Here is a 65,781-nt window from a genome sequence, read left to right as displayed (position 1 = left end):
TGTTCCAAAGAAAAACCCGGCTCCCCCACTTGCCGGGTCTCCCCCAGACCCCCCCCCGTTGCTGCTGCTCCTTCAGTACGCAGGGATTTCTGATAACCGGTCAGCATCGCTACTGTTCACTTGGTCTCTGAAAATAATAATAATAATTATGGTATTTGTTAAGCGCTTACTGTGTGCCAAGCGCTGGGGAGAATACCAGCCAATCGAGCCGGACACATTCCCCGTTCCACTTGGGGCTCACGGTCTCAGTCCCCATTTTACAGAGGAGGTAACTGAGGCCGAGGTCACACAACAGACCAGCCGAGCTGGGATTAGAACCCGTGACCTTCCGACCCTCAGACCCCTGCTCTCTCCATTACGTCTGCAGCTTCTGAAAATTGCGGTATTTGTTGAGCACTTACTGTGTGCCAGGGACTGTACTAAGAGCTGAGGTGCAAACAGGCAAGTACGGTTGGACGCAGTCCCTGTCCCACAAGGGGCTCTCAGTCTTAGTCCCCATTTTATAGATGAGGAAACTGAGACCCAGAGAAGTGAAGTGACCTGCCCAAGGCCTTGCGACAGACAAGTGGGGGAACTGGGATTAAAACCCGTGACCCCCTCCTTCCAAGCCCGTGCTCTGTCCACTCTACGTGGCCGGGAGTCATTTGTACACCGAGCTATCTTGTTAATATGGTACCGCTTTTTATAATAATAATAGTATTTGTTAATAATAATGGTATTTGTTAAGCGCTTACTACGTGCAGAGCACTGTTCTAAGCGCTGGGGGAGATACAGGGTCATCAGGTCGTCCCACGTGAGGCTCACCGTTAATTCCCGTTTTACACATGAGGTAACTGAGGCACGGAGAAGTGAAGCGACTCGCCCACAGTCACACAGCTGACAAGTGGCAGAGCCGGGAGTCGAACCCACGATCTCTGACTCCCAAGCCCGGGCTCTTTCCACTGAGCCACGCTAAATGCTTACTTTGTGCCAAGCACCATTCTAAGCACTGGGGTAGTTACAATGTAATCCTAGTTTTGGCTGCTCAAGAGACCTTTTGAAATTCTGTTTCTCTACTTGCCACTGTGGAAAAGAGGAAAAAAATTCCGGAAGTTTAAGCCACCCCCTCCCCTCCCCCCCCCCCCCCGCCAGCTTGAATGGATCCATTCAATGGAGAAGCAGCGTGGCTCAGTGGAAAGAGCACGGGCTTGGGAGTCAGAGGTCATGGGTTTGAAACCCGGCTCTGCCACTTGTCAGCTGTGTGACTGTGGGCAAGTCACTTCCCTTCTCTGTGCCTCAGTTCCCTCATCTGGAAAATGGGGATTAAGACTGTGAGCCCCACGTGGGACCACCTGATTCCCCTGTGTCTACCCCAGCGCTTAGAACGGTGCTCGGCACATAGTAAGCGCTTAACAAATACCAACATTATTATTATTATTATCCATTGTACCATCCCAAGTGCTTAGTATAGGGATCTGCGCATAGTATGCGCTCAATAAATATGATCGGTTGATTGGTTTGGGCCTGTTCTTAGAACACGGAGAATAGCAATAATATTTATGATGTTATATATAATATATAATATATTGTATAATATAATTACAATATTATATTATATAATAGTTATATAATATATGATAATATATAATGTATAATGTATTGTGTATAATATTATATAGCAATAATATTTATTGCTACTGTTCTTGTCTGTCCGTCTCCCCCCGATCAGACCGTGCGCCCGTCAGAGGGCAGGGACTGTCTCTATCTGTTACCGGTTTGTCCATTCCGAGCGCTTAGTCCAGTGCTCTGCACATAGTAAGCGCTCAATAAATACTATCGGATGAATGAATGAATGAACACGGACACCAGGGGATTCTCAGACTGGTTTCCAACCTCATTTACTTGAATCCACCCCAGCGCTTAGAGCAGTGCTTGACAGGTAGTAAGCGCTAGAACAGATACCGTCGTCATCATCTGCTCAGAGTTGTGTTTTCTCCACAGTGTTCTCATTATTGCGCTTCGGTCCCCGTGCTCAGAAAGACGGGGAACGGTGGCAACACACGGAGAAGCTTGGTGGAATAAATTGGAGTAAAGGGAAAATGGAAATGCAACTCGGCGGTCTTTCGTTCATTCGGTCGTATTTCTTGCCGCCTTACTGTGTGCAGAACACTGTGCTGAGCACTTGGGAGAGAACGGTACAACAATAAACGGACCGGGAGTCAGAGGTCACGGGTTCGAATTCCGGCTCTGCCACTTGTCAGCTGTGTGACTGTGGGCAAGTCACTTCACTTCCCTGTACCTCCATTACCTCCTCTGTAAAATGGGGATTAAAACTGTGAGCCTCACGTGGGACGACCTGATGACCCTGTATCTCCCCCAGCGCTTAGAACAGTGCTGTGCACATAGTAAGCGCTTAACAAATGCCAACATTATTACATTATTAATTTGACCCGTAGCAGATTGCTTTCCACTCCCTAGCCGCTGCCCAAGCCAGGAATGGCATGGACGGGCCCCTGCTCGACTCTCCCTCCCGTAGCCGAGACTGGTAGAGGACCGGAAACTCTCCGGGTGCGACCCTGAGAGGGGTTGAAATCGGTCAGCAAGTATTAACTGAATACCCGGAGCGATCTTTAGAGCCCGGGCCTGGGGGTCAGAAGGACCTGGGTTCTAATCCCGGCTCTCCCACCCGTCTGCTGTGTGACCTTGGGCCAGTCACTTCACATCTCTGAGCCTCAGGCACCTCATCCGTCAAATGGGGATTGAGACCGGGAGCCCCACGCGGGCCGGGGACCGGATCCCACCCGGTTGGCCGGTATCCACCGCGACGCTTAGTACAGTGCCCGGCACGCGGTAGGCGCTTAACGAATACCTCAGTTATGATCATTATCTTTAAAATTGTGATCTTGGCCAACTATTCAGCGATCTTGTGTCTTGGGCAAGATTCCAATTCCTAGCAACCCCTAGCAGGGCTTCGTAGACAGAGCGTGGTCCCGGGAGGCTGAAGTCACTTGATTTCCCTGGGCCTCGGTTACCTCCTCTGTCAAATGGGGATTCGTTATAATAATTATTATTCTTATGGTACTTGTTAACGGTTGGCTTTTCCGACCGTCAGATTTACCGCGTGCTTTCTGTGCGTTCAAGGTACTGTTCTAAGCACCTGGAGAGGACACCCAGAGTTAGTAGGCACGTTCCCCGCCTCTTCGTTCGTTCATTCATTTAATCGTATTTATTGAGTGCTTCCCGTGTCCAGAGCCAAGTGGCTCAGCGGAAAGAGCCCGGGCTTGGGAGGCAGAGGTCACGGGTTCGAATGCCGGCTCCGCCACTCGTCAGCTGGGTGACTGTGGGCGAGTCGCTTCACTTCTCTGTGCTTCACTTCCCTCATCTGTAAAATGGGGATTAGCTGTGAGCCTCACGTGGGACAGCCTGATGACCCTGCATCTCCCCCAGCGCTTAGAACAGTGCGGTGCACATAGTAAGCGCTTAACAAATACCAACATTTTTTTTTTTATTATTTTTAAGCACTTGGAATGCACAGTTCCTTCAATGAACATGCAGTCCAGAGGCACTAACATCTTTTAGGGAAGCTAGCAGAGAGGCAGATTTGTTACATGTTACGACGGGCCTGACCCGAGCCACGATTATTAAATATGAGCAATAATTATGATCATTAACGATCAACGATTAGATAATAATACAATAAATATCTTGGGAGCAGTGTACCCTTCAGGCTCTTCCCAGCGTCTGCTTCCGGAAGCTTAACCTGAGCATGTACCCAGCTGGTGGGGAGAGACAGCAAATAGTGGGATTTTTCCACTCCCTTACTTGGCCGCCGCTCTGCCGGTCTTTGGCGGGTCCTGGAGACTTGGGCGAGCGGAGGGAGGGAGTGGTCAGAACCCCGACCGATTCCTAGCAACCCCTAGCATGGTTTCGTGATAGAGCGTGATCCTGGGAGGCTGAAATCGCTTGATTTCCCTGGGCCTCGGTCACCTCCTCCGTCAAATGGGGATTCATCATCATGATTATCATCATCATGGTACTTGTTAAACGCTTACAGTGTGCCAAGCACCGTTCTAAGCTCTGGGATATACAAACGGGTTTGGACATTGTCTCCCCCGATTAGACTGTGAGCCCGTCGATGGGTGGGGATGGTCTCTGTTGCCAAATTGTACATTCCAAGCGCTTAATAAATACCACGATCAGTAGAAAAAGGCCATCACCCGGCCATAAATCTCAGCCCTTCCCGCCTGATCCCGCAGCGGGCGTGTTATTAAGCGGGCAAATCGGGGTGTCTTCGGTTGGCGTGAAATGACATCCAGATAGGGTCGTGCTATCGCCTGGATTGGTTGGTTTAGAACTACAGACTCCTTGGCCGGTATTTAAATAAAAGGAGGGAAATAGTGTAATAATAATGACGACGGCATTTGTTAACAACAATGGCGGTATTTGTTAAGCGCTCACTCTGGGCCGAGCACCGTTCTAAGCGCCGGGGGAGATACGGGGTCATGGGGGTGTCCCACGCGAGGCTCACGGTTAATCCCCATTTTCCAGATGAGGGAACCGAGGCCCAGAGAAGCGAAGCGACTCGCCCACGGTCACCCAGCTGACGAGGGGCAGAGCCGGGAGTCGAACACGTGGTCTCCGAGTCCCGAGCCGGGGCTCTTTCCATTGAGCCGCGCCGCTTCTCCGATTTGTTAATTTGTTAGGCACTTACCAGGTGCCAAGCACTGTGTAAGCCAGCAGGGACTGCTTCGCAGACCTGGTTTTCCTACCGAAAGAACGAACGCAGGCGCCTCCGTGCTACCAAGGAGGCCGTGCCGCTCCCAGCGGACAGAGCTACGGCCACAGGGCGAGAAGCAGCGTGGCCGGTGGCTAGAGCACGGGTCTGGGAGTCAGAGGACCTGGGTTCCAATCCAGACCCTGCCATCCCGCCCGCCGCGTGACCTCGGCCGAGGCACTTCGCTTCTCTGCGCCTCCGTCCCCTCATCTGCAAAATGGAGAGTCAGTGCCCGTTCTTCCTCCCGCTTAGACCAGTGAGCCCCAGCCCCAGAAACCCCAGTGTTTCTGACAGTGCTCGGCACATAGCAAGTTCATCCATTCAGTAGTATTTATCGAGCGCTTACTATGTGCAGAGCACTGTACGAAGCGCTCGGAATGGACCGATCGGTAACAGATACGGTCCCGGCCCTTCGACGGGCGCGCAGTCTGGTCGGGGGAGACGGACGAGAAGGATAGCGGTAAATAGACTCGAGGGGACGACCATCTCATTAAGACGGTAGCGAGTGCTTAACGAATATCCTAATTATCAATATTTTTATCAGGGCTCCAGCTACAAGCCAGGCCTGGATAAGAGGTGGAGGGGGTAGGGGGAGAAAGCCAGCCAACGGCCATTTGCTCGTTTCATCTTCCAGTGGAAGTGGCTCTGATTAAATTAAGGGTCTTGAAGTCTTCTAAATTGCCTCTTTTTGCCGGCCCGTTCCATACGAAGAATTCTAACGCGAGGTTTCTGGTTGAAATTAGAAATGTGAGGGAATTGCGCACCAGGTAGGTAATAAATCCCGTAGGGAAAGGGTCGTCGAAGTCGCTTTTCAAGGGGCGAATACATTGGAGGATGGCTCTTGGGTGTGGTTTTTTTTTTCCCGGCCTCCTTAGAGGCCAGTGGCAACCTAGGCGGTGAAGTAATTCTCCCCCTCTCTCCGTCTCTCTCTCTCCCCTGAATTTTCTTCTTCAACTCTCCCTCTCGGGCAATTCTAGCCCTTCTCCCCCGTTGAGAAGCAGTGTGGCCTAGTGGAAAGAGCACGGCCCTGGGAGTCAGAGAACCTGGGTTCTCATCCCAGTTCCCCCACTTGGCTGCCGTGGGACCTTGAGCAAGTGACTTAATGGCTCTGAGCCTCGGTTTCCTCATCTGTAAAATGGAGATTGAATACCCGTTCTCCCCCCTCCCGTGCCGTGGCGGGCAGGGACTGTGTCTCACCTGATTATCTCGGATCTACCCCAGTGCTTGGCACAGAGTAAGCAAAGCAGCGGGGCTCAGTGGAAAGAGCCCGGGCTCGGGAGTCAGAAGTCATGGGTTCAAATCCCGGCTCCGCCACTTGTCGGGGCGAGTCACTTCACTTCTCTGGGCCTCAGTTACCTCATCTGGAAAACGGGGATTAAGGCTGTGAGCCCCACATGGGACAACCCGATTTCCCTGTATCTCCCCCAGCGCTAAGAACAGTGCTCCGCACACGGTAAGCGCTTAACAGATACCAACATTATTAAATACCGCCGTTAATATCATTATTATGGACTGGAGCGGAGAAATTGCCACAGTTTCTCAGAAGGGTAAATGATTCCTGCCTCACCACGGTGAGGAACTGCACTCCGGGGCCTCTCCTCCCCCCAGACTGCACCCCGAATCCCAGAGGAACCAGAGATAAATAATAATGTTGGTATTTGTTAAGCGCTTACTATGTGCCGAGCACCGTTCTAAGCGCTGGGGTAGACACAGGGGAATCAGGTTGTCCCACGTGGGGCTCACGGTCTTAATCCTCATTTTACAGATGAGGTAATCGAGGCACCGAGAAGTTAAGTGACTGAGGCACAGAGAAGTGAAGTGCCTTGCCCAAAGTCACACAGCTGACAAGTGGCCGAGCCGGGATTCGAACCCATGATCTCCGACTCCAAAGCCCGTGCTCTTTCCACTGAGCCACACTGCTTAGATACAGGAAATCCACTTCCTTCCCACCCCTCCGGGCGCACGTCTCCTGTTTCTTTTACACTTGCCCGAGCGCTTAGTACAGTACACCGCTCTCAGTGGACTGGCTCAATAGATGCCGTCTCGGTCCACAGCTTCAAAGCGGGGGCCGCGTCGGAGGCCCGGCTCCCGGTCAGAGGCTCCCGGCGCTGCGAGGGATGATTTCGGGATCCCGTCGGCGTTCCGAGCCGCCTAGCCGGCCGCCGAAACGACCCGGCGGGCCGCTCCCCGCGGTGGCACCCGAGAAACCCTTAGGGATCCAAGCCGGTCACCACGAGTATCGTTTTATTTTCCACCATCCTCGCCATCGGCGGAATGGACCGGGGGGGGGGGGGCGGGGGACGGGGACGGGACGTGGAGGAATGGAAAATAAATAACGCCGTCCCGTCTCACGGGCCGGCGGCAGAAATAAACGGTTCCCCTGAAAATAGGGGCCCAGTGTGGGACCGGACGGAGCCAGGTGGCCGCCCCTTCCGAAGGCCGGGCCCACGCGAGGAGGCCCGGCGGTAAGGGGGCCTCCCTCCCGACGGTCCCGGTGATACCCTCCCCTCGACGGAAGGTCCCCGGGTCCCGGAGCCGAGGCGGCGGGCCCGACCGGCCGACAACGCCTCCCTCGGGCCCGCCGCTTCCGGAGGCTCCGTCAAAGTGACTGTGGCAAATTAATGCAAGTTCCAGGCTGGGGGATTTGAGTCCCGTGGGGCCGGCCCCGTCGGAGGGACCGGGGGAGACCGAGGGGATGCCGGATACGTTAGTCCCGGCTCCGGGGAAGAGGCGGGAAGGAAGGGCAGGCGCCGAGAGACCACCGGGTGACCTCCGGCCCCTAATAGTCCCCGGCGAAGGGGGGGGCCCGGGCCTCGGCCTCCCGCCTGCGGCAGTGCTTGGGACAGTCGCCGTGCTTGGGGCCGGGCCCGTCGCAGTGCTCGCCGCGGCCGCCCTGCTTGGACCGCGGGGAGGAGGCCGGCGAGGGGCCCGGCGACTTCTCGTGGCCGTTGCAGCGATGCACCAGGACGGGGTCCGGGGCCCCGGACTTGCTCTTCAGGAGACGCTGCAGCACCTGTTTGTCGGACCGCTCCTTCCGGAAGTCGTCTTCGAAGATCTTGAGCTGCCGGGAGAAGGTGGGGGAAGGGAGAGGGTAATCACGGCGAGGAGGACGACGACGGTCACGATGGTATCCGTTAGGCGCTCGCCGCGCGGCAGGCACCGTTCTACGCGCTGGAGGAGACGCGAGGTCGTCGGGTCGCGCCCTGTGGGGCTCGCCGTCTTAATCCCCGTTTTACAGACGAGGCAACTGAGGCCCAGTGAAGTGACTCGCCCAAAGTCACACGGCTGACAAGCGGCGGAGTCGGGATTAGAGCCTACGACCCCCGACCCCTAAGCCCGGGGTCTTTCCCCTACGCCGTGCCGCCTCTCTATGTAAATCGCGATACCGGCGAAGCGCCGGCCACGTGGCCGGCACTGTTCTAAACGCGGGGCTCGACACGAAGTAGTAATAATAATAACGTTGGTATCTGTTAAGCGCTTACTACGTGCAGAGCACTGTTCTAAGCGCTGGGGGGGATACGAGGTGATCGGGTTGTCCCCCGTGGGGCTCACGGTCTTCGTTTTACAGATGAGGTGACGGAGGCCCAGAGGAGTGAAGTGACTCGCCCAGAGTCACACGGCTGACGAGCGGCGGAGCCGGGATTAGAACCCGTGACCTCTGACTCCCCAGCCCGGGCTCTCTCCGCTGAGCCCCGCTGTTGGACGCTGTCCGTGTCCCTCGTGTCCGACTCCTTGGGGAAGCAGCGCGGCTCAGTGGAAAGAGCCCGGGCTTCGGTGTCAGAGGTCACGGGTTCGACTCCCGGCCCCGCCGCTCGTCAGCTGGGTGACCGGGGGCGCGTCGCTTCGCTTCTCTGGGCCTCAGTTCCCTCCTCTGAGAAACGGGGATGAACCGCGAGCCTCACGTGGGACGACCCGATGACCCTGTATCTCCCCCAGCGCTTAGAACGGGGCTCTGCACATAGTAAGCGCTTAACCAATACCAACCTTAGGTGGGGCTCCCGGCCTTCGTCCCCATTCTGCAGATGAGGTAACCGAGGCACAGAGACGTGCCCGGGGCACCCGGCGGACGAGCAGCAGCGTGGAGAAGCAGCGTGGCTCGGTGGAAAGAGCCCGGGCTTCGGAGTCAGAGGCCATGGGTTCGAATCCCGGCTCTGCCGCTCGTCAGCCGTGTGACTGTGGGCGAGTCACTTCGCTTCTCTGGGCCTCGGTTCCCTCATCTGTCAAATGGGGATTAAGACCGTGAGCCCCACGTGGGACAATTCCCCTGTGTCTACCCCAGCGCTTAGAACGGTGCTTGGCACATAGTAAGCGCTTAACAAATACCAACGTTATTATTATTATCATTATTATTATTACGAGGGCGGAGCCGGGATCGGGACCCAGATCCATCCGACCCCTAGGCCCGCGCCCTAGCCATCAGGCCACGCTGCCCAACCCACGATTCCGGGAGGAGGGTTGCCGGGGAGAACCGGAGGGTGAATGAGGAGAGGAGCGCCGCCGCCTTCGATCCTCTTCCCACGTGCGGGTAGGTCCCGCTGGGTGACCGCGTCGATGACAGGAAGGGGCCGGATTCCCCTTTCGGGGGAAATGCGGGCAGGGGACAGACCTGTTCTTGCAGAAGCATCATCTGTTGCCTCATTTCTTCTTCCTTCTTGCGGAGCTTCACGTTCTCCGCCTTGATCCGTTCCCGGTCCTTGTGCTCGGTCAGGTAGTCGGCCTCGTAGATCTCCGTCTGTGCCGGAGGAGGACGGGGTCCCGTGAGGGAAGGGGGCGAGGCCGGGGAGGGTTTAGGGGAGAGGAAGGACGACACCCCCCCCCCCCCCCCCCCCCCGTCCCGGGGATCGGGGACCCAGTGGGTGCCCAGGAGCGATCAGAGCGGAGGCCGTGGGGAAAACGTGGCGGGGGGGAAACCCATTCCCGGCCCGCAGTGAGCTCACGATCTAATAATAACGTTGGTATTTGTTAAGCGCTTACTCTGGGCGCAGCACCGTTCTAAGCGCCGGGGGAGATCCGGCGTCACCGGGTCGTCCCACGTGAGGCTCCCAGTCTTCATGCCCATTTGACGGATGAGGGAACCGAGACCCAGAGAAGCGAAGCCACTTGCCCACGGTCACCCAGCTAAGTGGCCGAGGCGGGATTCGAACCCGCGACCTCTGACTCCCGAGCCCGGGCTCTGGTAAGCTTGTTGCGGGCGGGGAACGTGTCTCTTACGCTGTCCCAAGCGCTTGGTACAGCGCTCAGTGGATCCCCCTGATTGAGCAGGGCCCCCATCTTGATCGACCGGGCGTTTACCGTAACGCGGAGCGCTGTGCTAAGCGCTCACCCCCCCCCCCCCCCCCCCGGCAACACACCGACCTGACACTTCAAGACTTCCAACTGATCCTTCAGGTCCGTCACCTCCCTCCTGGGGTCCGAGTCGTCCGGCGGGGCCCGGCTGGGCGACGAGAGGAGCTTTTGCCGGTAGGTCTTGGGCAGCTCGCCGTTCCGCCCCTTCTGGCCCGCTGCTTCGTACTTCCGGCCAGGGTTGTCCTTCAAGCTCTTCCTGCCCAGCGGGAAGGGGGAGTCGCCGGAGTCCTCCCAAGTGACGGAGAAGGGCACCCCCAGAGCCTAAGAAATTGAGAACAAAAATAACAGCGACCGCGGTACCGGTTACTACGCGCCGGGCACCGTACTGAGCGCCGGGGAAGAAAGCCGGAGAGATTGGGGGCTCAACTCCTAAGAAGGGTCGAAGAAGCACGGCCCTAGAGGGGTAGAGCACGAGCCCGTCGTCGTTTTGGTATTGGTTAAGCGCTTACTATGTGCCAGGCACCGTACTAAGCGCTGGGGTAGGTACGGGGTCATCGGGTGGTCCCGCGTGAGGCTCCCAGTCGATCCCCATTCTACAGATGAGGTAACCGAGGCACCCGTCAAACGGCAGGGACCGTCTCTACCTGCTGCCGACTTGTTCATTCCAAGCGCTTAGTGCTCTGCACGTAGTGAGCGCTCAATAAATACTATTGAATGAATGAATGAATAATAATAATAATAATGACGATGGCTTTTGTTAAGCGCTTACTAGGTGTCAAGCACTGTTCTAAGCGCTGGGGGGGATACGAGGTCATCGGGGTGTCCCACATGGGGCTCACAGTCTTCATCCCCATTTTACAGCTGAGGGAACTGAGGCACAGAGAAGTGACTTGCCCCCAGTCACCCAGCGGACAAGCGGCAGAGCCGGGAGTCGAACCCATGACCTCTGACTCCCAAGCCCGGGCTCTTTCCGCTGAACCACGCTGCTTGTGAGTCAGAAGGGTCCGGGTTCTAATCCCGGCTCCTCCACTCGTCAGCCGGGTGACCTTCTCTGTGCCTCGGTTCCCTCATCTGTCAAAGGGGGACTGAGACCGCGAGCCCCACGTGGGACGACCCGATCACCTCGTATCTCTCCCGGCGCTTAGAGCGGCGCTCGGCACCCAGTCAGCGCTCAACGGATACCGCCGTTATCATCTTCAGGACCTCGGTTTCCTCGTCTGTCGAATGGGGACAGAATCCCACCCCCGCCTTGGCAGACCGTGAGCCCCACGGGGGCCGGGGACCGCGTGCGGCCCCATGACCCCGAATCGACCTCGGCGCTCGGAAGGGGGCTCGGCAGACAGCAAGCGCTCGACGAGCATCGCGGGGATCATTCCCAGAGAGCCGGGCGGAGCGGTGACGCCACGCGGGGCAGAGCTGGCTCTCGTCCGGGGGCCGAGGAGGCCGGGAGGCGGGGCGGGGGCGGGGGGGGTCCCGCCGGCTACATGAGAAGCAGCGCGGCTCAGTGGAAGGAGCCCGGGCCCGGAGGTCAGAGGTCGTGGGTTCTAATCCCAGCTCCGCCCCTTGTCAGCTGTGTGACCTTGGGCAAATCACTTCACTTCTCCGGGCCTCAGTTCCCTCATCTGTCAAATGGGCATGAAGACCGTGAGCCCCACGTGGGACGACCTGATTCCCCCGTGTCCACCCCGGCGCTTGGAACGGTGCTCGGCACGTAGCGAGCGCCTAACAAATCCCGACATCGTTAATCCCGGCTGCGCCCCTTGTCAGCTGTGTGACCTTGGGCAAGTCACTTCTCTGGGCCTCAGTTACGTCCTCTGTAAAAAGGGGGATTAAAAAATGCGAGCCCTAGGTGGGACAAACTGTATCTACCCCAGCGCTTAGAGCAGTGCTCTGCACATAGTAAGCGCTTAACAAACACCATAATTATCATTATCATCACTACTCACCAGAGGAGGCTTCGCGCTGCCGCTCGGATGCATCTTGCTCTCCAGGTGTCTGACGTACTCCTGCAAGTGCTGGTTCTTCTTGAGCTCCTGTACGAGCGTTTGCTCGTAGTACTCCCTCTTGTTCTGCAGAAAAGAAGGATCCCCTGCCTGAGCGCCCCCGGATCACCCGCACCCGGGGCTCCCTGAGTCTTAGGTGGGCAGAGGGATAATAATAATTACGATGCCATTTGTTAAACGCTCTGAACACAGTAAGCGCTCAAGTGGAAGCAGCGTGGCTCAGTGGAAAGAGCCCGGGCTTCGGAGTCAGAGGTCATGAGTTCGACTCCCGGCTCTGCCGCTCGTCCGCTGGGTGACCGGGGGCGAGTCGCTTCACTTCTCTGGGCCTCAGTTCCCTCATCTGGAAAGTGGGGATGAAGACTGGGAGCCTCACGTGGGACGACCTGATTACCCTGTTTCTCCCCCAGCGCTTAGAACAGTGCTCCGCACACAGTAAGCGCTTAACAAATACCAACATCATTATTATTATTATTATTATTAAATACCTACCACTGATTGATCGGCTGAATGGAAACTCGTGGGCCTGACCCCATAAAGAGCCGGACGCCCTTTCCGGCCCTTCGAGACTGCGATTCTCCCCTTCCCCAACGAGGCGGGAAAGGATAGAGGCCGGGCCTGGGAGTCAGAACGACACGGGTTCTAATCCCGGTTCTGCCACTTGTCTGCTGGGTGACTTTGGGCAAGTCGCTCTGCTTCTCTGGGCCTCAGTTCCCTCATCTGTCAAACGGGAATTATGTCTGTGAGTCCCACGCGGGACAGGGAGCTGCATAACAATAATAATAATGTTGGTATTTGTTAAGCAGAGCACTGTTCTAAGCGCTGGGGTAGACACAGGGGAAGCAGGTCGTCCCACGTGGGGCTCACAGTCTTCATCCCCATTTTCCAGATGAGGTCACCGAGGCACAGAGTAGCGAAGCGACTAGCCCAAAGTCACACAGCCGATAAGTAGTAGAGCCCGGGAGCAGAATGATGTTTCACTATGTGCGGAGCACCGTTCTAAGCGCTGGGGTAGACACAGGGGAAGCAGGTCGTCCCACGTGGGGCTCACGGTCTTCATCCCCATTTTCCAGGTGAGGTCACCGAGGCCCAGAGAAGTGAAGTGACTCGCCCCCCACAGTCACCCAGCCGACGAGTGGCCGAGCCGGGAGTCGAACTCATGACCCCTGACTCCGAAGCCCGGGCTCTCCATCCGACCTGATTCGCTCGTATCCACCCCAGCGCTTAGTCCAGTGCCTGGCACATAGTAAGCGCTTAACGAACGCCACGACGATGATGATGACGACGACAAACCGGGGGCCCGGCCTCGAGCCGATACCGAGAGCCCTGCAGCCCCGAGGGCGAAGGGGTTCGGTCGACGGTCCCGGCGACGGGAGCCACCCCGGGGCCCCGGGGAAGGTGGCCCGCAAGTAGCCCCCGGCCGCGCTCACCTGCTCGTGCTCCAGCTTCATGGTCAGCCTCTCCGTCTTCTGTTTGAGGCTGACCACCTCGGCCTGCAGGGAGCCCAGCTTCTGCTGCATCTCCAGCGTGGTGGTGCGGTAGATGTGGTCCCACTCCTGGTTCAGCTTCACCAGCTGCCGGAGAAGGAGGTTTCAGCGTCGCGTGGCCGGCGGGGAGGCGGGCAGACGGCGACGCCGGGGAGCAGGGAGGTCCCAAGGCGAGGGTCGGCCCCGGCAGCCGGGGACGCGGGGACTCTCCGCCTCACCCAAGGCAGGCTCCTTCCCAACCCCGCCAGCCGGGCCCATCTCGCACCCCCGGCCCGGCGGTCTCGGGGGAGGAAGCGGAGGGGACCCCCAGAGAAGACCAAGGGGCCGACTCGGCGTGGCCGGGGGAGAGGAGGAGGAGGAGGGGAGAGATGACTAAGATGGGGACTTCCAGTGTGGAGAGTCAGGGTCCACCGCCCCCCGGGCTTTAGGGGTGAGAGCCCTGGCTTTGAGGAGGGGGACCGGGCGGGAGACGCCTCGCGGAGGGGCTCTCTCGGAAGGCCACTGAGTTGCCCGCGGCGGCTGCCACGGAACGTCTCGTTCGATCGGATCTATCGAGCGCTGACTGTACCAAGTGCTTGGAAAGTAGAACCGGGCAACAGAGAGAGAGACCGTCCCTCCCCAACAACGGGCTCGCGGTCTAGGAGGGGGCCCTGGGCCTCAGGAGCGATCCAAAGCGTGTCTCCTCGAGCCTTTTATTCCGGAGCCTTTTCTCCACTCGTCCAGCCACCCACCAGCCAACCGAGAGGCAAGAAGCAGGGTAGGGGAAATCCAATCTGGCCGGCAGCCGACCCAGCGAGGAGAGGGGCAGCGAGGGCGGCCGGCTGGCGTTGCTAGGGGAAGGAGCCGGGGCGAAGGGAAGACGGGCTGGATGGTGATGATCATAATGACGGTATTTGTTAAGCCCTTACTACGTGCCTGGCACCGTACTGAGCGCTGGGGGGGGGTTTCAATCCAATCGGGTTGGACGCGGTCCCTGTCCCATCTGGGGCTCCCAGTCCCCATCTTACCGGTGAGGTAACTGAGGTACAGAGAAGAAGAAGAAGAAGAATGTCGGTATTTGTTAAGCGCTTACTCTGTGCAGAGCGCCGTTCTAAGCGCTGGGGGAGATGCAGGGTCATCGGGTGGTCCCACGTGGGGCTCACGGTCTTAACCCCCATCTTACAGATGAGGTAACTGAGGCACGGAGACGTGAAGTGACTTGCCCACCGTCGCCCAGCTGACGAGTGGCAGGGCCGGGAGTCGAAGAGAAGTGACTCGCCCAAGGTCGCCCAGCAGACAAGCGGTGGAGCCGGGATGGCGCGGCTCAGTGGAAAGAGCCTGGGCTTCGGAGCCGGAGGTCATGGGTTCGACTCCCGGCTCCGCCGCTTGTCAGCTGGGCGACTGCGGGCGAGTCGCTTCACTTCTCGGGGCCTCAGTGCCCTCATCTGGAAAATGGGGATGAAGACCGTGAGCCCCACGTGGGACAACCTGATTCCCCCGGGTCTACCCCGGCGCTTAGAACGGTGCTCGGCACGTAGCGAGCGCTTAACAAATACCGACGTTATCATTATCATGATCCTTCTGACTCCCAGGCCGTGGATGGACATAAGTCTTGCTTGGGGCAGGACTGATAGAGGAATGGAGGGCGCGGGACACTCCAGGTCACGTGAGCCAGGGGCTTTCCTGTGGCCTTCCCTGCCATTTGCCCTACCGCCCCAAGCAGCGTGGGCGGCGGTGCGGCCCAGTGAAAAGAGCGCAGGGAGGGGAGTCGGGAGACCTGGGTTTGAATCCGGGCTCTGCCGCTTCTTTGCCGGCTGGGGGGCTTTGGGCGAGTGACTTAATACTAATTATGGTATTCATTAAGGGCTCCCTACGTGCCAAGCACTGTATCGAGCGTCGGGGTAGATACGAAGTAATCAGGTTGGACCCAGTCCCTGTTCCACACGGGGGCTCGCAGTCCCCGTTTTACAGAAGAGGTAACTGAGGCCCAGAGGTAAGACTAATGTTGGTATTTGTTAAGGACTTACTATGTGCGGAGCACCGTTCTAAGCCCTGGGGTAGACACAGGGGAATCAGGTTGTCCCACGTGGGGCTCCCGGTCTTCATCTCCATTTTCCAGATGAGGTCACTGAGGCCCAGAGAAGTGAAGTGACTCGCCCACAGTCACCCAGCTGACAAGGGGCAGAGCTGGGATTCGAAGCCATGACCTCTGACTCTAAAGCCCGGGCTCTTTCCACTGAGCCACGCTGCTTCTGAGATGGGAAGTGACTTCCCCGAGGTCACACAGCGGACAAGTGGCGGAGGCGGGATTAGAACCCGAGACCTTCTAAATCCTAGGCCTATGCTGTCTCCACTACGTCATTTCTCTGGGCCTCAGTTTCCTCATCTGTAAAACAGGGATTAAACCCTGTTCCCCCGCCCCCGTGGACTGTGAGCCCAGGTCAGACAGGGGCTGTGTTAGACCTGACTGTATTGTACCTACCTCAGTGCTTAGCACATAATAAGCACTGAGCAGATCATCATCATCATCATCGTATTTATTGAGTGTTTACTGTGTTCAGAGCAGTAATAATAATGATGGTATTTATTAAGTGCTTACCATGTGTCAAGAACTGTCCTAAACATTGGGGTAGATACAGCAGAGTTGGAGTTGGAGAAAGTAGCGTGGCTCAGTGGAAAGAGCCTGGGCTTGGGAGTCAGAGGATGTGGGTTCTAATCCCATCATCTCTGCCACTTGTCTGCTGTGTGACCTTGGGCACGTCACTTCACTTCTCTGTGCCTCAGTTCCCTCTTCTGTAAAATGGGGATGAAGACCGTGAGCCCCACGTGGGACAATCTGATTGCCTCGTATCTACCCCAGTGCTCAGAACAGTGCTTGGCACATAGTAAGCGCTTAACAAATGCCATTTTTAGTATTATTATACAGTCTACTCAGTTTGGATGCAGTCCCTGTCCCCCATGGGGCTCACGCTCTTTATCTCTATTTTACAGATCCAGATCTGAGATCCAGAGAGGCGAAGCGATTTGCCCAAGGTGACACAGCAGAGCGGTGGAGCCGGGAATAGAACCCAGGTCCTTTGGACCTCCAGGTCTGTGCTCTATAATAATAACGTTGGTATTTGTTAAGCGCTTGCTACGGGCGGAGCGCTGTTCTAAACGCTGGGGTAGACACAGGGGAATCAGGTTGTCCCACGGGAGGCTCACGGTCTTAATCTCCATTTGACAGATGAGGGAACTGAGGCACAGAGAAGTGAAGTGACTCGCCCACAGTCACACAGCTGACAAGCGGCAGAGCCGGGATTCGAACCCATGAACTCTGACTCCCAAGCCCGCTAGGCCGTGCTGCTTCTCCAACTGAACGAAGCGCTGAACTAAGCGCTTGGGAGAGTACAATTCAACAGAGTCAACAGACGCGTTCCTGGTCCGCGTCAAGTGTACGGACTAGAGGGCCAGGTATTATGATGCTTATTATTATTGTTGTTGTTTCAGTACTGGCCAGTGATGGTCCCCCTCTCCTCTCACCTCCTTGTTTAGGCGTCGCAGCTCAGTGTTCTTGTTAAGCAGAAGCAGCTTCTCCTCATCAGCCGAAGTCACCACCATGCTCTCCGAAATATAGGTCACGACCTCCTCCGAGTCAGTCCTCTCCTCCGTCGTGGGCCCGGGAGGTGCGTGGGGACTGATCTCCCCGGAATGGGAAGGGGGAGAGAGGGAAGAAGGAAAAAAAGGGGGGAGAGAAGGCAGGGATCGAAGCAGGAGAGGGGAGAGAGAGAGACGGAGAACATCAAGGTGAATGACCTGGCGATGGGGATTGTCTCCGGCCCTGGGGGCGGCAGGAGAGGGCACCGTGGGCACGTTCTGACTTGGGCTCATCACCTCTAACCCTAGAGTTCATTTAATTGGATTTACTGAGCGCTTACTGGGTGCAAGGAGTGACGCCGGTGGGTTTAAACGATGCCCAGAGGTAAACTGGGAGGCCGGAGGAATAGGGTTGGGGGAAGAAGGAAGAGAGAGAGAGCGATGGGGAGAGAGGGAGAGACAGAGAAGGAAGGGAGAAAGGAGACGAGGGAGAGGGAGGAGAGGGAGAAAGGAGAGGAGAGGGAGAGAGAAGGAAGAGAGAAAGAAGAGAGGGAGAGAGAGAGAAAGAAGGGAAGAGGGAGAGGAAAGAGAGAGAAGGAAAGGAGAAAGAGGAGAGGGAGAGAGAGAGAAGGGAGAAAGTAGAAGAGAGGGACAGAGAGAAAGAAGGGAGAAAGGAGAAGAAAGGGAGAGAGAGAGAAGGAAGGGAGAAGAAAGGGAGAGAGAAGGAAAGGAGAAAGAGGAGAAGAGGGAGAGAAAGAATAAGAGAGGGAGAGAGAGGAAAACAAAAGGAGAGAGGGAGGAGAGGGAGAGAAAGAGGGGGACCAGAAAAGAATGAGGTCAGTGGTGGGGAGGGTAAAATGCCACCCAAACTTGGCCTTCTGAGTTTCTCAGTGCCTTGTTCAAGTTTGTATTATATTTCCCATGTCGTTGTAGCGATGGAGACAATGGATGATTTCTGTTCTTTCTCATTTAAAAAAAAAGGCATTTCATTCATTCATTCATTCAGTCAGTCATACTTACTGAGTGCTTACTATGTGCAGATCACTGTACTAAGTGCTTGGAAAGTACAGTTCAGCAACAGAGAGAGACAATCCCTGCCCAACAACAGGATCACAGTCTAGGAAGTGATGGGGTTTGTTAAGCGCTTACTATGTGCCAAGCACTGTTCTAAGCACTGGGGTAGATACAGGGTTATCAGGTTGCCCCACGTGGGGCTCACAGTCTCAGTCCCCATTTTACAGATGAGGTAGCTGAGGCAAAGAGAAGCTAAGTGACTTGCCCAAAGTCACGAGGCGGACAAATGGAAGGGCTGGGATTAGAACCGATGACTTCCGACTCCCAAGCCCATGCTCTTTCCACTAAGCCATGCTGCTGGTATTTGTCAATAATAATAATAATAATGTTGGTATTTGTTCAGCGCTTATTATGTGCAGAGCACTGTTCTAAGCACTGGGGGAGATACAGGGTAATCAGGTTGTCCCACGTGGGGCTCACAGTCCTAAAATCCCCATTTTACACATGAGGGAACTGAGGCCCAGAGAAGTGAAGTGACTCGCCCACAGTCACACAGCTGACAAGTGGCAGAGCTGGGATTCGAACCCATGACCTCTGACTCCCAAGCCTGGGCTCTTTCCACTGAGCCACACTGCTTGTGCCAGACACCATCCCAAGTACTGGGGTACATCAAGGGTGTCGGGTTGGGCACGATCCGTATCCCACATGGGGCTCACAGCCTTAATCACCATTTTCCAGATGAGGTAACTGAGGCCCAGAGACGTGAAGTGACTTGCCCAAGGTCACACAGCGGACACGCGGCGGAGCCGGGATGAGAACCCGGGTCCTTCCGACTCCCAGGCCCGAGCTCCACCCGCTGGGCCACGCTGCTTCTCAAGAGTATCCGATCACGGTCCACGCTGGGCCCCTCCAGTTGTCTCTCAACCCTAAACTCGGCCTGTCCGAAACGGAAATCACCTCCTCTCGGTGAACTTTCTCTGTTCAGAGCACTGTACTAAGCGCTTGGGAGAGTACAGTGCAATAATAGGCCCATTCCCTGGCCCGAAGGAGCTCTCCCAAACCTTTTATTCCTAACTCTCCCGTCCCCGTCAACCCTTGTCACCATCCTTCCCGTCTCCCTGACTCTGGGCCTTGGTAGTGTGCCTGAGTCTCTGCTCGGGGGTCAGTCGCCTCCTGGGGGATCCCGGCTCTTAGCCTGTTATTAGAGAAGCGGCGTGGCTCGGTGGAAGGAGCGCGGGCTTTGGAGTCAGGGGTCACGGGTTCGAATCCCGGCTCGGCCACTTGTCAGCCGTGTGACTTTGGGCGAGTCCCTTCACTTCTCGGTGCCTCAGTGACCTCATCTGGAAAACGGGGATTAAGACCGTGAGCCCCACGTGGGACAAGCTGATTCCCCTGGGTCCACCCCAGCGCTTAGAACGGTGCTCGGCACATAGTAAGCGCTTAACAAATACCAACATTATTATTACTCGGAATTATCATGATGATTTTTAAAAGCCATCTCTCAAATACTCCTCTGAAGAGGTCTGACCTCTGGCCTATCAGGGTGATGTAAGAAATTCTGCCACGATTGCACAAGCTCTGTCAACGTGCCGGACTCGTCGGTAAGATGTACGGAAAAGTGAATGTACGGACGCTTGCATGATGAATGTGAATGTTAAGCTGCCCTCTGACTAGTTCTGAATTCCTTATGGGCAGAGATCTCAAATAATAATAATGATGATGGTATTTCTTAAGCGTTTATTATGTGCCAAGCATTGTTCTAAGCGCTGGGGTAGATACCAGGTAATGAGGTTGTCCCATCTGGGGCTCACCGTCTCGATCCCCATTTTACGGTTGAGGTAACTGAGGCACAGAGAAGTGGCGTGACTCGTCCAAAGTCACACAGCTGACACGTGGCGGAGCCGGGATTAGAACCTACAACCTCTGACTCCCAAGCCCGGGCTCTTTGACTGAGCCATGCTGCTTTTCGATAATAATAATAATAAGGATAATGGTATTTGCTAAGTGCTTACTTTGGGCCAGGCACTGTACTAAGCGCCGGGGTGGATTCAAGCCAATTGGGTTGGACCCAGTCCCTGTGCCACACGGGGCTCACAGTCTCAATCCCCATTTTACAGATGAGGTAACTGAGGCACAGAGAAGTGAAGTGACTTGCCCAAGCTCACACGGGAACTCAGCATGGCTTAGTGGCCAAAGTACGGACCCGGGAGCCAGAGGACCCGGCTTCTAATCCCGGCTCGGCCACTTGCCTGCTGTGAGGCCTTGGGCAACTCACTTGGCTTCTCCGTATCTCAGTTTCCTCAACTGTAAAATGGGGGTTCAAAATGTGTTCTCCCTCCCACTTAGAGGAAGCAGCTCAGTGGAAAGAGCCCAGGCTTGGGAGTCAGAGGTCATGGGTTCTAATCCCAGCTCTGCCGCTTGTCAGCTGTGTGTGACTTGGGGCAAGTCACTTCACTTCTCTGGGCCTCAGTTACCTCATCTGTAAAATGGGGATTGAGGCGGTGAGCCCCACGTGGGACAACTTGATCACCTCGTATCCCCCCCAGCGCTTAGAACAGTGCTTCGCACATAGTGAGCGCTTAACAAATGCCATCATTATTATCCAGCCTGACGAACCTGGCTCTACCCCAGCGCTCAGAGCAACGCTTGACACATGGTAAGCGCTTAACAAATACCATAACAGAATTTATGTATTTTCCCAAACGCTTAGTACAGTAAGCCCTCCGTAAACACTCGGTAAATACCATCGATGGATTGGTCGATCCCCCTGCCGTGCCCCAACTCGCTTCTCTAGCCTGGGAACTCGAAAGCGTTCGGGGAGATCTCCAGTTCCGTCTTCGACCTCCCGCATTCGACCGTCCTCTAGATCCTGCCGACCTTCCCGTGGGGAAGTAGCTCGGCGTAGAGGACGGGGCCGGGGACTCGGAAGGCCACTGATCCATTCAATAGTATTTACTGAGCGCTTACTCCGCGCAGAGCACCGTACTGAGCGCTTGGAACGGACAGATCGGCAACAGACAGAGACGGTCCCTGCCCATGGACGGGCTCACCGTCTAATCGTGACTCAGAAGGTCGTCGGTTCTAATTCCGGCTCCGCCGCTTGTCTGCTCCGTGACCTCGGGCAGATCGCTTCTCTTCTCTGGGCCTCGGTTCCCTCATCCGTCAGATGAGGATCAAGTCTGCGAGCCCCACGTGGGACAGGGGCCGTGTCCAACCCCATTGGCTCGTATCCGTCCGGGGCGTAGTACGGTGCCCGGCGCGTAGTAAGCGCTTAACCAATACCACGGTTATCGTTATTAGTCTTATTATCTAATATTTTCCAGATCCTCTCCCGTGTTACCGCCACCCTGGCCCCAGGCCTCGCCACCTCCCCGCTGGATGACTGCACCGGTGTTTCCGACCGGGCCCCGTCCTCCTTCCCCCGGGCCTCTCCCCTCTTCAGCCCCTCCTATATGCAGCTGCTTAAAATGCCATTCACGGTGTGTCATTTCCCTCCTCGGAGATCACCACTGGCCGCCCAGAAGCAGCGTGGCTCAGTGGAAAGAGCCCGGGCTTGGGAGTCAGAGGTCATGAGTTCGACTCCCGGCTCGGCCGCTCGTCAGCTGGGTGACTGTGGGCGAGTCCCTTCACTTCTCTGGGCCTCAGTTCCCTCATCTGGAAAATGGGGATGAAGACCGTGAGCCCCACGTGGGACGACCCGATTCCCCTGTGTCTACCCCAGCGCTTAGAACGGTGCTCTGCACATAGTAAGCGCTTGACAAATACCAACATCAAAGTGCTGCTCCACTACTTTCCTTGCTCTGTCGCCTCGGACAAGCCCCCTACTTCTCTAGGCCTCGGTTTTCTCTTCTGAAGCAACGTGGCCTCGTGGAGAGAGCACGGGCCTGGGAGTCAAAAGGACCTGGGTTCTAATCCTGGCTCTGTTGTGTGACCTTGGGCAGGTCGCTTCACTATGCCTCAGTTCCCTTTTCTGTAAAATGAGGATTAAGAGTGTGAGCCCCACGTGGGACGGGGACTCTGTTCATCTTGATGATACTGAATCTACCCCAGTGATTACAACACATGGCACATAATAATAATAATAATAATAACAATAATAATGTTGGTATTTGTTAAGCGCTTACTATGTGCCGAGCACTGTTCTAAGCGCTGGGGTAGATTCAGGGTCATCAGGTTGTCCCACGTGAGGCTCACAGTTAATCCCCATTTTACAGATGAGGTCACTGAGGCACAGAGAAGTGAAGCGACCTGCCCACAGTCACCCAGCTGACAAGTGGCAGAGCCGGGAGTCGAACCCATGACCTCTGACTCCGAAGCCCAGGCTCTTTCCACTGAGCCACGCTGCTTCCCATTATCGTTATTAGCAATAACGATAATGGTATTTATTTATTGATAATAGTATTGATAATAGTATTTAATAATAATAATGATGGTACTCGTTAAGCGCTTATTATATGACAAGCACCGTTCTAAGAGCTGAATGAATTTATTCAATTCATTCAATCGTATTTATTGAGCGCTTACCGTGTGCAGAGCACTGTACTAAGCGTTTGGAAAGTACAATTCGGCAACAGATAGAGACGATCCCCACCCAACGGGCTCACGGTCTGGAAGGGGGGAATTATTTATCATTAATTTCTTATTCATAGTAATAAGAATAAAATGGGAACAACTCCCCTTTAGACCTTGAGCCTCATGTGCAAGTGGGACTTTGATCTGTTTATACTGTATCTACCCCAGCACTTAGCAGCAGCGTGGCTCAGTGGAAAGAGCCCGGTCTTGGGAGTCCGAGGTCACGGGTTCGAATCCCAGCTCCGCCACTTGTCAGCTGTGTGACTGTGGTTTAGTCATTTCACTTCTCTGTGCCTCAGTTCCCTCATCTGGAAAATGGGGATTAACCGTGAGCCTCACGTGGGACAACCTGATCACCTCGTATCCCCCAGCGCTTAGAACAGTGCTCTGCACATAGTAAGCGCTTAACAAATACCAACATGTTTTTTTTTTTAGTACAGTACTTTGGCGCGTAGTCAGCTCTTAACAAATACCGTCATTATTATTATCACTTGTCACATCATGAGACCCAAACAGATGTTACTATTATTATTAGTAATAGCAGCAGTAATGGCAGGATGGTAGTTGTAGTAGTCATAATAATAATCTCCTTTTTCTCCACATTCAACAAAAACCCCTGTCAGATCGAAGCTTTTAACCAGCGGTCTCCTTCGTATTCATCTCCCCTTTCCTCCCGTAACGCCAAATCCTCTCTCACGTCGCCGGCCCTGAGCTAAACGATCTATACTTTCCTCTTGACTCTCCCATTTCTGGCCTATGGCTCGGGCCTCTCCCTCTCTGGGGAACTCCCTCCCTCTTCAAACCCACCAAACCACATCCCGGCTACACTTTCAAAGTCCTCCTAAAAAGCATCTCCTTCGAAAGGCCTCCCGCAGAGAACCCCCGCCCTCCCCCGGTCATGTCAGCAGCTTTTGCCCTCACGTGCCTGAAAAACCCTACTTAAAGCTCACCTCCTCCAAGAGGCCTTCCCAGACTGAGCTCCCCTTTTCCCTCTGCTCCCTCTACCCACCCCCCTTCACCTCTCCGCAGCTAAACCCTCTTCTCCCCCCTTTCCCTCCGCTCCTCCCCCTCTCCCGTCCCATCCCCTCGGCACCGTGCTCGTCCGCTCAGCTGTATAGATCTTCATCGCCCTATTTATTTTGTTAATGACGTGTACATCACCCTGATTCTATTTATTTTCTATTGTTTTAAGAAGATGTTCTTCCCCTCGATTCTATTTATTACCATTGGTCTTGTCCGTCCGTCTCCCCCGATTAGACCGTGAGCCCGTCAGAGAGCAGGGACCGTCTCTATCTGTTACCGATTTGTCCACTCCAAGCGCTCAGTCCAGTGCTCTGCACATAGTAAGCGCTCAGTAAATACTATTGCATGAATGAATGAAACACTGCTCTAAGCTCTGAGGTAGGTACAAGTTAATTAGGTCAGACCCAGTCCCTGCCCCTCATGGGGCTCACAGTCTAAGAAGGAGGGTATTGAATCCCCATCTTGCAGTTGAGGGAACTGAAGCCCAGAGAAATTAAATGACTTGCTCAAGGTCATACAGCAGGTAAGTGGCAGAGCCGGGATTAGAACCCAGATCTTCTCACTCCCGGGCCTGGGCTCTTTCCGGACAATTACTCTCCTGACAGACAATTCAAAGACTTTTTGGAGGCCCATCTCCTCCAAGAGGCCTTCCCTGATTAAGCCCTCCTTTCCTCTTCTCCTATTCCCTTCCGCATCGCTCTGACTCGCTCCCTTTATTCGTCCCCCCCGCCCAGCCCCGATTTTATTTATTTGTATTAATGCCTGGTTAGGCTTTAAGCCCACTGTGGGCGGGGAATGTGTCCGTTACATTGTTATATTCTCCCTTCCCAAGTGCTTAGTCCAGTACTCAGCACACAGTAAGCGCTCAATAAATACCATTGACCGACTAGGCCCAGTCTTTTCTTTTCATTCATTCATTCATTCAATAGTATTTATTGAGCGCTTACTATGTGCAGAGCACTGTACTAAGCGCTTGGAATGAACAAGTCGGCAACAGATAGAGACGGTCCCTGCCGTTTGACGGGCTTACAGTTTTGTTCATTCCCCCCGTTTCCCTGGAACGCGCAGCCAGGCGACCACAAGCTTATTCTCCTGGCCTGTTTGTCTCCTGTCTTGGGTGGGCTACCTTAATAATGATAATAATAATGTTGGTATTTGTTAAGCGCTTACTATGTGCAGAGCACTGTTCTAAGCGCTGGGGGAGATACAGGGTAATGAGGTCGTCCCACGTGAGGCTCACAGTTAATCCCCATTTTCCAGATGAGGGAACTGAGGCCCAGAGAAGTGAAGTGACTTGCCCACGGTCACCCAGCTGACAAGTGGCAGAGCCGGGAGTCGAACCCATGACCTCTGACTCCCAAGACCGTGCTCTTTCCACTGAGCCACGGGACCCGCACCAACCCACTGAAGACTCCCATGGTAGCAATAATAATAATAATTGCGGTATGAAGCGCTTACTTTGGCCAGAGACTGTACTAAGCGCTGAGGCAGAGACAGGCAAGTTGGGTTGGACGCAGTCCCTGTCCCACCTGGAGCTCACATTCTCGACCCCCATTTTACAGATGAGATTACGGAGGCCCCAGAGAAGCAAAGAGACTTACCCAAGGTCACCCAGCAGACAAGCGGCAGAGCCGGGATAGAACCCAGGTCCTTCGTGGCGGACAGAGCCGGTCACCATTTTTAGAATAATAACTCTCCCCAGGAGTGAAGATTAGTATGCATTTTTCTCTCAGCTTCCTTATCATCCGTAGGGTTTGTAGAATGCCACCTTGCCCAAAGCACTGTGCTTGGCTTCAAGGGAAATTACTAGAGAAGCAACACGGCGTAACGGAAGGAGCCCGGGCCTGGGAGCCGGGGGAGCTGGGTTCGAATGCCACTTCCGTCGCTTACCAGCTGTGTGACCATGGGGAAGGAACTTAACCTCTCTGTCCCTCAGTTTCCTCATATGTAAAATGGGGCTTTAATGTCTGTTCTCCCTCCCATGAGGGACAAGAACTGTGCCCGACCGGATTGACTTGTATCGACCCCAGTGCTTAGTACAGTGCGCGGGACATAGTAAACGCTTAACAATTACCACAGAGAAGACTAAAACATGGCGTGTTCCCCTCCACCATCAGAGACTTTACTAGTCTATGTATGGGATAATAATAATAATTATGGTACTTGTTAAGCACTTCATATGTGTCCAACACTCTTCTACACACTGGGGGAGATTTAATGAATCAGGTAGAACACAGTCCCTGTCCCACGTGGGGTTCACAGTCTAAATAAGAGTAGGATTTAATGCCCATTGTACAGATGAGGTAACCGAGGCCCAGAGCAGTTAAGTGACTTGCCCAAGGTCACACGGCAGACAGGTGTCAGAGCTGGGATTAGAACCCAGGTCCTTCCGACTCCCAGGTCCGTGCTCTATTCACTAGGTCATGCAGCTTCTCGACCTCGGTGCTTAGCATATAGTAAGCACTCAATAAATTTACTACACAACTACACAATTTTTATTACAATACGGTTATCAGTTATTGGACAGAGGTGCAAGTTCCATGGATCCGAGGTCTACAGCGATTAATAATAATTGCGGTGTTTGTTAAGTACTTTCTATGTGCTAAGCACCGGTCTAAACACCGGGGCAGATACAAAATAAGTAACTTAGGCACAGCGTCCGTCCCACACTGGGCTCACGGTCGAAGTATAAACCCCCGTCTAGCGTGTGCTCACAAGTAAATAAGTTCCTTTAGCCTTTCTTCACAGCTCCCTTCTTCTCCCCCCTCTAGACTGTGAACTCACTGTGGGCAGGGAATGTGCCTGTCGATCGCTCTATTGTACCCTCCCAAGCGCTTAGTACAGTGCTCTGCACACAGTACGCGCTCAATAAATGTGATTGAACGAATGAAGGAGCGCTCCGTTTTCCCTACCCTCAAAATGATCCGTTCGAAGGGGCTCTGAATCTTCCCCAAGATCCCCATTTCCCTCTCAACTATTAACAATAATAATAACGGCATTTATTAAGCACTTACTATGTACCAAGCACCGTTCTAAGCGCTGGGGTAGATACAGGGGTGATCAGGTTGTCCCACGTGGGGCTCACACTTTTAGTCCCCATTTTCCAGATGAGGTAACTGAGGCCCAGAGAAGCGAAGTGACTTGCCCAAAGTGACCCGGCTGACAAGTGGCAGAGGGGGGATTAGAACCCACGACCTCTGACTCCCCAGCCACGCTGACTAAGCCACCCTGCTTCTCACCCAGTCGACCAGTCGAGACGTGATAGCTCCGAGGAGTGAGACCCACACGTTCGTCCATCGAGCGGAGGAGCAAGCAAAGGTATTTACTGAGCGCTTGCTGGGTGCAGAGCACTGCACTGAGCGCTTGGGAAACTACAATGGGAAGCAGCGCGGCTCAGTGGAAAGAGCCTGGGCTTCGGAGTCAGAGGTCGTGGGTTCGACTCCCGGCTCTGCCGCTCGTCCGCCGTGTGACTGTGGGCGAGTCGCTTCACTTCTCTGGGCCTCAGTTCCCTCATCTGTCCAAGGGGGATGAAGACTGTGAGCCTCACGAGGGACAACCTGATGGCCCTGTATCTACCCCGGCGCTTAGAACAGTGCTCGGCACCTAGTAAGCGCTTAACAAATACCAACATTATTATTATTATTACAATGGAACAGAGCTGGGGGGGCTCATTCCCCGCCCACCAGGAGTCCTCAGGAGCTCACGGCCACAAGGCCCAGGCTCAGAAAGTTAGACGAATGTAAGGAAGTTGTTGGCGAAGGACATTTACGTGTGAGATTTGCATCGTGGCCCAGATATCTCCAGAAGGGGGTTGAGGGGGAATTTCCCCGGCCGCGCTAAGTCCGCTCTCTGCTTTGCTAAGCCGTGTTCCCCTCTGCGAAACGGTCCAAGAAGCGGCCTCCTCCAGGAAGCCTCCCCTCCGGCCACCCGGCCTTCTGTCTGTCTGCTTCGGACACGGATTCCTGGAGGCAACTGGGGAACGCTCAGGGAACCCTCTGCTCCTTCCCCTCTCCCTTCCCCTCAGCGCTGTACTCGTTGCTCAACTGTATATATTTTCATTACCCTATTTAATTTGGTTAATGCCGGTATCCGTTAAGCGCTCACTCTGTGCCGAGCCCCGTTCTAAGCGCCGGGGGAGACACAGGGGAATCGGGTTGTCCCACGTGGGGCTCGCGGTCTTCATCCCCATTTCCCAGAGGAGGTAACTGAGGCCCAGAGAAGTGAAGTGACTCGCCCACAGTCACACGGCTGACAAGCGGCCGAGCCGGGATTCGAACCCATGACCTCTGACTCCAAAGCCCGTGCTCTTTCCACCGAACCACGCTGATTACATCACCTCGATTCTATTTATTTGCTATTGTTTTAACGAGATTTTCATCCCCTCGATTCCATTCATTGCTATCGTTCTTGTCCGTCCGTGTCCCCCGCTTAGACCGTGAGCCCGTCGAAGGGCAGGGACCGTCTCATCTGTTACCGATTTGTCCATTCCAAGCGCTTAGTACAGTGCTCTGCACATAGTAAGCGCTCAATAGGTACTATTGAATGAACGAACGAACCCTCTGCTCCGTAAGCTCACTGAGGGCAGGGAACGAGTCCGTTTATTGTCGTTCTACTGATCGTCCCTTGCACGTTTTGTGCTCCTGGGTCTCTCGGTGCAGATTCTATCCGCTCTGCACATAGTAAGCGCTCAATAAATACTATCGGACGAATGTCCCCCATTCACTCATCTGTATTTATTGAGCGCTGACTGCAGAGCGCCATACTAAGCGCTTGGGAGAGTACAATACGACAATAAACGGACACATTCCCTGCCCACAGTGAGCTTACAGTCCAGAGGGGGGTTCGATTGTAAACTCTTTGCTCTCCCTCTGCCTCTTGCGCTGGACCTGCCACTAATTCAGAGCGGAGATAATAATGGTGGTATTTGTTAAGCATTTATTATGTGCCAGGCACCGTTCTAAGCAATGGGGAAGGTACAATAATAATAATAATAATAATAATGTTGGTATCTGTTAAGCGCTTACTATGTGCAGAGCACTGTTCTGAGCCCTGGGGTAGACACAGGGGAATCAGGTTGTCCCACGCGGGGCTTACGGTCTTAATCCCCATTTTACAGATGAGGTAACTGAGGCCCCCAAGAAGTGAAGTGACTCGCCCACAGTCACACGGCCGACAAGTGGCCGAGCCGGGATTCGAACTCATGACCTCTGACTCCAAAGCCCGTGCTCTTTCCACTGAGCCACGCTGCTTCTCTAGGTAGGTAGGAGGAGAATAGGTATCGAATCCCCGTCGGACCGGGGAGTCAGAAGGACCTGGATTCTAATCCCGGCTCTGCCACCCGTAACCTCAGGCAAGTCACTTTGCTTCTCTGGGCCTCAGTTCCCTCATCTGTAAGAAAAGAATTAGTGCTGTGAGCCGCATTTGGGACGAAGAATGTGTCCAACTCGATGAGCATTCATTCCTTCATTCAATAGGATGTATTGAGCACTTACTGTGGGCAGAGCACTGTACTAAGCGCTTGGAACGGACAAATCGGTAACAGATAGAGACAGTCCCTGCCCTTTGACGGGCGCACGGTCTGATCGGGGGAGACAGACAGCCCGTGTCCACCCCAAGGCTTAGTACATTGTTTGGCACGTAGTAAACCCTAAACGAATACCATTAAGCAACAACAACAGAAAAGGATTTAGAGAAGAGGTGATGTACTTTATAGCTACCTACTCCAGTCCACAAGAATCTCTGATCTGTGGAAATCCATCGGACAGGGCCGACCTTCTCACACTGTCGCGTTCTCGACTCTCCTGTCTCTGATCTCTTGCTCCTGCCTACATCCCCCTCCCCAATTAAATCTGCAGCTCTCCCCATCTGAAAAACACCTCTGAAATCTCACTTCCCCCTGGAGTCAGTCAGCCAGGCGCTCCACTGAACGCTTACTGTGTGCAGAGCACCGTACTAAGTGTCTGGGAGAGTAAAATATAATAATAGTACTGGTATTCGTTAAGCACTTAGTAAGAGCGTCAGTGGGCAGGGATTGTCTCTGCTGCCGAATTGTACGTTCCAAGCGCTTAGTACAGTGCTTTGCTCATAGTAAGTGCTCAATAAATACTATTGAATGAATGTGTGCCGGGTACTGTATTAAACGCTGGGGTGGATACCAGCAAATCGGGTTGGACCCGGTCCCTGTCCCAGGTGGGGCTCAGAGCCTTAATCCCCATTTTACAGAGGAGGGAACTGAGGCCCAGAGAAGTGACTTGCCCAAGGTCACACAGCAAATAGCAGAGACAGGATTAGAACCCATGACCTTCCGACTCCCAGGCCCGTGCTCTATCCATTACACCATGCTGCTTCCCTCAGGGACGATAAACAGACACAATCGCTGCCCGTAAGTAGCTTGGCGTCTGTAAGGGCCTGCCTCCATTACGTTTCCTTAAAAATTAAATTGTGGCATTTGTTAAGCGCTTACTATGTGCAAAGCACTGTTCTAAGCGCTGGGAGATACAAGGTGATCAGGTTGTCCCACGTGGGGCTCACGGTTTTAATCCCCATTGGGCAGATGAGGTAACTGAGGCCCAGAGAAGTGAAGTGACTTGCCCGAGGTCACACAGCTGACTAGCGGCGGAGCGGGGATTAGAACCCGTGACCTCCGACTCCCAAGCCCGGGCTCTTTCCACTGAGCCACGCTGCTTCTCTAGCTCCTTCTCCCCCAGTCATTTCTCGAGTCCGACCGGATTATCTCCTATCCATCCCACGGCGCTTAGCCCAGAGTAAGCTCTTCACAAATGCCACAGAGATGAATTATGTCGGCGCCCGGGAAGCTAGGACCGGGTTCCGAGTGCGGGCCTGCTTGTCTTCCAAGGTCAGGCGGGTTCCGAGGCCAGAGTGGAAGCAGAAGCGGAGGTCTCCGGCTCTAGGAATAACTGGGAAGCCAACAGGGCTTCGACCCTCGGAGTCTGCCTGGTGGCCACCTCGATCCCCGGGGAGCTGGGGGCGTGACCCCATGGGCACAGTGGCCACCTGCCCTCCTTGAGATCGCACAGGCAGGATGGATTATAATAATAATGTTGGTATTTGTTAAGCGCTTACTATGTGCAGAGCACTGTTCTAAGCGCTGGGGGAGATCCAGGGTCATCAGGTCGTCCCACGTGAGGCTCACGATCTTAATCCTCATTTTACAGATGAGGGAACTGAGGCACAGAGAAGTTAAATGACTCGCCCACAGTCACACAGCTGACAAGTGGCCGAGCCGGGTTTCGAACCCATGATCTCTGACTCCCAAGTCCGGGCTCTTTCCGCTGAGCCACGCTGCTTCTATAATCATGGTATTTGTTAAGCGCCTACTTTGCGTCAAGCACTGCTCTGAGCATAAGCTAATCACGTCGCCCGCAGTCCCTGTTCCACGCGGCGTAGTGGAGAGAGGACGGGGGTGGGAGCCGGAAGGTTGTGGGTTCTAATCCGCGCTCCGCCACTCATCCGCGGGGTGGCCGGGGCGAGTCGCCTCACTTCTCCGGGCCTCAGTTCCCTCAACGGTAAAATGGGGATGGAGACCGGGAGCCCCACGTGGGACAGGGACCGTGTGCAACCCGATCTGCTCGTACCCACCCCGGCGTCTCGTCCGGTGCCTGGCACACGGGGAGCATTTAACAGATACCACAGTTGTCATCCTTATGGGGCTCACGCGGTCTTCATCCCCATTTTCCAGATGAGGTAACGGAGGCCCAGAGACGTGAAGGGACTGGCCCAAGGTCACCCGGCGGACAAGTGGCCGAGCCAGGTTTGGAATCCAGGTCCTTCTGACGTCCAGGCCCGAGCTCTACCCGTCAGGCCGCGCTGCTTTTTCTGACTGCGGATCTTAAGCTGTCCGTCGGCGCAGCCGGCCCGGAGGGGACGGGCGCTAGCTGGCCACTGTATCCCACTCTCAGACCCCCACACTCGTCAGACCCTTTTTTTCAAGAATCCCCCGGACGCACCTCACCATTCATTCAGGGGTATTTACTGAGCGCTTGCCGAGCGCAGAGCACTGTACTAAGCGCCAGGGTGAGTAGAATAGAACAGTAAGCAGACGCATTCCCTGCCCACAACGAGCTCACAGCCTCCACATCCCCAACTTTCAACAGCTTCCGCTCCTCCCAGCTCGCCCTCACCGAGTTGAGAAGCAGCGCGGCTCAGTGGCAAGAGCCACTCCGAGGTGGCGGGTTCGAATCCCGGCTCCGCCGCTTGCCAGCTGTGTGACTTTGGGCAAGTCGCTTCACTTCTCTAGGCCCCAGTTACCTCATCTGTCAAACGGGGATTGAAACTGTGCGCCCCACGTGGGACAACCTGATCACCTTGTAACCCCCCCGGCGCTTAGAACAGTGCTTGGCACATAGTAAGCGCTTCACAAATACCACCATTATTATGATTTTTATCGTCTAGTCTACATCCTGCCTCCAGCCAGTAATACTACCGCTAGCAGCAGCAGTAGGAGGAATGGTGATATAATAATAATAATGTTGGTGACTGTTAAGCGCTTACGACGTGCCGAGCACTGTTCTAAGAGCTGGGGGAGAGAGGGGAGAAGCAGGTTGTCCCACGTGGGGCTCACGGTCTTGATCCCCATTTTCCAGATGAGGTCACTGAGGCACCGAGAAGTGAAGCGACTTGCCCGGAGTCACCCAGCTGACAGGCGGCGGAGCCGGGCTGGTAACGGTAGTTACTCGTAACGATCACACGAAGCATCCGGCGAAGAAACCAACAGAAACAAGAAGACAAATGAGAAGCAGCGAAGCCTAATGTTGGTATTTGTTAAGCGCCTACTATGCGCAGAGCACCGTTCTAAGCGCTGGGGTAGATACGCGGTAATCAGATTGTCCCACGTGAGGCTCACAGTCTTTCATCCCCATTTTACAGATGAGGGAACTGAGGCCCAGGGAAGTGAAGTGACTCGCCCACAGTCACACGGCTGACGGGTGGCGGAGCCGGGATTCGAGCCCCTGACCTCTGACTCCCAAGCCCGGGCTCTTTCCACTGAGCCACGCTGCTTCCCCACGTCTAGGCTGCCTCTAGCCTAGTGGATAGAGCCTGGGAGATAGAGCAAGTCGGAAGGCCCTGGGTTCTAATCCCGCCTCGGCAGCTTATCTGCCGTGTGACCGCGGGCAGGTCACTTCCCTTCTCTAGGCCTCGGTTCCCTCATCTGTAAAACGGGAATTAAGACTGTGAACCTGACAGGGACCGTGTCCAACGTCATTAACCGGCATCTACCCCAGCGCTTAGAACAGTCCCTGGCCCATATCATTTAAAAAGACAAACAAAAAAACAGGTTGACGGGATGCCGCTAATTCACTCATCTAATCGTTTCTCCCGAGAGGATTTCGCGACCTCCTTGGGTAATTCCTTACCTCGTAAAGCCTCTTTACTATAGGATCAGAGGGAGCAGTTGGGAGGAAGAGGAGATCAACAATCCAGAATATGGAGAAGACAGGGTTTGTATAGATGGGGAACTGAGCGTTCTCTAAATTTAAAAGGTTTGCTCTACTTAAAGTAAGCTCTAAATGGGATCGGTTTGAAATGTACGTACGTATCCGTGAGTTATTTAAAGCATCTCGTGAGCGTGTCTATTATGGGGAAAGTGGGGAAGAAACCAAAATATGAACCGTCCATTGTTCTCCTCGGTAATGGGTTGAAGAGAAGCCCCACGTGGGACGACCTGATTCCCCTGTGTCTACCCCAGCGCTTAGAACAGCGCTCTGCACATAGTAAGCGCTTAACAAATACCAACATTATTATTATTTTGGACACCTGCAACTTTTAGTCATGTGGATTTTTGGTCTTCTACAGTAATAACTAGGGTACTTGGTAAGTGCTTACCATGTGCCAGGCACTGTACTAACCGCTGGGGTGGATGCCAGCAAATCAAGTGGGACCCAGTCCCTGTTCTGCATAGGGCTCACAGTTTTATTCCCCATTTTACAGAGGAGGTAACCGAGGCCCAGAGAAGGGAAGGGACTTGCCTAAGGTCACACAGCAGACAAGTGGGGGAGCCGGGATTAGAACCCATGACCTTCCGACTCCCAGGCCTGTGCTCTATCCACTGAGCCATTCTGCAGGATCAAATGATCCAGTGGGTTCCTGGACTTATTGGAAAACTTTGGGGATTTGGGGGTAGAAATACATTTGTCATAAAGAAGTTGAGGGCAGAGGTAGAGTTATCACACAGCAGATGCTTAATAATTGCTATTGATTGATTGATTGATCGCCATTAGGTCTCTAAGGGCAGGAATCAGGTCTCTAACTACTACTATTATTACTACTACTAATAATAATACTGATAACTGTGATATGTGTTAAGTACTTACTAGGTGCCAAGCACTGTACTAAGCACCAGGGTAGATACAAGGCAAGCAATGGGACACTTAGGGCTCACAGTCTAAAGTGGATGGAGCACAGCTATTGAAAACCTCATTTTAACCCAATCAAGCAATCGTTAATATTTATTGAGTGCTTACTATGTGCAGAGCACTGTTCTAAACTCTTGCAATACAACAGATTTAGCAGAAACGTTCCCTGCCCATAATGATCTTACGGCCCAAAGAGAAGCTTACACTCTAGAGACAGTTTACAGACAGGAAACGGAGGCGCAGACAAGTGAAGTGACTTGTCCAAGGCCACTGAGTAAGCAAGTAGTGGAGCCAGAATTAGAAGAGCCGGAATTAGAACCCGGATCCTCTGTCTGCCGCCCAGGCCTGAGCTCTCTCCACCAGGCCATGCCGCTTCCCGATCAATTATTCAATCCAAAGTACTTATTATCGATCAACTGACTGATCCTATTTATTGAACGTGGCACAGTGGAAAGAGCCCGGGCTTGGGAGTCAGAGTTCATGGGTTCGAATCCCGGCTCTGCCGCTTGCCAGCTGTGTGACTTTGGGCAAGTCACTTCACTTCTCTAGGCCTCAGTTACCTCATCTGTAAAATGGGGATTAAAACCGTGAGCCCCACGTGGGACAACCTGATCACCTTGTATCCCCCAGCTCTTAGGACAGTGCTCGGCACATAGTAAGCGCTTAACAAATACCACCATTTTTCCTCTGTGCAGAGCACTCGGGAGAATGAAATATAACAATCTAGCAGATACATTCCCCGCCCACAGTGAGCTTCTGGACTAGAGGGGAGGAGACAGACATGAATATAAATGAACGTTTATAAATATAAATGAATAAGTAAAGGATGGTTGTGGGCATAAGTGCTGTGGGGCTGCGAGGGGGGTGAATTAAGGGAGAAAGGGGAACGCAGAAGGGAGTGGAAGAAAAAGAAAAGAGGATTTAGGGCAGGTTTTGAGTGGGGGGAGAGCAACCGTCTGTCAGTTATGAAGAGGGAGGGAGTCGGAGGCCAGAGGCAGGACGTGGGCGAGAGTTCGGAGGCCAGAGAGACGAGATGGAGGTTCAGCGAGTCGGTTGGCATTAGAGGAGCAAAGTGAGTGGGCTGGATTGGAATAGGAGAGGAGAAAGGTGAAATGCGGGGGCGGATGACAGTACTAAGCGCTCGGCAGAGTATAACCGAGTAAGAAGACGTGAACCGTGTCCTCAAAATGTTTACAATTCTAGCCGGGGAGACAGGCACTAAAATAAATTACAGATGGGAGGAAGTAACGGGGTATAAAATACACACGAGCTACAGGGGAGGTAAGTACCCAAGCGGAAAAATGCTAAACTGGCCGTTGGAGGGTGTTGGGGAGAGACGTAGGATGGAGGAATCGGGAGGATGGGAAATTAATCGGGGAAGACCTCCTGGGGGAGATGTGATTTCAACAGGGCTCTGAAGAGGAGCAGAGTAACCGCCCTCTTTCAGACACTTAATAATAATGTTGGTATTCGTTAAGCGCTTACTAAGTGCGGAGCACCGTTCTGAGCGCTGGGGTAGACAGAGTCATCAGGTCGTCCCACTGAGGTTCACAGTTAATCCCCATTTTACAGATGAGGTAACTGAGGCACAGAGAAGTGAAGTGACTCGCCCACAGTCGCACAGCTGCCAAGTGGCAGAGCCAGAATTCGAACCCATGACCTCGGACTCCCAAGGCCGGGCTCTTTCCACTGAGCCACGCTGCTTCTCTATGGGCATATATTAGCTGCTCACCGGACCCCACTGAAACAATTTCTGTCAGGGAGCTCTTCTTGACATTTATTTCATTTTAACAGAAACAGCATGACTTAAGGGCAAGAGCAGGGGCTTGGGAGTCAGAGGACGCGAGTTCTAATCCCGGCTCCGCCACTTGTCTGCTGTGAGATCTTGGGCGAGCCACTTCACTTCTCTGGGCCTGTTACCTCATGAAATGGGGATTAAGACTGTGAGCCCCAGGTGGGACAAACCGATAACCTTGGATCTACCCCGGCTCTTAAAACAGTGCTCGGCACATAGTAAGCGCTTAACAGATACCATCATTACTCTTCTTATTATTACTAGATTATCAGCTCCTCAGGGGCAGGGATAGCTGTGAGAAGCAGCGTGGCTCGGTGGAAAGAGCACGGGCCTGGGAGTCAGAGGTCATGGGTTCGATTTCCGCTCTGCCACTTGTCAGCTATGTGACTGTGGGCAAGTCACTTCACTTCTCTGTGCCTCGGTTACCTAATGTGTAAAATGGGGATTAAGACTGTGAGCCTCACGTGGGACAACCTGTTTACCCCGTGTCTCCCCCAGCGCTTAGACCGGTGCTCTGCACATAGTAAGTGCTTAACAAATACTAACGCTATTATTATTATCTTTACCGTGCACTCCCAACCCCTTCGAACAGTGCTCTGAACCGTAAGCGTCCAACAGATCCTTCAATGGCTTAAATCTAAATCTCTGGGGCCGTAGAGTGACGGACATCCTCACCCAGAGCGGGGCCCGCTCCCCGACCCCGTCAGCCGTCTGTCGTCCCGAGTGGGCACCGAATGCGATTCTTGGCACACGTAGCTGTGGCTTCCTTTCGTCGCCCCGTGACAGAACCCATTTTGGCTTCCCCCGCCCCCGCCGTAGAGCGACGAGGCGGGGGCGGCCCGGGACCTTCACTCAATCTCTCCACAAGCCCAAGAATCCCCAAGTGAAGCAATTCCCCTCGGCCTGGAACTCCGGCCAGGGCCCGTCTCGGAGGTCCCAGAGGGAAAGGGGGCGGTGAGTGAAGTTTGGTTCGCAAGAAACCGTGACACTTGTACAGGAAGTTCAAAAGCAGACGGAGGAAACTCTGATGCTTGAAGGGTCTGACATCGCCCTACTTGGTTGGCTGTGGCGGGGTTCCCCTTTCGGAGCTGTGAATTTCCCCCTTCACCCCTGACCCCTCTTCTTCTTTCCAATGAAGTGCACTGACTGTAACTCTTGCAACACACCCCGGGGCCTAGGCGGCGGGTGGAGGGGGGAGAGTCGTGGAAGAAACTACCTGTGACCCCGTGAGTGGAAACATTTTAAGTGACCGGGTTCCTGGGGGAGGCCGATGGGGCTGCGGGGGAGGGTGTAGGCGGAGGAGGGGAGGAGAGGGGGTGCCGGGACTGAAGAAAGGCTACGGTTTAAAAGGGAGAAACGTGTGTCGCCCTCTGCGCAGAGAACAATAGTAATAATGTTGGTATTTGTTAAGCGCTTACTATGTGCAGAGCCCTCTTCTAAGCGCTGGGGTAGAAACAGGGTCATCGGGTCGTCCCACGTGAGGCTCACAGTTAATCCCCGTTTTACAGATGAGGGAACGGAGGCACAGAGAAGTTAAGTGACTCGCCCACAGACACACAGCTGACGAGTGGCAGAGCCGGGAGTCGAACCCATGACCTCCGACTCCCAAGCCCGGGCTCTTTCCGCTGATCCACGCTGCTTCCCCTAAGGGGTCTGGAGAGTGGCGGGGCCTTTCCAAGGTTCTCGATCCCGATCCTGGGTGCAGAAAGCACAACCTCCAATTCTTACTAAAAGCGCGTGTCCCCTTGGCTTTCCCCGCTAAACCCTCATTTTCCCTATTCCCTCTCTCTTCAGCGTCACCTGCGCCCTTCGATCTGTACTCGATAGTCACCGCACCCTCAGCCCCACGACACTGATGTCCACATCCGTAATTTATTTTAATGTCTCTCTTCCCCTCTAAACTTAAGCTTCTTGTGGGCAGGGAAAGTGCCTGCCGACTCTGTAGTATTGTACTCTCCCAAGCCCTCCAGTATAGTGCTCCTCACGCAGCGCTCAATAAATACCACTGATGGATTGATTCACGGGGAGAGGGTGAGGAAAATATCCACCTGACACACCCTTGGTGCTGTGAGCCGCCGGTCAGTGGCCGGTGAGTTGGATGCCCCCTCCTCCAGCCCGAATCTGCTTTCGTTCCTAGGGTGAAATGCTTCTCCGGGGTCGCCTGTGGGGAGGGGGACTGGGTTGTGTCCCCCTTGGCCTCTGCCTGCCGTGCCTTCCGGGGAGCAAGCTTGCTTTCGTTAGAGCAGTGTGGCCTTGGGAGCCAAGAGACCTGAGTTCTGATCTCACGGTTCAGGTAGGAGGGAGTAGAATTTGCTCCCCATTTTACAGATGAGGAAACTGAGGGGAAAGAAGCTAGTGACTTGCCCAGGGTCACACAGCAGACCAATGCTGGAGCTGGGATTATCTGGATGTGTTGTTTTTGTTTTGTTCTGCTTTGCTTTTCTGTCTCTCTCCCCCGTTTAGACGGTGAGCCCGTCACTGGGCAGGGATTGTCTCTATCTGTTGCCGAACTGTCCATTCCAAGTGCTTAGTACAGTGCTCTGCACATGGTAAGCGCTCAATAAATACTATTGAGTGAGTGATGGAGTAATCCCACCTCTCCTGCTTGCCTGCTGTGTGAACTTGGGCTTTTCTGTTCCTCAGTTTCCTCATCTGTAGAATGGGGATAAGATACAGACAATGACTTTCCCCTCCTTCCAAGCCTTATTGAAGGCACATCTCTTCCAAGAGCCCTTCCCAGAGCTAAGCCTTCTTTTCCTTTTCTCTCCTTTCTGCGTCGCTCTCAGAGAAGCAGCGTGGCACAGTGGAAAGAGCACGGGCTTTGGAGTCAGGGCTCATGAGTTCGAATCCCAGCTCTGCCACTTGTCAGCCGTGTGACTGTGGGCGAGTCACTTCACTTCTCTGGGCCTCAGTTCCCTCATCTGTAAAATGGGGATTAAGACTGTGAGCCCCACGTGGGACAAACTGATTCCCCTGTGTTTACCCCAGCGCTTAGAACAGTGCTCTGCACATGGTAAGCGCTTAACAAATACCAACATTATTACTTGCTCCCTTTCTTCATTCCTCCCTCCCAGCCCCACCGCATTTGCGTCCATATCTTTAACTTTATTTCTTATTAATGTCCGTCTCCCCCTCCAAACTGTAAGCTCTTTGTGGACAGGGAGTGTGTCTATTATATTGTACGCCCCCAAGCGCTTAGTACAGTGCTCTGAACACGGTAAACGTTTGATCGATACGATCCATTGATTGAATGATTGAAAGCCGGGCCAATGGCCGCTCTTACTGGCGCTTAGAACAGCACTTGGCACATAATAAGGGCTTAACAAATACCATAGTTATTATTATTACTAGTCTGGCTGGGCCCAGCCCAGGGGTTTCCATTCAGCAAAGCGGGGGAGGGAATGGGGTGATCGCGTGGGGAGGGGAGGAAATGAATTTTAAGTTTGGCCTCCTCCATGGGGCTCTTGGAGCACATCAGCCCAATTACGATGGGGGAGATCCCTCTCCTCCCCACTCCTGGCCCTGGTGGGCTCCCACCTGGCTTTCTCATCCTCCTCTCAGGGTCTTGGAATGTGCCACAACAGAGGGAAGGGGAAACCAGTTCCTCTGGACTCCCTGAGGGGTTTTAGGAAAAGCTGTGGAACAGGATTAGTCATTCCCGTTCCCACAGATTGCTCTGGGAATTGGGGAACAATCAGACCTTTCCCTGGGTTCGGTTCCACAGAAAGCTCATCGCTGGCAGCGAGAGACTACTCGGGCTGATCTGGGAGCCAAACCGCTTCGATGCTTCACTGCCTCTGTTTCCCCCAAGAGCAGCCCGCCCCGGGGCCTCGTGCTCTGCGAAGAAGGGCTGACCTCAGCCCCTGGATCGGGACCCCCCAAGCCCATGCGGGCACTTCCCCAGCTGGGGGGACGGTTCTGAAAGGAGAAGGAACCATCTGGCCGGGCTTTCCTTGGTAATTTCCACCAGGAAGGAAGGAGGGGGGGAGGGGAAGAGGAAGTCCAGTGGGATCTGAAAGTTGAGGCCCAGCCCTGGGGAACCCGAGCGAGGATCGAGTGTGGACGGCTCTCGGGGAAGATGTCATCCTCTCCCCGTGAGGTGGTACCTCCGGAGGGTCCCGAGTGTCCAACGTGTCTGTTTATTGCTATATTGTACTCTCTCAAGTGCTTAGTTTAGGGCTTTGCACACAGTAAGCGCTACGGAATGTATTTCACTCACCGAGAGCCTCGGTCAAGGAGGAAACCCTGCCGTGGCATTGTTTTTCAGGCCTGAGGAGCTAGTCAATCCTACCTACTGAGCACTCACCGTGTGCAGAGCACTGTACTAAATGCTTGGGAGAGTAAAATGGGGATTAAGACTCGGAGCCCCATGTGGGACAGGGACTCTGTCCAACCCAACTTGCTTGTACCCACCTCAGCGCTTAGTACACTGCCTGGCACTTAGTAAGCGCTTAACAAATACCACAGTTATTCTCATCATCATTATTCATTCAATCGTATTTAATGAACACTTACTCTGTGCAGAGCACTGTACTAAGCGCTTGGGAAAGTACAGTACAACAATAGACAGTGATATTCCCTGCCCACAACGAGCTCACTGTCTAGAATATTATTCTTACGATAAAACAATAAAACAGAGTTACAGACTCTTCCCCACAATGGGTTTATTGGAAGTCAGAGGCGGGCGATATGCAGCTGGCTAGAAACTGAGCTCTTCCACTAGTTTGCTCTGAGACCTTGGGCAAACCACTTAACTCCTCCGCTCCTCGGGATTCCTGACCAGTCTGCCCACGGTCCTTGAAGACAAGGGGACTCACGAGGGATAAATCCCGATGGGCCCGGAACGTGCCTGCTGATTCTGACGTATTTGGACTCTCCCGAGCGCTTAGTACAGTGGTCTGCCCATTACTAAGCACTTGACAAATACCACTGATTATTTGTTAAGCGCTTACTATGTGCCAGGCACGGCACTGAAGTGCTGGGCTAGATAAAAGCTAATCAGGTTGGACACAGTCCCTGTCCCACGGGGGGCTTCATCCCCGTTTTACAGACGAGGCAACGGAGAAGTGAAGTGACTTGCTCAAGGTCACAGAGCAGACAAGTGGCAGAGCCGGGATTAGAACGGAGGTCCCCTGATTCCCAGGCCGGTGTGCTTTTTCCACCAGGCCATGCTCCTTCTCCAACTCTTTGCCCACGGGGAGTTATTAGAAGGGGCTGAGTCAGAGGCTAACGCAGCCTTCCCAAGGCTGAACTCCCCAATCCTCTCCTTCCCTTCGGTCTGAACCGCTACAGACCAGCCGCCTCAATACCACCTCCCGCTGCTTGCCCTACCTCCTCCCCGAGCTTTTAATTCAGGGCCCTGCTCCCACTGACCGCTCCATCCCGGCTCCGCCACTTGCCTGCTGTGTGACCTTGGGCGAGTCGCTTAATTTCTCTGGGCCTCAGTTACCTCATAAATACAACAGGGATGAAGACCGTGAGCGCTATATGGGTTGGGAACCGTGTCCGACCTGATTAACTTGTATCTACCCCAGAGCTTAATATGTTGCCTGGCACATAGTAAATGCTGAACAAATACCAAAATAAACAGAGAACAGCCAACTTCACTCCTCCCACGGGCTAAAGGTTAATGGTGTTAACTCATCGCTAGAACTAGGAGTGTTTCAGTGATTTCAGCCCATGGCTCTGCTTCAGAGATCTTTAGAGGCAGAGAGGCCGGGGGTAGGTGGGGAAACTCTGCTTTAATTAGGAGAGCCCAAAGTGTCCCCCCCTTTCAAGCCGTTCGACGTAACATGGATTGTGTCATTTATTTATAATGATGCTGCTGATGCCTGTTTATTTGTTTTGATGTCTGTCTCCCCCCTTCTAGACTGTGAACCCTTTGTGGGTGGGGATTATCTCTATTTGTTGCTGAATTGTACTTCCCCAGTACTTAGTACAGTGCTCTGCACACAGTAAGTGCTCAATAAGTACGATTGAATGAATGAATAGTGGCAGAGCGGGGATTGGAACCCAGGTCCTCTGACTCCCAGGCCTAGGCTCTTTCTGCTAGGCCATGCTGCTTCCCTCCTGTCTTCTCCGACACACTGCCCACGCTTTTCACATTGCCCACACAGGGAGAGCGCTCTCCTCTCTGAACCAAGGCACACCATATCCCTGCCCTTTTCAAAGCCCTCCTAAAATGGCACCACCTGGGAGAAGCATTTCCTGGTGACTCCCCCTCCCAGGCCTGCGTTTCTCTATTTATTCCCTGATAGCTTTCATTTACATTTATTCTCTGGCTCTGAATCTGGAAGATTGGTCAATCTGTGAATGTCTTCCCCATTAGAATGAAAGATCCTCGATCAGTCAATCAAATTTATCGAGCACTCACCGTGTGCAGAGCACTGTACTAAGCACTTGGGAGAGTACGGTAGAAAATTTAACAGAAACGTTCCCTGCCCAAGCGAGCTCACGGTCTAGAGGACTTGATGGGAGGGATCACATCTTTTACGTCTCTTCTACGTTCCCCAAAGATTTTATCCACAAACTCCAAACTCCATGTATTCTAGTAGGTGCTCAATAAATGCTGAAAGCACTGGGAGTTTGCAGTGCCCACGGTCCACTTATCACTGCAGTGCTCAAGCTCTGCCCACCACTGCAGTGGCCGGAGACTTTATAAATAAAACATCGGTTTTATTAGCTTTTTCTTGGTTAATGAAGAGCTTAGCTTTTTCCGGACTGGGGACTGAGAAGGGGAAAAGGATAGTTCTGATGTTTCCAAGTTCGTTCTTTTTCTGCGCAAGAATTCCCTCCGAGATTTTAAGTCGCTTACAGGGAAGGCACTGTTCTCAATTCACATCTTTTGGTATATTCCCGAAGGCCTCATACAGTGCTGGGTCCAAAGTCGCCCCGCAGCAAATATTAATAATAATAATAATCAGTACTTACTATTATACTGTTAGCCCTGAGAAGACGGATGTGTCAGGCTCCTCTAAAGTTGGAAAGATTCTGGGTTGGGTGAAAGGGGGAACTTTCCCACCTGTGCCCTCGAACATTCCCAGAGGAGGTTTTTTAAGGAACAGGAAGGACAAAGTAGAGGAAATGACGAGGGGCTGAGGGTCTAAACAGAGGAACCCTGATTAGCTTACGTCTACCCCAGCTCTTAGAACAATGTTTGCCACCGGGTAGGTACTTACCAAACGCCATCATTACTCTTCATCGCTCCGCACGCACATTCCTAGTGACCGGCAGGTGTGCCCTCAGAGTGGGTGGGAACGAGCGTTGTGTGTTGAAACGTTTAACTGACGATCTAATTGACATTTTCTGAGGCGAGGGTCACCTTGCTAAAGTATTTCTATTGATGGCTCTCTCCCCCTCTAGACCGTTGTTTGTGGTGGACTGGGACTGTCTCTGTTATATTGTTCTACTGTCGTCCTCTCCCAAGTGCTCAGTACAGTGCTCTGCACACAGTAAGCGCTCAATAAAAATGACCGACTGACTTAATGTTGGGTGGGACTCTCCTTCGGAGATGGCAGCTGGGAGAGAGGGAATTCGATTGTCGTGAGCTGATTCATTCATTCGTTCAACCGGATTTATGGAGCGCTTACTGTGTGCAGAGCACTGCGCCCCCCCCCCCCCCGTCCGTCCTGCCTGGATAATCCCGGGGATAGCAGCGGATGAGAAGGAGACGAGCGTATAATCGAACGTCATGTCGCTGCCCGGGAAAGAGAGGCACTGTTCATTCATTCGATCCTATTTATTGAGCGCTAACAGCCTAAGGGGCAGCCAGCCACCGCTGTTAAGAAAGAGAAACAGCATGGCTTAGTTCGTTCAGTTCATTCATTAACCATATATATTGAGCGCTTACTGTGTGCAGAGCACTGCACTAAGTACTTGGGAGAGTACAATATGATAATAGACACATTCCCTGCCCACAGTGAGCTTACAGTTTAGAGGGAGCTCTAATAATAACAATAATAATTATTATGATGATTACGATATTTGCTAAGTGCTTACTATTTAATAATAATTATTATTATTATGGTATTTGGCCCTTACTACGTGCAGAGCACTGTTCTAAGCGCTGGGGTAGATACAGGGTCATCAGGTTGTCCCACGTGGGGCTCACATTTTTTAATCCCCATTTTTACAGATGCGATAACTGAGGCACAGAGAAGTTAAGTGACTTGCCCAAGGTCACACAGCAGACAAGTGCTGGAGTCGGGATTCGAACCCCTGCCCTCTGACTCCCAAGCCCAGGCTCTTTCCACTGAGCCACGCATTTGCCAAGCACTGTTCTAAGCACTGGGGTAGATAGAGGGTAATCAGCTTGTCCCACGTGGGACTCCCGCTTTTAGTCTCCATTTTACAGATGAGGTACCTGAGGCACAGAGAAGTGAAGTGATTGGCCCAAGTCACACAGCAGAAAAGTGGCAGAACCGGGATTCGAACCTCTGACTGCCAAGCCCGGGCTCTTTCCACTAAGCCGCGGTGCTTCTAGGGGAGAGAGCCTGGGCCTGGGAGTCAAATCCCAGTTCCGCCATTGTCTGTCATATTTAAACGTAACGGGGGCCGCCACGGATAACTTTTATTTTTATCTCGTTCCCATTACCGTCGCTGCCCAGGCAGAGAGCAGCACTGTCACACTGAGGGTCGACTGCCGCTAAGAAAGAGAAGCGACGTGGCCTAGTGGATAGAACACGGGCCTGGGAGTCAGAAGGGCCTGGGTTCTAATCCTGGCTCTGTCACTCCTCTGCTGTGTGACCAGGCAAGGCACTTCACTTCTCTGTGCTTCTTCAGCTCATCTGGAAAGTGGGGATTAGGACTGTGAACCCCATGTGGGACAGAAACTGTGTCCAACCTGGTGATCGCCAATCTGCCGCAGCGCTTAGTACAGTGCCTGACTCGCTCCCTTTGCTCTTCTCCCGCCTCCCAGCCCACAGCGCTTATGTATATATCTGTCATTTTATTTATCTCTATCGATGTCTGTCTCCCCCACCTTTAGACTGTAAACTCGTCGCGGGCAGGGAATGTCGCTGTTTAGGGTTGTTTTGGACTTTCCCAAGTGCTTAGAACAAAGTAAGTGCTGAATAAATACGATTTTTATCTCCTTCCCATCACTGTCGCTGCCCAGGCAAAGAGCAGCATTGTGACCCTGAGGGACGGACCCTGCTGCTAAGAAAGATCTCAGTGAAACTAGAGCTGCAGTGGATGGGTTTTATTTCTATCTTTGTCACAAAATTCACTCTCTCCCTTCCTGCTTGCTGGGCTCTCTTAATAATCCATCAATGGTGTTCACTGTGCGCAGAGCACTGTGCTGAGCGATTGGGAAAGTACAATACCACAGAGTTGGTAGGCACGTTCCTTGCCCACGAGAAGCTTGCAGCCTAGAGTGGGGGAAAGTAAACTGGAATTGTCCTTTTTTTCCTTTTAAAGGAATTGTCCTTTTAAAATGGAGAAGCAGCGTGGCACAGTGGAACGAGCCCGGGCTTGGGAATCAGTTCATGGGTTCGAATCCCGGCTCCGCCGCTTGCCAGCTGTGTGACTTTGGGCAAGTCACTTCACTTCTCTGTGCCTCAGTTACCTCATCTGTCAAATGGGGATTAAAACTGTGAGCCCCACGTGGGACAACCTGATCCCCTTGTATCCCCCAGCGCTTAGAACAGTGCTTTGCACATAGTAAGCGCTTAACAAATACCATTTTTTTTTTCTGGGACTCAGTTTCTTCACTTGTAAAATGAGGTCGTGGGTTCGAATTCCAGCTCTGCCACTCGTCAGCTGTGTGACTGTGGGCAAGTCACTTAACTTCTCTGTGCCTCCGTTCCCTCATCTGTAAAATGGGGATTAACTGTGAGCCTCACGAGGGACAACCCGATTACTCTGTATCTCCCCCGGCGCTTAGAACAGTGCTCTGCACGTAGTAAGCGCTCAACAAATACCAACATCATCATTATTATCATTAGTGAGGCTACCGCACTCTTCGTTCCTCTAATGCCAACCTAGTCACGGTACCTCGATCTCGTCTATCTCGCCACCGACCTCTCGCCCTCGTCCTGCCTCTGGCCTCAGATCCGAGAGAAGATCGCCCTCCCCGGCTTCAAAGCCTAACCGAAGGCCCACCTCCTCCAAGAGGCCTTCCCAGATTAAGCCCCACCGTTCCTCAGCTCCCACTCCCTTCTGCAGTCGTCCTGACCTGTTCCCTTTATTCATCCCCGACTTCCAGCCCCACAGAGCTCCTGTCTATATCCTTAAACTGTTTATTTTTATTGACGTCGGCCTCCCCGTCGGACTGAAAGCTCCTTGTGGGCAGAGATTTTTGCCTACCAGCCCCGTCGGATTCTCCCAAGTACAGTGCTCTGCACGTAGTAAGTGCTCAATAAATACAATTGATCTATTGACTGATTGACAGGGGACCGGGTCTGATCTCATAACCTGATATCTACCCCGGGGCCCCGAATATAGTCAGCGCTTGAAAAGTGTCATTATTTCTTGAATTTATCTGTGAAACCATAACTTCCACGGGAAGGGCGTTTTCCGCCAACTTTATTGAAAATGATTTTCCTTAGGGGCCTGATGGCTTGGATCACCCCAGTGTTTTCAAGTGGGCTCCGACACTTGTCAGCTGTGTGACCTTGGGCAAGTCACTTTGCTTCTCGGGTGCCTCTGTTACCTCGTCTGTAAAATGGGGATTAAGACTGTGAGCCCTCTGCGGGGCAGGGTCTGTATCCAATCCGATTACCTTATATCTACTCCAGCCCTTAGTACAGTGCCTGGAACATAGTAAGTGCTTAACAAATACCACAGTTATTATTATTACGGACTAAATGATCTCTCAGAGTTCCAGCCAGCCCTGGCGTTAGGGATTTTCTGGAGCTTAGATTGTGAGCCCTGCTGAGGGACAAGGACAAGTCACTTCTCTGGGCCTCAGTTACTTAAAATGGGGATTATTACTATAATAATAATAAATGATTACATCTGTTAAGCACTTACTATGTGCCAAGCACCGTTCTAAGCACTGGAGTAGATACAAGGTAATCAGGTTGATCACAGTCCCTGTTCCACACGGGGCTCGCAGTCTTCATCCCCATTTGACAGGTGAGGGAACTGAGGCCCAGAGAAGTGAAGTGACTTGCCCAAGGTCACACAGCAGACAAGTGGCGGAGCCGGGATTAGAACCCGTGACTTCTGACTCCCAAGCCCGGGCTCCTGCCACTAGGCCATGCTGTTTGAGCCCCATGTGGGACGTGGGCTGCGTCCAACCCGATTTGCTCGTATCCGCCCCAGCGCTTAGTTCGGTGCCCGGCACATAGGAAGCCCTTAACAGACACCCCAGTTTTTATTATTATTATTACTCCTACGTCTACTACCGACAATATCGCTCCTGCCGTTACCGAGGCCAGCGGGAACACACTGAGCCTGTGTGGAGGGCAAAGAGGGTGATTTTTTTTTTTGATTCTTTTCTTTTTCAAAATCCTCGTGTAGGTAGACGGCAGGGCTTTTTGAGAAAAAAACAGAAAACAAAACTAGAATTGCCCCCGGATTTTCCCCCTTCAGACCCCAGTTGCTGTTCGGGTCAGTCGATAGTTTCTCCTTTTACTTGCCCTCCAGCTACCTGAATTGTTGACATCTGACTAATACTTCACTTTTGAGAAACCGATGGTAACCGGAGACGGGAGTGGAAACGGTTGAATCTGGCGCTGGGCACCCTGTCTGACCGCAGTGGCTGGGGGATTTGCATGTTGGGGTGGAGGGAGTTTGGGGGGAGGCCAGGAGTCCCTCTGTGGTGTGACTCCCCGCCCAGCCCAGTTCCCACCCGGACTTCCGAACCTGCTCCGTCCGCAGTTCGATCGTCTGAGGCCCTTCCGTGCTACAACGCCGGGCGGATCGCTGTGGCTAGAATGTAAATAAGCAGCGCGGCCTAATAGGTAGGCCTCTTCTCCCTTTCCTCCTATCTTTCTCTCTCACACGTTTTTCCTAGAGCCCTGGGGCAGACCGCCAAACACCTTGTGATGCCTAGGGAAGATTTCCTGGCCGGACCATCATCGCATTCAATTTAGTAGCTATTATTATTAATAATAATACTAAGAGTAGTATTTGCAAAGTGCACTAAGAGCCGGGGTGGATACAAGCCATCGCATTGGATCCAGTCCCTTGTCCCACATGGGGCTCACAGTCTCAACCCGCATTTTACAGATGAGATAACTGAGGCTCGGAGAGGCGAAGTGCCCTGCCCAAGGTCACACAGCGGAGAGAAGCAGCGTGGCTCGGTGGAAAGAGCACGGGCCTGGGAGTCAGAAGGATCCGGAGTGCCTGAACGAATGATGGTATTTGTTCAGCGCTTACAGCGTGCCAAGCACTGTTCTAAGCGCTGGGATAGATACGAGGTAATCAGGTTGTCCCACGTGGGGCTCACGGTCTTCATCCCCATTTGACAGATGAGGTCACCGGGGCACAGAGAAGTGAAGTGACTCACCCGAGGTCACACAGCAGACGAGTGGCAGAGCCGGGATTAGAACCCACATCCTCTGACTCCCAAGCCCGGCCTCTTTCCACTAAGCCACGCTGCTTCTCGACCAGGGTCCTGATCCTGGTTCCACCACTCGTCCGCTGGGTGACCTTGGATAAGTCACTTCTCTGTGCCTCAGTTACTCCATCTGTCAAATGGGGATTAAGACCGTGAGCCCCACGTGGGACAACCTGATTACCTCGTGTCTACCCCGGTGCTTAAAACAGTGCTTGGCACATAGTAAGCGTGTAACAAATACCATCATTATTATGATTATTATTATCTGTGACTTTTGGGTGTTTGATATTTCCAGCCTCGACCCCAAAGCACTTATGTACACATCTTTAAATTGTGTTGCAAATTGTTTATTCGGCCGTCTCCCCCTCTAGACTGGGAGGAAACGAGCCCGCCGGTTCTGTTGTATTATACTCTCCAGACGCTTAGGACAGTGCCCTGCGCGTAGTAAGTGCTCAGTAAATGCAACGGATCGATTGATCTCTCTATCTCCTTGTCTTCATCTCCGTCTCCTCTTCTCCCTTTCCTCCTATCTTTCTCTCTCACACGTTTTTCCTAGAGCCCTGGGGCAGACCGCCAAACACCTTGTGATGCCTGGGGAAGATTTCCTGGCCGGACCAACATCGCATTCAATTTAGTAGTTGTTATTATTAATAATAATATTAATAATAGTATTTTTAAAGTGCACTAAGAGCCGGGGTGGATACAAGCCATCGCATTGGACACAGTCCCTGTCCCACATGGGGCTCACAGTCTCAACCCGCATTTTACAGATGAGATAACTGAGGCTCGGAGAAGCGAAGTGCCCTGCCCAAGGTCACACAGCGGAGAGAAGCAGCGTGGCTCAGCGGAAAGAGCACGGGCTTTGGAGTCAGAGGTCATGGGTTCGAATCCCGGCCCTGCCACTTGTCAGATGTGTGACTGTGGGCAAGTCACTTCACTTCTCTGTGCTTCACTGACCTCATCTGTAAAATGGGGATTAACTGTGAGCCTCACGTGGGACAACCTGAATTCCCTGTATCTCCCCCAGCGCTTAGAACGGCGCTCCGCACGTAGTAAGCGCTTATACAAATACCAACGTTATTATGAGTGGTGGAGCTGGGATTAGAACCCATGACCTTCTGAGCCCCAGGCCCGTGCTCTAGCCACTACGCCATGCTGCGTCTCATAAATGTGGTGAGACAGGGTCTAGGTATAGAACCGGTAGTTGTGACGAGCCAGCTTTCAGGGACAGAGTCAGCAGTGTGTCTCAGCTGAGACCTGAGTTCGAAGTAGGGGACCGCGCCCCCAAATCGAGTCCTGGGACGGGTCACCACTGACAGAGAACAGAGGGCGTTCGTGTGGTTGCAAATGAGGAGACACCCCCACTCTGAGCAATGTTCTGAAAAATTCCCCAGAGAGCGGGGAGGCTAATGGGATATTCATGAACAGTAATAATAACAAATAATGACGGTATTTGTTAAGCACCTACTATGTGTCAAGCACCGTTCTAGACACAGGCGAATCAGGTTGGACACAGTCCCTGTCCCACGTGGGGCTCACCGTCTTAATCCCCATTTTACAGATGAGGGAACTGAGGCGCAGAGAAGTGAAGTGATTTGCCCGAGGTCACACAGCAGACGAGTGGCAGAGTCAGGATTAGAACCCAGGTCCCTCTGGCTCCCGGACCTCTGCTCTATCCACTAGGCCATGCGGCCTCCCATTCTTTCTTCCCTCACTTTTTCCACGGGCCTAATAATCGTTACCACCGGGCTGCTGCCGGTTTAAACTGGACTTTATGAAGACGTCTTTAGTGCAGGAGGGAGGGAAGCAGAGGATCAAAGAGCCTATCGCTGGTATGTAACTGGTTCGGACGCAAGTCAATTAAGGGACTTTCCTACCTGTCATTCCGAGCTACCTTGTCACCATCATTCCGCCAGAGAAGGGGTGACGAGGCAGCAGAAGGGAAGTGATTTTGAGAGCTGGAGAAAAGGGGGATTACACTGGAGTCCTCCAGCCACTTTGGGGGGCCTGAAGACCTTGGCTAATCCAATTCTCTAAAGATTCTACCGTCAGAGAAAGCAACCCATTATACAGAAGAGAAAGTAAATATTCAGTCAGACGTTAAGTCCCGAAACCACCCTTCCGTCCATTTACACGCCGCCCCGGCTTTCCTCATTTTCTCCCCTTTGTTCTTTTTTGTCGGGGCTTCCCACTAAAGGCCCTGTTTTGTAATTAAACCGGGAAAGGACGGGATCGCAATTCCTCTACGGTACTCATGACACAGGGCTAAGTGGACGGTTTCCGGAAAAAGTTGAATATTTGACTTAAGGAGAACGGAGCTGGGATTCCAGGGCCCTGACAGATATACTGTACTCTCCCTAGCTGTTAATGCAGTGCTCGGCACCCAGTGAGCTCTCAACAAATACGACTGATACGACCGAACGCCCGCTCGATTCAGGGCCCTTCTGCTCCCAGAACGTGTCCCTCTGGGGTGGGATTCAAAGCCGAGGTGCCCGTCCCCAGGACCGGAAGCCTCACCCCTTCGACACGTGCTCGTATTCACTGGCACGTCGCCTTGATGTACTCACTCCAATCAATCGGAAGTATTTATCGAGGGCTTACTCTGTGAGGAACACTGTGCCAAGCACTTGGCGAAAGGGCCAGGGAAGGCGATGCCTTGCCAGCTAGGAAATCTGTCCGACGTTCTCCCGACCCCTGGGATGCTCCTTCGAGGGACCTCACGTATTGGGAATTTGGGAGGACGAGCCCCCCCCCCCCAAGTCACGTGACCAAGCGTTCTGGCCCCATTCTGCTGCAGGGTCAGATTCGTTCATTCATTCAGTCGTGTTTACGGAGGGCTTATTTAATAAACGGAGAGCTTACTCGACATCTGTAAGCTCGCTGTGGGCAGAGCAGGCATCTTAGGCTCTCCCAAGCTCTTAGTACAGTGCTCTGCCCACAGTAAGCGCTCATAAATACCAGACTGACTGCCTGGCTTAAATGCCATTAGAAAAAAGACTGATGTGGTGGGATATAGGAATAGAAAAACTACCACGGGGGGTCAAATCTGATTTTAGTAGTAGTAGTAGTAATAATAATCTGTTAATCACTTACTATATGCCAAGCAGCATACTAAGCACTAGGATAGATCTAAGATAAGCTGGTGGGGCACGGTCTCTGTCCAGAAGGGGCTCACAATCTAAGGAGGAGGGAGAACAGGAATTGAATCTCCATTTTACAGATGAAGAAACCGAGGTCACCCAGCTGGCAAGTGGCAGAGTCGGGGTGAGAATTTCTGTCTCTGACGGTGCCATTAGGATGCCTGGATAGCAGTTTGATGGTTGCCCTCTCTGACATCCATCCTGATGGTTTGGGAGGTACCATACAAAACCCTTAACTTTTCCTTCTGATAAAAAAAAAAACACACCAAACCAATGAAGGCAATGGCTGAGAAGTGAGCAGAGAAGGTGGTCAGGAGAGGCAAATTTGAGTAGAGGATGAGGGAGGAAAGAAAGAAGAACTCACCCCACCTAAAACACAGCTCCTTACATCTTTGGTTCACAAAGCCTAAATAATCAGCATGGACCGAGTGGATAGAAGACCCACCTAGGAGTCCGAAGGAGCTGGGTTCTAATCCCGGCTCTGCCACTTGTCTGCTGCGTGACCTTGGGCAAGTCACTTCACTTCTCTATGCCTCAGTGAGCTCATCTGTAAAGTGGGGATGAAGACTGTGAGTCCCATGTGGGACTGGGACTGTGGCCAACCTGATTTGCTTGTAACTACCCCAGACCTTAAAACAGTGCTTGACACGTAGAAAGCGCTTAACACACACCATTATTATTATCATTATTATTATGCCATGCCATGAGATGCAGCCTCCTGGACAAGACGATCCCACAGGAAGGCTCACCTTCACTAATCAATCAATCCTATTCATCGAGCACTTCCTGTGTGCAGAGCACTGTACTAAGCGCTTGATGCTAAGCAGGCGAGACACGGGATGCTTCTTGGCTTTCTGTCGGATGCGCAGTCTCCTCATGAGCGGCTTATCTCTGAACACAAAGGAGTTCTTTGTGACCTCTCCGATCCAGATACTATCCACATACGTGCACGGGTGTGGCCGAGCCGGTAATCCATTCCACTCAACGCACGTGGACGAGGCGCCTCATACCGGGCCGATGAGTGAGAGACTCTGAAAAGCCCCGCAAGGTGAGGTTTCGCCTTGGGAAGCCGGGCGATTTTTGAGGCAGTTTTCACAGAAGGCCGATCCATCAGTGACGTTGACTGAGTGCTTTCCTTCACGGAGCTTTAACGATAGCTAGGTCGATAGCCCCCTGGGCGTCCGGGACAACGATTCATTCGATTATCTCCTATCTCGGTGCTTAAGAGCAGTGCTTGGCACACATTTATCTAAGATAAATTTGAGATTGGGAGCCTCACTAGGGACAGGGACCATGTCTAACTCTCACCTGCGGTTCCCCTCTAGACTCTAAGCTTGTGGGCAGGGAACGTGTCTGGCAACTCTGTTGGATTGACTCTCCCGAGCGCTCAGTACAGAGCTCTGCACAGAGTAAGCGCTCAATAAATAGGATTGAATGAATAAATGAATACCAATCTTCCCTCCGAGCCCCACAGCACTTATGTACACCTCTGTAATTCGTTTAATTATATTAATGTCTGTCTCCCGCCCCTAGACTATAAGCTCATTATGGTCAGGGAATATGTCTGTTTATTGTACTGTACTCTCCCGAGCGCTTAGTACAGTGCCTCGCACACAGTAAGTGCTCAACAAATATGATTGAATGAACAAATGAATCCATCAATTCATCTTTAACATTTATGAATGCTTTCTGGGTTCAGGGCACTGTACTAAGCGCATGAGAGAGAACAATAGTCAAGTCCCTTTCCTCGAAGAGCTGACAACCAACTAAAAGGGAGAGAGAAGGGGGAAATAAACTCCCTTAGGTCCAGACTCCAACATCCTCCCAGGTGTAGGACTCGCTCACATAGACGTACCAAAAAAAAAAAAAGGTTTCTGTTGAACTTACTGACCTGTCCCCAAAGTACACAACAGACCACATCAAACCAAGGCCCAGAGTTGCCTTCACAATGGAAAAGGACACTTACCGATGGGGAGATTTCAACCTTGTGTGCCACCGTGGAGAGGAGCCCCTTTCCACCAGCCCCCGCACCAAAATCTAATAGGACACATGTCCTTGTCAGAGCCTCCAAAAGCAGCCAACAGCTGCTGTTGCCTCCTCAGCAATCCAGCTTGCCACGTTGGCTTCTAAAGTCAGCCTTTACTGCCAACTGACCCCGAGGCCTGCTCAACCCGGCTAAAATTGAATTCATGAAATTCTCTTTCCACATACATTCTCTCTCTCTCTCTCTCAAAAATTCCTCCTTGGACTCCTATGATGTCACTTTTGTTAGGAGGAGGCCAGAGAGACAGGGCTTTTGCCAAAACTTTGCCGTCGCCCCTGGTTCTGCTTAGAGAAAAGGCTGCTCTGAACCTCATTACAGTCCGTCTTTTCCTCAGGAACCTGAACTGTCCCATTCTGGCCAGCTAACTCCAACTAAAGAGAGCTGGGATGGCCACTTGGGTCTCTACGCTGTATCCTGTCCCCCTTCCTCCCCCCAGCCTCCCAACTCGAGGAAAACACCTGGACATCCCCCAACACACCGATCCACTTCCCGCACAGACAGACAGATGGCACGGACCAGTCGGGCGGAGGGGAATCCTGGAAACAGCCCCCTTCCTGCCTTCAATTAATCGATTTCTCTGGGAGAGAGAGGAAAGCTCATCGTGTCACTCACTTGACTCCCGGGGAGGGGCCCGGGAAAAGGGGGAACAGTTTGTTTCCATTCGGGAGGTCAGCAGAGAGTGAATTCCAGGTTGGTGAGTTTCCAGTTCAAGTAGAAATGAAGGAAACTTAGAATTGCACTTGAATTTGCTCCCTCTATTCACCCCACCCTCTGCCCCACGGCACTTACGTTCACAGCCATTATTGATTTATTTATATTGACATCTGTCTCCCCCCTCCAGACCGTAAGATCCTTGCGGGTAGGGAATTTGCCTTTCGACTCTGTTGTATGGTTACATTGTACTCTCCCAAGCGCTTAGTACAGTGCTCAGTAAATATGATCGATTGAATTGCCTCACATTCTTATGCTGTGAATAAAAGGCCACCTCCCCTCCCCACAGACCCCTGCTCAGAGCTCAGAGGATTAATTAGAAGCATATAGTACAGTGCTTTGCACACAGTACATGCTCAATAAATACAATTAAATGAACGATTGAATGAAAATGGCCCAGGGAGCTGGTCTGTATAAACTCTGGTTCTGCAAGGGTCAGGGGCTAAAAGGCCACAGGTAGCAGAAGACACATCTGGGAACTCTAGAGAAGCACTGTGGCCTAGTGGATAGAGCACAGGCCTGGGAATTAGAAGGACATGGGTTTTAATTCCGGCTCTGCCGCTTGTCTGCTGTGTGACCTTGGGGAAGTCACTTCACTTCTCTGTGCCTGTTATCTGTAAAATGGGGACTGAGACTGTGAGCCCCAGTTGGACAAGAACTGTGTCCAACACAATTAGCTCATATCCACCCCAGCCCCTGGTTCAGTGCCTGGCACAGAATAAGTGTTAGCAAATACCAAAATTATTATTAGTATTATTAGGTTTGCTAGATTTCTTGGGATTCAACTCTCGGGCTTTGCCCTAAGATTCCCCCTCCAATTCCATCACTGCTGAATCTAATGAGAATCATAATAATTATGGTATTTATTAAGTGCTTCCTATGACCAAAGTGCTGGGTTAGATGTAATACTTTGTCCAGTCTACCCCGGTGCTTGGTAAAATGCTTGGCACATTGTAAGCGCTCAACAGTTAGCATCATCATCATCATTAGATGCAATTCCTGTCCCACATGGGGCTCACAGCTAAAGTGGAGGGAGAACAGGTATTGAATCCCCATTTTACAGCTGAAAAAAGTGAGGCCCGGAGAAGTTAAACGGTCACCCAGCAGGCAAGTGGAGGAGTCGAGATTAGGGATCAGGTCTTTTGATTCCCAGGGCACTCCCAACCTGCCCCTTATCTTGGGAATGTGAATAATGTCATTATCAGGTAATAATAATCATGATTATGGTACTTATAGAGTGCTGATGTGCCAAGCCCTGTTCTAAGCACTGGGGTTGATCCAAGATAATCAGAGATCCCTGGCCCACATGGGGCTCACCATTTAAGTAGGAGAGAGAACAGACATTGAATTCCCATTTTACAGCTAAGGAAACTGAGGCACAGAGACGGGACCAGCACAAAATCATATAGCAGGTAAGGGGCAGAGTCAGGATTAGAACCCAGGTCCTCTGACTCCCAGGTCCGTGCTCTTTCCACTAGGCCACAAAGCTCCTCAAACCAGTGGTCCGTTCGGTCCGGTAATCTGTCTTCAACACTGGCAAGGGGAGGCTCGGATGAATGGGTAACTACTGCCTGCCTTTGACATCCATTCTAATATTCACGGGTGGACCGAGCATTTAGTACAGTGCTTTGCACACAGTGAGCGCTCAATAAATACGATTGAATGGAATGAATGACCATCCAACATCTCTAACCTGCTCTCCCTGCATCTCCACTCTCCCTCTCGTAACCCATTACGGACCACTTGCCCATGGCTTTGGATTCCTTTCTCCCACTCTTCTTTAGCGATTCTGTGAGGGGGAAAGCGAAGTGATTTAGCTTAACAGAAAGAACCTAGGCTTGGGAGTCAGGAGACCTAAATTCTAACCTCGGCTCTGTCTCTTGCCTGCTTTGTACGCTTGGGCAAGTCACTTCGCTCCTCTGTACCTCTGTTTCCTCATCTGTGAAGTCCTGATTAATTCCCTTCCTTCCCACTCAGACTGCGAGCCCCATCTGGTGCAAGGGTTGTGTCTGATCTGATTTCCCGTATCGACTCCAGCACTTAGCGCAGTGCTCGGCCTAGAACACTCACTTAACAATTACCACGATCATTATATTATAAGGTTACGTAGCAGCGGAATTTGGGGGATCTTGGGGCAAAGGCCAAGGTGTGATAAAGGTGTGATGGGCTGGGAGCTTGTCTGCTAATTCTGTTGCACTCTTCCAAGCACTTAATACAGCATTCTGCACATAGTAAGCACTCAATAAATACCACTGATTGAGTGATTTGAGTCCCTAGAAATCTAGCAAGTCTGAGGTTCTTGAAATTGTCTTTTGTTACCTCTTGTCTTTTACTCTCTGTTCCTTCTGTTTATTTTATGGTATTCGTTAAGTGCTTACTAAGTCTCAAGCTGTTCTACCTGCAGGGGTAGATACAAGTTTATCAGGTTGGACACAGTCTAAGTAGGAGGCAGTAGGATTTAATCCCCATTTTACAGTTGAGATACAGAGAAGTAAAGTGACTTGCCCAAGATCACACCGCCAGCAATTGGCAGAGCTGGGATTAGAACACAGCTCCTCTGTCTCCGGGCCGCGTTCTTTCCCCAGGCTACTTCTCACAGAGTTCATAGAGGCCAGCTGGATGGGTCATTTTCTAATTAATCCCCTCGGCTCCAAGCAGAGGTCTGGGGTATCTCCGTTGTACCGGGACAACCGCACGAAGAGCATAAGGATGTGAGAGTACATAGCGAGCACTTAAAAAGTACCACTATTATTATCTTTACTATTATTAGTAGTGTCATCGTCCCCATCGTCGTCGTCAGTCAGCTATGGGGTTACGGGGACGGGAAGTGGAGAAGAGGGACAGGTTTTCTCTGAAAGCTCACAGCTGTGCTTGGGAAGGAGCCACAGGAAAAGAGTCTGCCCTTGGCCTCCTGGCTGTCCCGGCCTATTCCTCTTGGCCTCCAGCCCAAATCGTCCTCACCTGTGGCCTCTCCACATCATTTCCCTCAGCTGTTTTGTCTACAGCCCTCGTACCATAACAAGCGGAGGTCAGACGGCAAAGGCACAGCCCTGAGAAATATCTTCCCCCCCCTCCTTCAAGTACTTGTCCGAATGTGCCCCCCTGCCCACTTCCAATCATCTTTTTGAAACTTCCTGCCGCTTCAGTCCCATCTGGACAAGTTAGAGGGGAGGAAACTGTTCCCCGAGGGCAGGGAGCTTGGAGAAGGGGGCTGACTCTCTTTGGAGGGAGCAGGGGAAGTTACAAAACCTCCCACACCAGCCTTGTTCCCTTTCAGCCCTCCCCGTGACAACTTGTAATTCCTTTCTTCCCTGGGGGAGTTGGGCTCTGGACACCAGATTCAGAGAGGAACGTTTAGAGAGAAGGACCTGAGGTGGAGGTTTCCACTCTATAATTAACAACTTCCCTCTCAGACAGCCAACCTGTATTCACGTTTCGCCCAGAATCCTCCCCGGGGCGGAAGGAGAATTCCCTTGAGCTTCTCCGTACTCACCTGGCCAAGGTCGAGGAGATCTGGGGCTGACAGGAGGTGAAGTCCGGAGACAGGAACCGTCTTTCCAGAGGGGTCGAGAAGCCGGGGTTGTCGTGCTGAGGTGGATTCCCTGGGGCCAGGAGGGAGCCAGCGCTCTCCATAGCACGGACTGAGAGGACCGGAGAGGAGCGAGAGAACCAGAAGGCCGGACGGCTGGTAAAGTGGCAGGCCGGGCTGGGAGGACGGAGCCAATCACGACTGGCAGAGGGGAGAAGAGATGATAATTTAAGCAAATGTTTTTCCTCCTCCTCGTGCCCAGGTCTATCCTTATGAGTCACCAGTGCTCTCACGCTCTCGTCTTCGCCTCTCTGAGGAGCAGAACCAGGAAGTTTCTCTCTTTCTACCGCCTCGAGTTTCAGGGAGGAAGTGGCCTCAGTCATCAGCTGCTCCGAGAGACAGACAGAAGTGCTCAGAGGCCACCCGCCCTGAGTGGCTCCTAGAGAGGCAGAGAGGAGCCGGGATTTCACCTGTGACTCACCGTAGTGCTCTCCCCAGGAGAAAATCTCCCGGACATTAACTGGAGAACCCCCGGCCGGCTTCTCGGCACTGGGACCGTGCCATTTCGGCCCCTCTCCTCCCGCCCCGCTCCGAGACGCCCCCGGCAAACCCATTTCTTGTATTGGGTGCAAAAACCTAGTGCTGTTTCTCTCCCTCTAAAAAAATCCCCGAAACCCACCTCGATTAGTTAAATGGAAAAGGTTTCTGATGAACACCCCATCTCTCGAGCTCAATGGAAAAGGCTGAAAAGGCCAGCCGTGGGGTGTTTCAGAGTAGGGGTTATCGAGAAACCGAGGCAGAGAGCTCTGGAGGGGGCGTGGGAGGGTGTGGGAGGGCGTGGGAGGCAAGAAAGCAAGCCTCTGAGCCCAACGTCTCACCGGTCTCGTGGGTTCACCTTTTAAAAACCATTTACCCTGCATCTTGGGTGGTCTTTCTTTGCTAATAATGATAACAATAATAACTGTGGTATTTGTTAAGCACTTACTCTGTGCCAAGCACTGGGGTAGATACAGTGTAATTACGTCAGACAGTCCCCGTCCCACCCGGAGGCTCACTGTTAACTGGGAGACGAAACGGGTATTGAATCCCCATTTTAGAGATGAGAAAACTGAAGCCTAGAGAATTCCAGTGATTTGCCCAAGGTCCCCCAGCAAGCACACGGAGAAGCAGTGTGGCCTAGTGGACGATGTGGGCCTGGGATTCAGAAGGACCTGGAGCAGGGGAAATTACAAAACTTCCCACACCATCCTTGTTCCTCTCAACCCTCCCCATGACAGCTTGCAACTCCTTTCTTTCCAGGGGTAGTTTGACTTCTGGACACAAGATTCAAAGAGGAACCTTTAGAAAGAAGGACCCGAGGTGGTGGTTTCCACTCTTTAATTTACGATTCCCCTCTCAGCCAGCCAACCTTTATTCACATCTCTTGCAGAACCCTCCCCGCTGGGGAGGAGAATTCCCTTGAGCTCCTCTGTACTCACTTAGCCAGAGCCCAGGAGCTCCGAGGTTGAGTGGAGGTGAAGTCCAGAGACAGGAACCGTCTTTCCAGAGGGGTCGAGAAGCCGGGCTCCGCCACTTGTCTGCTGCGTGACCTTGGGTGAGTCACTTAACTTCTCCGGGCCTCAGTTATCTCATCTGGAAAAAGGGGATTAGACTTTAAGCCCCATGTGGGACATGGACTACATCCAACCTGATTACCTCATCTCTATCGCAGCGCTTAGAACAGTGCCTGGCAAATAGTATGGGTTTAACAAATGCCATTAAAAAACAAGTCAAAGCCAGAATTAGAACCTGAATCTCTTGACTCCCAGTCTCGGGCTCTTTTAGTTATGGGAAACAAATGGCTTTGGGGGCAAATTAGACCAAAGTGGTCTTTAGAAGGCCAAATGTCATAGGTTAGCATATTTTGAACACATAATTATCTGGAGAAGACACTAATGCTAGGCAAAGTCCAGGGAAAATGTTGAAGGGGCAGATCGGCAGCTAGATGATGATGATAATTATTACTATTGTTATTATTATAGTTTTCATTAAGCGCTTACTATGTGCCAAACACTGTTCTAAGCAATGGGGTAAATACAAGGTAATCAGGTTGTCCCACGTGGGGCTCACAGTCTTAATCATCATTTGACAGATGAGGCACAGAGAAGTTAAGAGACTTGCCCAAGGTCACACAGCAGACATGTGGCAGAGCTGAGATTGGAACCCACATCCTCTGACTCCCAAGTCCGGGCTCTTTCCACTAAGCCACGCTGCTTCAATGGTTAGAGACCATAACAACGATAACGGAAGGACTGGTTTCAGGCCCTAGAGTTTGATTGAACCGCCATCAAGATCAATCGATCAATCAGCCAGTCGATCATGACCCACACCACCTCTGCCGCTGGGTACGTTGGAGCTGACTCTCATTTTCCCTTCCTTCTTTTCTCCCACACCGTTCTGTGTCGGCTTGATTTGCTCCCTTTATTCACCTCCACCTCAGCCCCACAACACTTTTGTCCTTAACCGTAATTTGTTTATTTCAATTCATGTCTTTCTCCCTCTCTAGACTGTAAGCTCGTTGTGGGCAGGGAATTACTACAGCGTATTCTCCCAACTGCTTAGTATAGCGTTCTGCACATGGCAAGTGCTCAGTAAATATGATTGATTCTTGCACTTCATCTTCTCCACGTGGAAAAAGGTGACAGCACACTCCTCCCTCTCACTCAGGGTGGTGGTGAGGAATAAATAATTAAAATGATCTGAAAGACCCAGACGGGATTTCTCCAAGCTCACTTGCAATGTGCTGTGAAACCAAGAATGTCTATTTTTTTTTTATGGTATGTGTTGAGCTCCGTTCTAGGTGTTGTAGATAAAAGTTAATTAAATGGGACACAGGCCCTGTCTAACATGAGGCTCTCAGCTTAAATAGGAGGGAGAACTGGTATCGCACCCTGTTTTACGGTTGAGGAAACTGAGGCTTAGAGAAGCTAAATTACCCGCCCAAGGTCCCACAGCAAGCGAGTGGCAAAGCCCGTATTAGAACCCAGGTTTTCTGACTCCCAGGCCCATGCTCTTTCTAGGAGGCCACACTGCTTTCTCTGAATTCCTGCTTGAAAAGCAGTGTGTGGCCTAAAGGAAAGAGTACAGGCCTGGAAGTCAAGGGACCTGGGTTCAAATGGTAATTCCTAACGGCTGATTCGGCAAGCAACGTTGTTTGTTGATATTTTTATTATTATGGTATTTATGAAGTGCTTATTTACGTACCAACCACCGAGTTAAGCGCTGGGGTAGGTAAAAAAAAAAAAAAATCAGATCAGGCCCAATCCCTATTCTACACGGGACTCGCAACCAAAGAGCTATATCTTACCCCCCTTTTACAGTTGAGGAAACTGAGACAGAGAGAGGTTAAGTGACTTTCCCATGGTCAGTGCAGAGTTGGAATTAGCATCTGGATCCCCCACCTTCCCATCCCGTGTTCTTTCCACTATAACTGTAATCTTGGTATTTGTTATGCACTTATAATGTGCCGTAAGGTTTTGATGCCAACCTCCCCTCCACCGGGCATGGCTGTCCCCGACACCAACCCAGCCGCCCCCGGCTCTGAACTGCCTCTAGTTCGGGAGGAGCCAGGCCGCCTAGTGGAAAGAGCACAGGGCTGAGTCAGAGGACCTGGGTTCGAATCCCGGCTCCTCCACTCGTCTGCTGTGTGACTTTGAGCAAGTCATCTGACTTCTCTTGGCCTCAGTTCCCGCAACTGCAAAATGGGGATTCAATACCTGTTCTCCCTCCTACTTAAACTGTGAGCTCCACGTGGGGCCTGATGATCTTGTATCCACCGTAATGCTTAGTACAGTGCTTGGCATATAATAAGCACTGAACCAATTCCACAGTAATAATTATTATTATTAATTGTAGAATTTTTTCAGTGATTACTTTGTACCAAGCACTGGGTAGATACGGGATAATCAGATCCAAACCCAACCCTTATCTCACAAGGGGCTCACAGTCTAAGAAGAATCGGGAGACGTTAAGGGACTTGCTCAAGGTCACACAGACACACTGCTTCTCTATAATAATTATGGTACTTGTTAAGCACTTACTATGTGCCAAGCACTGTTCTAAGCACTGGGGTAGACACAAGTTAGGTTGGACATAATCAATGTCCCACATAGGGCTCGCACTCTAAATCCTCACTTTACAGATGAGGTAACTGAAGACCAGAGAAATGAAGTGACTTGCCCAAAGTCACGCAACAGACATGTGGCGGAGCCGGGATTTAGAACCCGTGAACTTGTGACTCCCAGGCCCGTGCTCTGTCCACTAAACCGCGCTGCTTCTCCATTCTTCATATTTTCTATGAAGAATATCTTACTGGAGTGATTCTTCAAGAGAGACTTGATTAACAGTTTTAACAGTGGGAGCAGTAATATCCATTCTCCCTCCTACTCAATTATTCAGTTAGGTCCCTGCCCTCAAGAGGTTTACAACCAAGCAAGGGAGACAGGCAGTAAGGTAAATTATAGACTAGGAGAAGGCAATAGAGTATATAAGATATTTGCGTAAGTGCTAGGGCAGGGGTAAGATTTGGGGGATATGAGATGGGGAGATTAGATATGAACTGGGGAAGATCACCCCCCACCCAACTCATAGGAGATGTGATTTCAGAAGAGTTATGAAGGTATGTAAATTTTAGAACAAAATATAATCTCCCAGAGAGGTACAGGGTGGCATAGTGGAAAGAACACAAGCCTGTAAGTCAGATGACCTGGGTTCTAACTCCGGCTTCGCCACTTGCCCGCTGTGTGACCTTGGACAAGTCGCTTTGCTTCTCTGGGCCTCGGTTTCCTAATCCATCTTCTCTCCTCCTTAGGCAGTGAAGCCACACGTGGGGTGGAAGCTGGGTCTGATTTGATTTTATTGTATCTACCCCAGAGCACGCACAGTGCTTGGCACAAGATGAGCCCTTAAACACCACCGTTGTTAAAGTAATAATAATAATAATAATAATAATAATGTTGGTATTTGTTAAGCGCTTACTATGTGCCGAGCACTGTTCTAAGCGCTGGGGTAGACATAGGGGAATCAGGTTGTCCCACGTGGGGCTCACACTCTTAATCCCCATTTTACAGATGAGGGAACTGAGGCACATAGAAGTGAAGTGACTTGCCCACAGTCACACAGCCAACAAGTGGCAGAGCTGGGATTCGAACTCATGAGCCCCGACTCCAAAGCCCGTGCTCTTTCCACTGAGCCACGCTTTATTTGATCGTATTTATGAAGTGCCTACTATGTACAGAGCACTGTACTAAACACTTGGGAAAGTATAATAAAACAATAAAGATTGACAATCCCTCCCTACAATGAGCTCACTGTCTAAAGGTAGAGACAGACATCAATACGATAAACTGACATCAATACAAATAAATAAAGTTATAGATATTTACACAGGGGCCGTGGAGCTGGGAGAGAGGGGAAGAGTAAAGGGAGCAAGTCAGGGCGACACAGAAGGGAGTGGGAGAGGAGGAAAAGTGGAGCTTAGTCTGGGAAGGCCTTTTGGAGGAGGTGGACCTTCAGTGAGGCTTTGAAGTGGGGGAGAGTCATATCCTGGTGGATTTGAGGGGGAAGGGAGTTCCAGGCCAGAGGCAGGACATGGGCCAAGAGTTGGCAGGGGCACAGGTGAGATGGAGGCACAGTGAGATGGTAAGCGGGAGAGGAGCGGAGTGTGCGGGCTGGGTTGTAGAAGGAGAGAAGTGAGGTAAGGTAGGAGGGGACAAGGTGATGGAGAGCTTTAAAGGCAATGGTGAGGAGCTTTTGTTTGATGTGGAGGTGGAAAGGCAACCACTGGAGATTTTTGAGGAGGGGGGTGACAGACCCTGATCTTTTCTATAAAAAGATGATCCAAGCAGCGGAGTGAAGTACGGATTAGAGTGGGGAGAGGCAGCAGGTTGGGAAGTCAGCAAGGAGGATGGTGTAGTAATCTAGGCTGGATAGATGAGTGACCGTACTGACGGGGGAGCAGTTCGGATGGAGAGGAAAGGGCGATTTTAGCTATGCTGTGAAGGTGGGACCGACGGGATTTGGGGACGGATTGAATATGTGGGTTGAACGAGAGAGCAGAGTCAAGGATAACGCCAAGGTTACAGGCTCGTGAGACGGAAAGGATGATGGTGCCGTCTACAGTGACGGGAAAGTCCGGAAGAGGATTTGGTAAATGAAGAAAGACCACCCAGACAACCAGGCCCCAGATGCAATGAGAATTCAGTACTCTGAAAGTTTCTCAGTCATTATCTGATTCCTACAGGCCACCTTCTCCGGTCGTTATTTTCACATTCGAATTCATGGTGTGGCTTAGAGTCAGATGAGAATTCCAGGAATTGTAGACACCGATCAGGGCCCAGGGCCCAGGGCAATTCCCAGCCGGGGGCCCCCAGTGTTCCTTCGACCGGTCAGCTTCTCCGAGGTGCGTAGGCTGAAGCAACGTGGCCTAGTGGAAAGAGCACAGGCCCGAAAGTCGGAGGACCTGGGTTCTAGTCCCGCCTCTGCCACTTGCTTGCTGGGCAAACTTGGGCTAGTCACTTGACTTCTGGGTACCTCAGTTTCCTCAACTGTAAAATTGGGATTCGCTGCCTGTTCTCCTTCCTACTGATACTTGATTACTCTATCAGCCTCTTTTCTGACCTCCCTGTCTCTCCCCACTCCAGTCCACACTTCTCTCTGCTGCCCCGCTCATTTGTCTTAAAAAACCATTCAGTCCATGTTTCCCCACTCCTCCAGAACCTCCAGTGGTTGCCCATCCACCTCCCCATCGAACAGAAACTCCTTAGCATTGGCTTTAAAGCAATCGATCACCTTGTCCCCTCCTTCCTCACCTTGCTGCTTTCCTACTTCAAGCCAGCCCGCATATTTCGCTCCTCTAATGCCAACCTACTTACTGTACCTCAATCTCGCCTATCTCGCCACCGACCTCTCGCCCACGTCCTGCCTCTGGCCTGGAACGCCCTCGCTCTTCATATCTATCTGACAGATAATTACTCTCCCCCACCTTCAAAGTCCTACTGAAAACACATTTCCTCCAAGTGGCCTGCCCTGACTAAGCCTTCTTTTTCTTTTCATCCACTCCCTTCTGTGTTGCCCTGACATAATCCTTTTATTCACTCCCCTCCCAGCCCCTCAGCACTTACGTACATATCCGTAACTTATTTATTTAATATCTGTCTCCCCCTCTAGACTCTAAGCTCGCTGTGGGCAGAGGATGTGTCTGTTATAGTGTACTCTCCCAGCAGCATGGCCTAGTGGCAAGAGCCCGGGTTTGGGAGTCAGAAGGTCATAGGTTCTAATCACGGCTCTGCCACTTGTCTGCTTGTGTGACCTCGGGCAAGTCACTCAACTTCTCTGTGCCTCAGTTACCTCATCTGTAAAATGGGGATCGAGGCTGTGAGCCCCATGCGGGACAGGGACTGTGTCCAACCCGACTGCCTTGTATCTACCCCAGCAATTAGAACAGTGTTCAGCTTATAGTAAGCGCTTAACAAATGCCATAATTATTATTATTATTGCAGTGCTCGGCACACAGTAAGCTCTCAATAAATACAATCGATTAATTACTTAGACTGTAAGCCCCGTGTGGGCCAGGGACTGCATCCAACCTGATTGACTTCTACCTGTCCCAGGGCTTAGAACAGTGCTTAAAGCATAGTAAGTGCTTAACAAATACTAAAAAAAATAGGTGGTGAGCAGAACAGGGTTTTCACTATCGATGGTATTGAGAAAGAGATGGGCCTAGTCTGTTGGGGAGGGAAATAGCAGGGTGGGCCGCTTGTCTGCTGTGTGACCTTTGGCAAGTCACTTCTCTGGGCTTCAGTCACCTCATATGTAGAATAGAAATTAACACTGCGTTCCATGTGGGACATGGACTGTATCCAACCTAATTAGCGTGGATCTACCCCAACACTTAGAACAGTGCCTAGCACATAGTAAACACTTAACAAATACCATTAAAAAAATAATAATTTCCC

At 52.3% G+C, this 65,781-nt stretch overlaps 1 protein-coding gene across 1 annotated transcript; it reads right to left on the bottom strand.

Annotated features, from left to right (window-relative positions):
* Window positions 1–7,056: 7,056 nt before the first annotated feature.
* On the bottom strand, window positions 7,057–58,188 carry LOC114812806. The gene is made up of 7 exons (XM_029067098.2): window positions 57,752–58,188; window positions 17,028–17,181; window positions 13,470–13,613; window positions 11,986–12,108; window positions 10,109–10,360; window positions 9,360–9,485; window positions 7,057–7,814 (listed from the first exon to the last, which is right to left on the bottom strand). The coding sequence occupies exons 1-7, from the start codon at window positions 58,168–58,170 to the stop codon at window positions 7,533–7,535; spliced, it is 1,500 nt and encodes a 499-aa protein (XP_028922931.1). The 5' UTR covers window positions 58,171–58,188; the 3' UTR covers window positions 7,057–7,532.
* Window positions 58,189–65,781: the final 7,593 nt, after the last annotated feature.

Source organism: Ornithorhynchus anatinus, chromosome 6 (assembly GCF_004115215.2).
Source record: "Ornithorhynchus anatinus isolate Pmale09 chromosome 6, mOrnAna1.pri.v4, whole genome shotgun sequence".
NCBI classification, from domain to species: domain Eukaryota; kingdom Metazoa; phylum Chordata; class Mammalia; order Monotremata; family Ornithorhynchidae; genus Ornithorhynchus; species Ornithorhynchus anatinus.
Note: the sequence above shows the minus strand (reverse complement) of the source record. Positions and strands in the feature narration are given on the sequence as shown.

Coding starts and splice junctions, on each gene's coding strand:
- LOC114812806 (XM_029067098.2), bottom strand. CDS start 58,170: ATGACTGAGGCCACTTCCTCCCTGAAACTCGAGGCGGTAGAAAGAGAG. Junction 9,486..10,108: donor TGGAAGTCTTGAAGTGTCAG/GTCGGTGTGTTG, acceptor CCTCCGGCACAG/ACGGAGATCTACGAGGCCGA. Junction 7,815..9,359: donor TGATGCTTCTGCAAGAACAG/GTCTGTCCCCTG, acceptor TTCTCCCGGCAG/CTCAAGATCTTCGAAGACGA.